Source organism: Rhinolophus ferrumequinum, chromosome 13 (genome assembly GCF_004115265.2).
Source record: "Rhinolophus ferrumequinum isolate MPI-CBG mRhiFer1 chromosome 13, mRhiFer1_v1.p, whole genome shotgun sequence".
NCBI lineage: Eukaryota > Metazoa > Chordata > Mammalia > Chiroptera > Rhinolophidae > Rhinolophus > Rhinolophus ferrumequinum.
The window spans coordinates 45,687,105-45,759,193 of record NC_046296.1 but is presented as its reverse complement, the minus strand read 5'-3'; the positions used below and the strand labels follow the sequence as shown (position 1 = coordinate 45,759,193).

At 41.3% G+C, this 72,089-nt stretch overlaps 1 long non-coding RNA gene across 2 annotated transcripts; it reads right to left on the bottom strand.

Annotated features, from left to right (window-relative positions):
* Window positions 1-38,361: 38,361 nt before the first annotated feature.
* On the bottom strand, window positions 38,362-48,717 carry LOC117033175 (uncharacterized). Of its 2 annotated transcripts, none has more exons than XR_004424847.1 (3): window positions 48,305-48,717; window positions 44,702-44,857; window positions 38,362-39,509 (listed from the first exon to the last, which is right to left on the bottom strand). It is a non-coding gene; the product is annotated as an uncharacterized LOC117033175 (long non-coding RNA). The 2 variants fall into 2 exon arrangements; XR_004424848.1 differs by lacking the exon at window positions 48,305-48,717 and adding an exon at window positions 47,718-47,982.
* Window positions 48,718-72,089: the final 23,372 nt, after the last annotated feature.

The window sequence follows — 72,089 nt, the reverse complement described above, 5'->3', positions numbered from 1 at the left end:
CATCCAGGAACACCCAGAATTATTTTCAAGGGATTTGAGGGCAGGCTAGAATTGCCCCAGAACAGGTGGTGGCAGGGCCAGAGCAGTTCTGTCCTGCTCTTCCGTCCAAGCTGGAGCAGCCTGGCAAGTCTCACCACCTCTCTGGCTCTCAGGCTGGAGTCTGTGGGTGTATTTCTATATGCTGCCCAGGAATTTGTTTTGGAGATTATTATTTTGATGATGATCATTTTTAAAAAATCAAATCTCTACTTAATCATCTGGATGACTACTGTCTTAGTCAGCTCAGGCTACCATAGCAAAATACCATAGACTGGGTGTCTTAAACAACAGGAATTTATTTCTCACAGTTCTGGAGGCTGAGTAGTCCAAGATCAAGGTGTTGGCTAATTCAGTTCCTGGTGAGAGCTCTCCTACTGGCTTGAAGATGGCTACTTCTCTCTGTGTCCTCATATGGGAGAGAGAGAGAAAGAGAGAGAGAGAGAGAGAGAGAGAGAGAGAGAGAGAGAGAGAGAGTGAGTTCTGGCCTCTCCCTCTCTTCTTATAAGGACGCTACCCCCATCATGGAAGCCCCTGCCTCACCAGGTCATCTAACCCTAATTACCCCCCATAGGCGCCACCTCCAAATATCATCGCATGCGGGTTAAAGCTTAAATGTATGAATTGTGTGAAGGACACATTTAGCCCATAACAACCACTTGACAATGAAATACTGCTACAGCTATATTCAGTGCTTGCATTGCAATGTTTTCTGTTCATATTTGCATCACACGGAGGACAATGACATGCCATACTATTTGAATGAAGATTTTGCAATGGCAAAAACAGGAGTGGGGTGGGGGTACGGAGCTAACGTACCCATGATGACATAGGCCGTCTGACCCCACCCCGAGCTGAGAGGTGCATTCACACAGATAGTAAGCAGAGGTATTACCCAGATGGCCTCTTTGTTCATACCAGCTTGCAGTCAGTGAGGAGGAAATGCGCAATGGAAAATGTTCTGTTTCTGATTCACGCCATAGCTGTAGTAGAGTCCCATGAAATGCAGGTTTCAAAAATGCCACAAATATAGCCTCATCTTTGAGACTATAAAGCAGCTTTGCACAGTTATCAAGTGGTAAATCATCAAAATTGGCATTTGAGGATTGCTTGCTGGCAAATTTACTATTATTATTATTATCATTAAATTTGAGCTTTGGAATTTTGCAGTTTTTTTTGTATTATACTTATTCTAATAAGTACTCTTTACATAAGCTTGCTGAGGTCACAATGTGGAACTGGAACTAAGCCTGTTCATTTCTACTCTTAAATCAATTTGGTCATTTAGTTTCACCAAAACAGCATCATCGGTTACAGTAAATTGCCATGATTAATAAATGTGTGCTTTTGTAATTTTGCTTGTACTAACTTTGAAATTTGTTTTGGTTTTACAGTTGACTAAGAGCTGTAAGGATAAGGACATTTTAACTAGTTTTATGTTTTTATACACTTAAGCAATATCATAATAAAAACAACACAGAATCCATAAGACTTTTCTTTCTTTATGAAGGTCTGTTTCTTATGTTTGAAAAATAATTGATTAGCAAAATGAAGCAGCATGTCTACTGTGTATTGAGTTAGTTTTTCTGCTATTGTTCAGAGAGAAAATTATTTCAACATAACCGACGTTTATTCCCAGACCTCTTTAAACTGTGACTAAATGTCCTTCGATATATTAATACAAACTCCTGAAGTCCAGGCCTCTTTCTCAGATGGGTTATCCTTTCTCTTACTGGATGCCTCTCCTTTTACAAGTTCTGGGGCTCCAAGAAGCATGTTGTCATGGCTATGCATTGCCCACAGCCCTCCCTGCACAGCCACACCTTTCCCCAGAGCACTGGGGGACAAATCTAGCTCCTATTATGAGCACTGGCTTGTTTTGCAAATGTCCACAGCACAGTTAAGACCAGGCTCTGGAGTTTAACCGAAAGCTCAGGGTAGTCCAAGAATAACAGAGAGCATCATTAATTAATACCACAAGAGTTTGCACTATGGCTCACAGGCTAATTCCTAATCTCTGAACTCCCACTTTCCCACCCCCAGCTCCCTGTCTTGTCACCAGAAGGTCAGACCCCACCAAGCATCTCCAGGCCTGTCCCCTGATCTCCTGCTCCCTTCTTAGCACTGAATGACAGTGGAAGCATCTATTTCCTTCAGGGGTTTCCCACCAATACCCAGAGGGTGAGCTCTACCCTCCAAATTCTGTTATCCAGTGTCTAACAACACTGTGTGGCCTGTTCCAACCACACAGGTCCTGTCCTTATTAAGGGGCCAAAAAATTTCTCTAATTCTGTAAGAATACAGTCATCCTAAAAATACATTCCATTTCTATTACAAAACAGAACTTAATAGGATGGGTTATAGCATCTATATCTGGGTTTATGATAACTTCACTTTTCTCCAAGGAAAATAAGAGCACGTGTTTTATATTTGTGTAACCAAAGATCCCCTTCTGGTTCTTTCCCTACAAATATAGAAAGTCTGCTCCAAAGGTGGATTGACATTATTATCTAAAATTGCTAAAATAATGAAAATAATAATAATAATAATAATAACAAATACAAAATCTCAACTCTACTGGGTATTACATTAAATAAGGAAAAGTGTTGTAAAAAGATGCAAAGACAGAACCAGATATTCAAAATCAATTTGTATTTTGTGAGAGGCAATATAATGTAGCAGTGGAACCTATGAGCTCTGGAGCTCTACTTGCTAGCTAGGCTAAAGACATGAGCTCAGTGTGTCCCTCTCATCTGTAAAAGAGGGATGACAGTATCTCTCTCATAGACTTGTTATGAGGATTTAATGTACAAGTGCTTAAAATATTGCACAGCATATAAAAAGTACTCAGTTAATGTGAACCAGTGGTGGTGATGATGATGGTGGTGATGGTGGTGGTGGTGATGGTGATGATGGTGGTGGTGGTGGTGATGGTGGTGGTGGTGATGGTGATGATGGTGATGGTGATGATGGTGGTGGTGATGGTGGTGGTGGTGGTGATGGTGGTGGTGATGATGATGGTTGGCATTTGGGTCCTCTTCAGGATGTAAAAATCCGAAGGGATCCCAGTCTGTGCTCTTCACCATCATCACTGATAATAGATACTGAAAAGTGGACACTGTCTCCTGTTCCTCCTCACTCCCCTTTATCCTAAATGTGGCCATGCCATGCAAAGCAAAACAAAGGACTCAGAAGAAGCCAGCCTTGTTGAGATGATTGATTCTTCCTGACCCTTACCCTTTTCGTGAGTTTTCAGGAGCCTGGGTGGGCATGATTTTTTGTGGTTCTTTGTTCAGGATTGGCAGGGCAAAGCAGTATCACATTTAAGGCGAGTAAGGAGTTTTGAGGAGGGCCTTCAGTCTGGGGTGCTCCAGAGGGGCAGTATGTGAAAGGACTGTGGGTACAGATTACAAAGGGGAAGAGACTTCAGATCATCAGGTGAGCAGTTAAAAAACTTCCCTCTAAACTTCTAGAAACAAGGATACCATGTCAGGTGGGATGGCAGCCCCAGCTCTGAGGGCCTGGCATTGACTGCTTCTCCAGAGGGCTGTAAAGCTGCTAAACTTCTCCATCCCTCCGGAACCTCCTGGTGAGAGGCAACAATGTTTCTGCATCTTGATCTCGGTCTTTTCTGCTTCCCGTTCCCACATTTACCAGCACCACTAAAGATCTTCTCTGCTATCAGGTCTCAGAAGCAAGAAGTGACCCCAATTCAGAGCCCCTTTTTGGATCCCTATCATGTCACAGGTTAGTGGACATAAAAGATATTCATCCACATGGCTATTCATTCAGCCAACAATATTTCATTAAGTTAGAAGTGATAAGCATCTTTAAATTAGCCTAAGGTATGTCACTATATTAATTTATAATTATGAAAACAAAATATTATAGTGAAAAAATGCTTTGGAGTCTTGAAGTCAAAGATGTTATCTGAGAAACACTTGCAAATGTACCCTTCATGTTAAAGAAATATGAATTAAATATAAGTGGTAATTTTATGACTATCGAGCAAATGGATGTATTTTGAGTCTGATGACCTAAGTTCATTATTCATGCTGATTTAAATTCTGCATACCAGCTGGTTTATTTTTTAAACAAATTATTGAGTATAAACATGTTAGGCATACATAGTTTATCATATTTGCTGTTTTCTTTATCAATACGTAGAATGTCTCGAGTTTGTTGATGTTATTCTCAAACCACTTTTCGGTAATTGTTGTCAAACAAGAGTTGACATGATTAACTTCTCAGCTCCCTTCTGTATGAAGCATCAAGAAATAAGTGCTATATATACAGCGCCCAACACTTAAAGAAAGGCCTTTAATCCAACTTTATAGTCTTTTAATCCAACTATTCAGTCTATATTTGAATAGCTTCATTAATTCATTTTTCAGTCTCTAAAAATTAATGGAGAACATTACAAACCTCTGATGAATACTTATCTCTTCTGGAGAAGACAAGGCAGCTCTTTCTGTTCCTGGCTGCTCTGAAATGAGAAAGTCTTGTATTGAGCCCACATATGTCACAATCCCCCTGGGGCCATAGAGAATACGTTTAATCCCTCGCCATATGCCACGCTTTCAGAACTGTGAAGTCAGCTAGCTCATCTCCTTGAGGCTTCTCAAAGCCAACATTACCAAATCTTTGTGCAGCACCACATATGACATGGTCTCCTTTCTATCCTTGTCACAGTCCCTCAATCCCCAAGAATGGGGGACAAAGAGAAAGGAATGGGCAACTAGCTCTGAAAAATGGACCTGAAGACAATACTCTGAAATTTCTATCAATTGCATGAAAGGTAATGGGTGCATGCAGAGTCTGAAGATATCTAACATGTATCAAATGCAGAATTTGGAGCAAATGAATTAGCCGGATATTAACTGCAAAGAAATGGAATAAAAACAGGAGCATTTAGACAGGCCTTCAGGAAAACTTCCCAACCATGAGCCTGGATTGTGCCAAACCCCAAACATTTGGAAAATAGCTTGATATATTCAGCAAATCCCAAACTCGAGCATGTGGGGTGGTTTGTGCTGTCTTAATTGTCCCTATTTTCACTAGAGTACCTTGACAAGACACTCGTTTGCTCAATTTCTTCCAGAGAAAGAGTGGTTTCTGATGCAACACAATAAGAGCCTCTGCCTTCCTTTGTTTTAGTCTCTTCTTACTCTTTCTCTTCATTGTCAGCCAAAGTTCTTCCCAGGAGACCATGATTTTTCCCTCACTGAAGACAGTTTTCATTATCGGGTATGATGGGCATATTGAGGAGGGTTGATTCATATGCAGTTTGAAGTTTCTCTTTAAGAGAAAAAAAATGACCATTCTCCTCTTAAGTAAAGTAGCTGGCACTCGTGCTGCAAATATATTAAATGTTTCCAGATTAGATTCCAGCAGCGTACAGTCTATCTTTGTGCCAGGTAATGTGCTACAGCTTCTAGACAGGCCTCTGCTTTCTGCCAGGGAATTCTCTTCTTGGTTCAGGTACAAGGGGCCCTATAATGCACAGAGAATAAAGGCTTCAGTATCCCAGACACCCGCTGGGGAGAGCTGGCTGGTATACCTGGGTCCTCTAGACTGCCCTGGAGACTATGATGGAGAGACTGTTCTATAGCTAAATCTGGTCATACTCACCTTCCAAGAATCATAAGACATTATGTAAAATGAAAGAGCCAACCTTCAATTTGGCTAAGCCATCCTCTCAGGACGTTTGGTGTAAGCATACTAGTGGCAGAACACCAAGCCTGATGGCAATGCTACCATGTGACGCAACCACTATGAAAAGAAAAGTTCTGGCACCGAGAGATGCCATTGGGAGATGGCTGGGAGGTCAATGACAGAAGATTGGTCTTTGCTTTTCACAGATGAAAGATTCTTTATAAGCAGAAATAGAACAGCCCCAGATTTGCCAGCACTCATGGATTTTGCTCATGAAGAATTGAGATCCAAGTAAATTTAAAATACGTTGTCCTTAATCCTACTCAGATTCACAGGCTAACTCTAGCAGAGGATGGTCTGTCAGACACTGCTCATTGTTTGCGTAATATCCATTTTTGCTGTCATCCTAATCACAGAACCTTGATTCTGTTAGGGGTTTAATTGACTCAATTGTAAAGCTACATTTCCCAGTATTCCTTGCAACAAGGGCTAGCCTTGGGACAGAATTTTGGCCAAGGAGATATAAGTGAAAGTCTGAGGAGATTTCTGGGAAAGTTTTCTTTTTTCAGATGAAGGTTGCTACTTCTTTTTTCCATGTTGCTTTCCTTTTCATCTTCCTATTTTAAACGTAGATACGGGGCTAGAATTATAGCAGCCATCTGGGGACTATGAGAATGAAAGCCAAGCACTAAGATGGCAAGTAGGAAGGTGGAAGGAGCCTGAGACTTGATGATGTCGTGAATCTATAGCACCAGTCCTGGACTGCATCCTTCTGTAAACCCCTGTCCCCCCTTCTCCACCACACACACACACATGCACACTTCCCAATCACAAGAAATGGAACCACCCTCCTCCCAAAAGGTTTAGGAGTCATCCTTGACTCTTCCTTTTCTCTGCCCTCCCCTCTATTCTTCCATATTCAATCTATTATCGTGTCTGTCAATTCTACCAGCACAATATATCTCAAATTTATCTACTTTCCATTGATGCTGCCACCTCTGTAGTGAACTTATTACCCCCTGGAATATTATAAGAGTCTCTTACTAGGTCTCTCCACAGGTGCTTTGCTTCCTGCAATCCATCTCCACACCGCAGCAGAAGTGCTTTTTAAAAACAGATCACATCATTTGTTACACTTAAAACTCTTCATGGCATTCCACTTTAGATCTGAACTCCTTACGATAGCCCCTGAGACCCTGTGTGTCCTGGGCACAGCCACCTCTCCCACCTCACCTCTCACCGTTCTTCTCTACTCCTCAGTTGCTCAAAAACACTCATTCCCCCAAAATGCTCTTGCATTCAGTTCAGCTCCATCTCTTCCTTCAGGTCTTATCTTACATGTCAGAAAGATTTTCCTGTCCACCATGTCTAGAAGAACTTCCCCTGATATATTTGTCTTTCCCAGTTTAGCACTTACACAATTTGTAATGATCAAATTGGTTTGCTTAACCTGTATTTATTTGTTTTGAGACTGTAAGTTCCACAGGATAGAACCTTGTCTTTCTTGTTATCTTTTATCCCCATTGTCTAGTTCTGCCTAGAACATAATTAAAGCTCAGACCATATTTCTGGAATAAATGAATGAACGAGTGAATGAATTTAATCTGTACGTGAGAAAGATGCGATGCATACAATTTTTTTATTTAATAGAAGTATAATATGAAAATTTCTATGACAATGTTTATTTTAAGCAACTGTTTAGTAATCATATATATACTTTTTTTTACTCTTATTTAATTTTACTTCCTCATTTTTCAACTGAAGCTTGATTACATAAGAAAACATGATTTTAGCCACAAAAGCATATTAAAATGTAAATTGAAATTTATTTTTATTTTATTTTATGTCATCAAAAAACTTTCATGACTCCATGTTTGGATTTTTTTTTTCATGTTATTCTTATAAAAACAAGTTCCCCTGAATAATTTTTATATTTTGTTTCTAAATGGAAAGACCAGAGAGACATTCTCATCCTTTGCAAATGACATGTGGTTATTGAGAATAGACTTACTCCTGGTTGAGCATAATCTGTGAAATTAGATAACCTGTGTTGAAATCCAACTGTCATTTACTAGCTACGTGATATTGAGCAAATGGTGTACCTGGCTTGCACTTAGTTTTCTCAGTTGTACAATCAGGAGATAGTAGTAGTAACATCCCCCAGAAAGTTGTAAGGTTTCAATGAGAAAATGTATTGTAAACATGTGTCAAAGTGCCTGGAATAGTAAACATTGCACAATTTTAGCAATTTGCAATAGTTTGCTAGGGCTGCCTAACAAAGTACTACACACTGGGTGGCTTAAACAACAGAAATTAATTTTTTCACAGTTCTGGAAGCTAGAAAGCTGAGATCAATGTTTTGGCAGGGTTCGTTTCTTCTGAGGCCTCCCTCCCTGGCTTACAGATGACCGTCTTTTCCCTGGGTCTTCACGTGGTCTCCCCTCTGTACTTATCTGTGTCCAAATATCCTCTTCTTACAAGGATACCAGTCATATTGGATTAAGCCCACCCTAACGACCTCATTTTACCTTAATTACCTCTTTAAAGGCCCTCTCTCCAAATATAATACATTCTGAAGTACTGAGGGTTAGGATTTCAACATAAGAATTTGGGGGACACAATTCAGCCCATAACACTGTTAATATTATTCCCCCCAATAAACCAGATTAGATATGGTATCTATTGTTTCTTGTTTTGACGTTGGTTTTTGAAGTACTGTAGACTTCTTAATGAGAATTTTGCAAAGGTGACTATAATGAACAAATCAGGTAAGTAGCATCATGAGGCAACGTTGCAGAATGAGTATTAGTTTCATGCCTTTCGTTTATCAGTCTTTAATATTAAAATGTAAATTGAAATTTATTTTTATTTTATTTTATTTTATGCTCCTCATGCTTCCTGTTTTTAGCAAACAATGTATTATGATATACTTACATGATGGGAGACTAAGAATAAATATAACTGTATACTGTGTATGATGATCAAAACTACCCTGGAAGTGGGTGGTGGGCTGACCTGTGCATTGACAGAAAGCCAAGTCATAAATACCCTTCCATCATGCCCACCAGCCGACCAAGCAGCCACTAACTAGGGTCTCTCAACATCTATATGGACACTCTGACCCATTTTAATTAAAGGAAAAATATTTTAAAAGTTGTCTTACTGATTTTTTATAAATAGAAACAGATCTTCAGATCTACTTTAAATGATGTAGACATGCTGAAACACTAACACCAACCTCTGAGGTTCGCTACCCACCCATTGAGAAATGCTGATCTAGGCTAAAACTTCTCTTAATAACAGAAGAATACTTTGTAACACATACTTGAAAGTTGAGCATGAACTATGCGTGTATCTTGAATCCCTGGTCCTCAATAGTATCCTGCCATTTGTTAGCTATTTAATGATAAGCACATCATTTACTCTAATTCTCAGTTTCTTGTGTTGTCAAATGAGGAAAACAAAATATATTTCTCTGCTACCCCACAGAACTCTTATGAGGATTAAGCGGTATAATAAAGCACTTAAAATCTATAACCAATCAACAGATCAATATAACAATCACTACAAATCAATACTGATAGTAAACACTTATATGGTTTTTACTCCGCTAGGTACCGTTCTAAGAATTTTATATACAGTGGTTCATTTAATCTTCACAGCAATCCTATGAGGTAGATACTGTTATTAGCATCCAGGTTACAGGTTAGAAGAAAGGAGAATTAGGTAACTTGCCCATGTCAATGAGCCAATAAGTTGCAGAGTTAAGATTTTAACTCAGGCGTTCCAGGACACCATATTGCCCCATACCAAGTCACGTGACTGGATAATTTATCATCTAAACTAGGACACTTTTGAGAATGAAAACAGAGATATTGATGGTTATGCTCGCACAGCAAACATAAACTAGGACTTGAACTAGGGAAATAGGATAAATAGTGGCCTTTACTCAAGAGATGCTGAGTATGAGCCTGGCTTGAAAGTTTTCTGCACATGTGAGGTTATTCCTGGGGAAGGCGGGGCGGGGGCATGGTAACCCACACAAAACTGAGCCACACACTTCTCCTCTGAACTCCCCTCCTTCTCCAAATCTAGCCTGGAGTCCAGCAGGCACTGAATTGAATAATTCCATTTCTTAAACTGAAATCTGTGTTTCTAGAACTCCTATCTACTGATCATTGGTTCTCTTTGTGGGCTCAATGGAGATATAGATGAGAGGCAGAGCCTGTGTCATTCTCCCTGGAGATCGGTCCTAGGAGCTCCCATATACCATGTACCCAAGGATAGGACACAGAGATTGGACCCAAGTTCTCAAGGTTGTTCTTGCCTGGATGAATCGCCAGCATTTTGTATCAAGGATTATTTTGTGCCCTCCTGTCCATTTATGAAGCAAAGGAGGATTCTCATGTGGAGTCTATGTGGAGAAATGGAGAATGGGACTTGGGAGCTAGATGAAGAATATATTTAAATACCCTCTCCTCTATGATGTGCTTCTCCTCCTTCCTCTCTCAGCATCCCCTACTGGTTCCCATAGTTCATTTTACATGATTTTTAGAACTTGTAATACAGAACACTGTATTTTAATAGAGGAAACATTAAAATACAGTGTTAAAGTACATGGAATCTAGAGCCATAAGGTACTTATCAATGACTTGACCTGGGGCAAATAACTTAATCTTCTTTATTATTCCATCTGTAAAGTGGGGGTGGACATTTACCTATAACATATGGCTGCTTTGAGAATTAATTGAGTTAATTCACACAAGGTCCATTGAATATCCTCTTCTCCTTTTCCTCTTTTTCCTTCTTCCAATGAGACAGAGACTGTGTTTTTTTTTTATATGTTTGCTTCACTGGTGCCAGCACAGGTGGGTTCACTACAGAATTTATTGAAAGAATGAAAGGAAGCACAAACAAATTGACAGAGATCAGCTCCTGACCTAAATTGATATTTAACCAATTTAAACAACACAAGTCTAAAAAGAGTCAATGACACAGCCCTCCAGCAATATTCAGGTAATTTGTTTTCTATCAATGGAAGAGGAACTTTAAATGAATTGAAAGTGTAACTGCAGAACCAGCTCAAAATGGTCCTATCCTGTTTAACAAAACACTGAGTTGCTTTTTAGAGATAACAGACCGAAATCGCAATCATGCAGTGGAAACACACACAGAGGAGAGAACTCTGACTCCCAGCTGCACCTGGAACCAAAGTCTTGATGCCTCCTTCTACCGTGAAACCAAAGAACCAGGACATAACTGGAAGTTGAGCACCAGAACCCTTTCTGAAGCCAAGGGTCTGCTGTCCAAGAAGATCCTGGGTGACACCCTTTACCATAAATGGCCAAGCTCTAAGGTCCTCCAATTCAAACCTGCTCTTCCAGCGCTTCCGCATGCCTGTTCCCCCTACACACTTAAAAACCAGCCCTGAACCCTGGTTTGGGACATGGGGTTTTTGAGCATTAGCTTCCAGTTATGCTGGGTGGGCCATTCATAATAAAATAGCCAATCTTTCTCTACTGCAATTCTCAGTGTTTAGTGCTTGGCTCTGCTAGCACTGAGTGGATGAACTCTTTCTGTCCTATAACACAAGGTCAACTGAATGTCTTCAGGGACTCTGGGCCAGCCTTGCAAAAAGAGTTGTGGACTCATGGTCAGCAATGGACCATTTCTATTCAGCACTAGTGGGATCCTTTGAAAGCCTGCACACTTCTCTTATGAAAGAAGCAGGTAGAATTGTTTCACTTATGTTAAAAACAAACTGCCTAGACATGGCATAAAGCAATACAAATGCTCCTAAAATGAAATCAGTGACATATAAACAGCCATCTGCAATCCATTTGAGAAACCAGAACTCAGGAAGAATCTAGTTTGGGGAAGGAAAGACACAAAAAGATACACAGGCAGCCCAAGGAAATAAATTTCAAAAATATTCCACAGTTCACAGAGGTCAGAAAACCCAGCAGGGACAGGACACCGCTACGGGGATTGTTCTCAGGAGTTTATCACATCTCCTGATAATTGCTTATTTTTATGACATGCAACTCTGTGAATTCCTTGAGGGTGGGGACTGTGCTCTAGTTTTCTCTATCTGTGCTTTTAAACTGAGCACATGGATCCTCTGAGGGCCTTAACTAATGCACTAGAATGACTGGCACATAGTAGGTATTCAAGAAGTATCTGTTGAGAAAATGGATGAGTGATTAGCTCGTCAGACCATCATAGAGCTCTTACCTTGCTTCTCCTGACCTTTAGAGATAAAGAACTTTTAGGAATTGTGAGTGGGCAAATGGATATACTATATAATCAGGACACCTAGATTGGGAGTCACTCCTCTAGGCCATTTGTATATCTTCTTTGAAGAAATATCCATCAGATCCTTTGCCCATTTTTAAGTTGGGTTATTTATCTTATAAGAGTTACATTATAAGTGTTATTTATATGTACTGGATACAAGTCCCCTGCCAGATATATGGGACAGTTAACATTTGCAAGTATTTTCTCTAGTTCTGTAAGTAATCTTTGTCATTTTCTTGATGGTGTCCTTGGGAGCACAAAGTTTTTATTTTAATGAAGTCCAATTTATTTGTATTTTTCTTTTGCCACTTGTGCTTTTGGTATCATATCTAACAAACCGTTCCCTAGTCTAAAGTCACAGTTTACTCTTATGTTTTCGTCTAAGAATTTTAGTTTTATCTCTTATATTTAGGTCAATGATTACTTTTGAGTTAAGCTTTGTATATGGTAGGAGAAAGGGGTCCAAGTTTATACTTTTACATGTGAATGTCACATTGTCCCAGCACCATTTGTTGAAAAGACTATTCTTTCCCTATTGAATTATTATGGTACCCTTCTGGTGATGGCTAAATTTTATGTGTCAACTTGGCTCAGCTATGGTGCACAGTCATTTTTCAAAGGCTAGATGTTGCTGTGAAAGTATTCTGTAGATGTGATTAACATATACACTCAGCTGATAAGGCCTTTGATAATGTGGGTGGGCCTCATCCAATCAGTTGAAGGCCCCAAGAGCAAAAATAGATTTCCTGGAGAAGAAAGAATTCTGCCTCAAGACTATAACACAAAAATCTTGCCTGTGTTTTCAGCCAGCTTATTTAGGACTGCTTTAATTTGTTTCAACAACATCTTGTGCTTTTCTGTGTACAAGTCTTATATTGTTTTTATTAAATGTATTCCTAAGTGTTTTATTCTTTTTATGTTATTTTATTATTTTTTAAGATATTTTATTACAATATAGCTAACATAAAATAGTATATTAGTTTCAGGGGTACACCATAGTTATTCAACATTTACATACCTAAAGAAGTAATCACCATGGTAAATCCAGCAACTATCTGACACTGTATAATGCTATCACAATATTATTGTCAATTTCCCTATGTTGTACATTACATCCCCATGACTTATTTGTTTTATACGAGGAAATTTGGACCACTTATCCCCCTTCTCCTTTTCCCCTCTTTTTACATTTTTCAATTACAGTTGACATCAAATATTATTTTATATTAATTTCAGATGTACAGCATAGTGGTTAGACATTTATGTAATTTAAGAAGTGATCCCCCTGACTAGTCTGGTTCCCATGTGGCTTTATACATAGTTATTACCATATTATTGAATAGATTCCCTGTGCTTTACTTTACATCCCCATGACTGTTTTGTAACTACTAATTTGTACTTCTTAGTCCCTTCATCTTTTTCATCCTGCCCCCCATCTATCACCACAAAAATCTAGTACCCATTTGACACCATACACAATTATTACAATATTATTATTAACTATTTTCTTAGGTTACACCCTACGTTTCCATGACTGTGTGTAACGATAAATTTATACTTCTTAATCCCTTCCCCTTTTTTCAACCACCCCCAAATCCCCACCCATCTGGCAACCGTCAAAATGTTTTCTGTATCTTTGAGTTTGTTTCTGTTTTGTTTGTTTATTTTTTCTTTAGATTCCACATATAAGTGAAATCACACTGCATCTCTCTTTGTCTGATATTCCACTCAGCACAATACCATCCAGGTCAATCCATGCTGCAAGAACCCACTCCGTTCCATGGCCGAGCAATATTCCATTATATATACAGAGGGTGCCAAAAAAAAGTATACACATTTTAATTGCTTCAGATTGAAAGACACGCAGATAGAAACTACAGGGATGGAAAAAGATGGCAACAACTTTGAGCACCTCTTGTAATTGCAGAAGTCAAATGTGACTTGTGTTTATCTTTTGTTATTTGTATATACTGAGGATTACAATTTTAATAGGCTGATTGGCTATGAGGTTTGGCCATGTCCGCAGCTTACAGGGGCTTACACCACTGAATGGGATTTTCTCCAGTGGTCTCTTGTGACTTTTGGCACTGCTCTTTGGGTATGCCGCTTGTGGGGCTAATTGGGTAGTGTTCTGCTGTGGTCTGAAGCCCACCTCCAGGTATGTTGGCTCTAAGAACTCTTGTGTGGGGCTCCAGTGCAGACCCAGGTCAGCCACTGCCTGTGACTTGCCAGGGACTACCTGGTAGGAGTTACAAAGCAATCCACAGTTGTTCTCTGCCTGTGCTAAACCTGGAGGCATGTGGGAGAGGCCATGCTGCAAATTGAGGATGTGAGCCACCAGCACGGGGCCTGGGGTAACTCTGGAAAAAGCCAGGACATCCCGAGACCTGCTGTCACCTGCCAGCTTTCTTAAGGTTCAGCCACTAGTAAAGTCTCAGGTGGTACACAAGTTTGGTGAGGCAGTGTCTCAGGAAATCACTAGAGTGGGACCAGTTGTGGTCACCAGGTTAATGTAGATTTTAGTTTGGTGCCATTGTTGAGCCTGGAGCTACTCAGCAAAAGTCTCAGAACACACAGAGGCCAGTTACCATCCACCTGAGGCCTGTGAACTCCACCTGGGGCCTGCAGACTCCGATAGTTTTTCAAGGAAGAGTGCAATGTGGGTGGGGCTGGCTATTCATGAGAAAGTGCCTCAGGTGTTATGGGAGTTAGGTGGGGTGGGGTCTCAGTGAGTTAGCAGGGTGGAGAGAGCGGAGCTCACCAGACCAATGAGATATCGATTTAGATGTGTGGGGGAGGGCTCAACACAGGAAAGATGGCGCCTACCTGCAGGCTGCACGGGAGCAGGGCTCCACACAGGGAAAATGGCTTCTGTCTTCCAGCCCTGCCCCAAAGCCACACACCATAGTCTGCCCCCATACGCCTCCAATGCCTCCTGAGTCACCGTCCCTCTGCAGGAGCCCAAGGTGAGTGCCTGGGGGTGAGAAAGTCTTTGTGCGGGCCATTTAAGAGGATGTCTGGGATTCCTATAGCCTTCCGTCCCACCCAGATGGTCAGAATCTTCAGTTTTTCACAGCCAGATGTTGTGGGGTTTCTTGTTTCTGGCACCAGTATGCTAAGCTGGGGAGGCCAGTGTGGAGCTGGGATCTCTCGCTCCTTCAGGGAGGAATCTCTGTGGCTGAGATATCACTCCAGGTTCTCAACCACCACACAGAGGTTTGGGGTTAGTTCATTTCGTGTCTCCATCCCTTCTACCAGTCTTGACATGTCTTCTTTATATCCTTAGTTATAAAACTTCTGTTCAGCTGGACTTAAGATGATTCTCCAGGTTGATTGTTCTATAATTTAGTTGTAATTTTAATGTGTTCATGGAAGGAAGCAGGCACAGTGTTTATCTACTCTGCCATCTTGGATCTCTCTTGTTTTAAATGTTATTTTACGTGGAATTGTTTTCTTACTTTCATTTATGGATTGTTCATTGCTAGTATATTGAAATATAATGTATTTTTGTACATTGATTTTGAAGCTTTCTGAACTCATTTATTACTTCTAATCTGTGTGTGTGTGTGTGTGTGTGTGTGTGTGTGTGTGTGTGTGTTCCTTAGGATTGTCCATATACAAGATCATATCTTCTGTGAATATAGTTTTACTTCTTTCTTCCCTATTTGGATGGCTTTTATTTCTTTTTATTGCTTAATTGCTTTGACTAGAACTTCCAGTACAAGGTTTAATAAAAGTGGCAAGAGTAGACATCCTTGTCTTTTTTCTGATCTTAGAGGGACAACTTTCAGTTTCTCATCATTACTATGATGTCAACTGTGGGTTTTCTTGTTTGTTTGTTTGTTTGTTTTTTGTAGGTTCCCTTTATCAGGCTGAGGAATTTCCATTCTATTCTTAATTTGTTAAGTGTTTCTATCGTGAAAAGGAATTGAATTTTTGTCAAGTGATTTTTCTGCATATATTGAGATAATCATGTAGTTTTTGTCCTTTATTCTATTGATATAGTGTATAACATAGATTGATATTTGTGTGTTGAATCACCCTCACATTCCTGGGATAAATCCCACTTGGTCATGATATATAATCCTTTTTATATACAGGCATACCTCATTTTATTGCATTTTGCTTTATTGCGCTTCACAGGTTTTGCGTTTTTTGCAAACTGAAGGCAAAACTCTCCACTAGCAAAAAGATTATGAGTCACTTTATTGCAATACTTGCTTTATTACAATGGTCTGGAACTGAACCTGCAATATCTCTGAGGTATGCCTGCATTGTACACACACACACACACACACACACACACACTCAATCTAAAACCCATTGTATTGAAAGTATTTAGTGATAAAATAAAAAAATAAAGTAAATAAAACAACCAACCAAACCAAAAAGAAAACAAAAATAAAATCCGTCCAGAAAACTTTGTAAGTTGAAGATGTTTTTGTAACTTTAAGGGATTATTATCTCTAAAATGTTCTTTTACAGTACGTTGGAGTTGACCAGAAGCCAAAAACGATTTGTTCATTTATATGAATCAAACCTCATTAGACAAGCAGAATTCTATATGGTTCGGTTCATAAAATATCTCTAGATTCCTGTCACATTTCCCAATTGTCACGTCTGTTTCTTTCCTATTATCTGCACTTTTTGTTGTTTCCAGAGTCCAAGGGCTATAGGTGATGGGCAGGGTTGGTGGGCAAGGCAGACACTCTGTATTACCCTCACAAATATAGCATTTTGGGGAAGGCAAGGCCTGCAAATAGACAGCAGTGACCCAGGCATTACGTGAGTCTGGTGAGCTCAGCTGCTCCTCAGGGTTGCAGCTGATGGGGGCAGCAATCTCGTTAATCACTCACTTCCTCAGCCTTAAGCTAAGCTACTGCAGCACAGAACTAAGTGATCATTTTCCCTTTGCATTCACAGATGCCAATGCGTATTCATAGTTGTCTTAGATGTGCATTTGTATTCTTGTAGATATGGTGTAAGGAGTTTCATTTATTTTGAGTGGAATAGCTAAATGTACAGAGAAACGGAAGGCTATTAGGAAATCTTGGTTAAAGGCAAAGGACTTCAAGGTGCATGTAAAATTTGTTTAATCTGTGCCCTTTAACTGGATACCAGAGGAGACAGCTTCCATGCACGCCTGCCTCTTCTCATTATCCCCTCAGCATTGTTATATTTCTCACCACCAAGAAAAGAGTCTTCCTTACCTCTGATCAGACTTTTCTTTCCCTCTTTCTTGTTCTATGACAGTGGAGATGGAGAACAGCTGTTCTATTTTATGGCCTCACAGTTAATTTAATTTATATCTGCTGTAAACATGATTTCTTAAAACTTAATAGAACATTTCAGTTTGGCATGTAGAAAGGGCCCTTCACCTTGCCCCAGTCATTCCCAGTAGATGTGTTTTATTGCTTTAATTTATGTTTTTGTCTCTGTTATTGTTGCTTTTTTTTTCAGTAGTGTAATTTTATTTTTATGACCATATTCCTCCTAAGAATTTTTTAGGACTGTGGTATTCCAAATTTTTACTAGTTCCATAACCCATTCCACCGACAGATGATCTCAATACGACAATGAAATGAAAGTTTAAAGCATGCTGAATGATCTTAAAGTCAGCAAGGACTCAGGTGTTATTGCAGCTCCTCATGAGTAGTGTGCATGGAGCTTGTGGACAAAGGGTCTACACTTTGTGTATCTAGCATCAGTACTGATATTTTACACAAGTGAGAAATATCTAAGAGAGAAAACTTGGAATGAAAGGAAGTCCTTCCTTCGCTTTAGAAGTCTATCTACCCTGTCCAAAGGATGGAGAAGTCTTTTGCAAGAACTGCCTGATACCTTTTACCCACTGGTGTCTGTCTGACCTGTGGCTCACAGGGCAAGCATGAAGAATTTAGAAATAGGCGTATGATTCCTCCAGAGGAAGTTGCATAACATTTAAGCCATGGGGCTAGAGTTTCTCCCATCCTGCGGATTTATGGCCTCACATATGGATGAGAGAATGCAACAACAGATGAATGAGCCACCTCTGTTTGGGCTGCAATTGCTCACCCTTTCAACTGATGCAAATAAGATTACTGCCTTGCATCTTAGTGTTTTCATTCCAGCCTATCACCTACTCCTTTCTGGGCTTAGAGTTATTTCTTAGTGATACATAGAAACCCAAAGCTGATTTGTGTTGTCTTCTGGGATTTTAGAAATAGGGGAAGAGAGGTCAGATGTTGAAGCAGGTGTTTTTGTTTCTCCGTTGTTAATTCAATTTCCTTTCTTCTTAGAAGTGGCATCAATTACTTATTCTCTAGCAGAACTAACTGTATGTTTAAAAGAAGAACAGATAAGAAGGGTCTAAAGATCTTCGTAAGGGATTTCTCTTTTCCATCATCAAATTTCTTGGAAAATATGAGTTGTTCTAACCATCTTATTTCACAAAGGAACTCTCCCTAAATTGGCTGATTTCAGCGGCAGATTTGTATTGTTGTCAATAACTACATGTCACTTCACCTGAGGAGCAGCCCCTTCCTGAAGTCTACCATGGCTTTCAGTTTCCAATCTGAATTCCTTTCCTTGTTCATGTTGTATACCTAGAATTTATATAATGTTATTAACTAATATTACTGCAATTCATTTAAATTTTTTTTTATATATATTGCCATTGCTCCTTCTCTTCATGCTTTAGTTTTCCTTTAAAACTCTGGCCAAGTGTCCCCTCTTCCAGAAAGTATTCTCTGATTTAAATGTAGGTGGTTCACTCCCCAGATGTTATACACAGATCCTCTGCCTTTGCCATACTGTTCTGTGCAGGTTTGACAAGTTTTTCTCACACTGTCTTATGAGGAAAGTACTATTATTACCTAGCTCACAGAGTTGGGATTCTACCCAGTCCGGTTTTAGAGACACTGCTCTTAACCCCTCAAAAGTTGCCACCTTCTTACCCCTCATGTGAGAACCATTGAAAGGCAGCTCAACCACCCCAAGAATATCTTTCAAAGTATTTTCTTGAACACACACAGTAGCTAGTATCTCTGAGTATAATTTTGGGACCAGTTTTAGGAAAAAGTTATTGTTCACATCCTTACAGTTAAATTGCAGGTAATCGTATTAACTTTGTTAGGTTATTGGAAGGATTAGCTGGGATAATACATGCACACACAAGCTTTAGCAGCATTACAGACATAAAGTAAATGTTCAATAAGCAGAGGCAATGATTAGTGTGATTATAGTGGTGGAGGTTATTAACTCACTACTTGTTTGAGGCCATGAGACTTTGGGATTTCTAATTCAGGAAACTTAGGGAGATGAAAGACTAGGAAAACTCCTGCCAGAAAGAAAATCACTGTCAAAGGAGAAGAGAGCATTGAGGCTATCCTGGGAGGCAAAAGTAAAATAAAGCAAAACAAGAAACCTCTGGAGATGTGGAGGTAGTGAAAAGCAGAGCAAAGGGAATGCGGAGGAAAGGTGGTAGAAGCAAAGTTATGTACTAAAAATTAGATACACTTTATGAGAATTCAGATCGAAGTCCTAAACCTGGTGGGTGAACACACATGACCTTTCCTGCACTGTGCAATGCAAATCTGTCAGATGTAATCGAATGGGCACAAAGTGAGTTTTGATTAAAGATCATGATGTATAGACATTAACTCTCCTCCTCTGCTCCCTCAAAAATCTCAAAAAGAGCAAAAAAAAAAAAAAAGGGGGGGGAGACAAATGTTTTAGTGATCAATAAAATAAGGATATGACTAAACACTTAAGCCACACACTATGTAGCAAACCTGCCAAATGCTGTGAAATCTGGACCAAAATAAGGAAGGACACTGAGAACTAACAACATGTCCTCAGACCTTAGGCAAGATGGACATGTCCTCTCACTACCATGTCAAAGTAGTGGGGCTACCCTGAAATGTCCACCCAAGGATTCTTTAAGTGATGAAGAGCCAGAAGAGGACTCTTCCCATAGAAACCCAATCTGACACCACAGAACATGGCAGGTACAAATGAAGGAGAAACTAGGGCCAGATGCCACTTTTATCTGCTGTCTAATCACCAGAGGTGAGGTGAGATGAAGAGAATGGAGGAAACAGTGTTTTCAAAATTACCAATCTCTTAAATGTAAAAAATTGAGTGATGATATATATTCACAGGTTAAGATAAATAATAGATTTGATGAGAGGCTATGGGAAGCAATAAACCCCGTTAGAGCTTGCTAACATCTTCCACTATTTCCCTTCCTCCTCGGACTGCCTTTCAGCAGAGTAATGATCAGAAAGACTCACCTCCACAGATCTGCCTTGAAATGAGAGAGAAAATAAAGAAGAAAGGAATGTAAGACAAAAATAAAGAACAAAAAGAGAAATTTTTCAAGGAAACAGATGAAGAGTTCAGACAAAGAGTCCTCTATACTCTTAACAAAATTATAGGAGAAAAATGTCAATGAAAAATATTGCAGAGAAAAAAGCCGTACAATGAGCAACCAGAATTAGAATAAACCTAACTTAAACAGGACTTCCATTCATTCATTCATCACTTAATTTCTGAATACCCCATGCATGCCAGGAATGTTGCTAGACGCTGGGGTTTTAACAATCTTTCAGATTTGCAGTATCTCTTCCCTCATAGAGCTTAGAATCTAGGATGGGGAATAGAGAAAATAATATACATAGAATAAATTGATGTAGTCTTATAAAAAATGTAAAGTAGGACTATATAATAGAGAATGAAAAGCTAGGACCTTTTTGTTTGTTTTCATTTTTATTTTTTATTAGTTTCAGGTGTATAAAACAATGTAATAGTTAGACATTTACACCCCTGGCCAAGTGATAAACGCCCCCCCCCCCAGTCTACTATCCCTCTGACATCGTATATAGCAGTTACAATTCCATTGACTGTACTCTCTATACTGTACTTCTTATCCTGTGACTATATATATCTATATCATCTATATCTATATCTATAGATAGACACATACATACATACCAGGGGTGCCAAAAAATGTATATACATTTTAAGAAATGAAAATAAAAACTATTAAAATTGTAATACTCAATATATACCAACAACAAAAGTTGAATACAAGTCATGTTTGACTTCTGCAATTACAAGAGGTGCTGAAAGTGGTACCATCAGCGTCCAGACACTTCTGATTATGGCGAACCACTGCTTGAGCAATGTAGACCAAAGTGTCCACTTGTATACATTTTTTTGAGATATATATGTATATATACACATACATATATATATATATGTGTGTATATATGTATGTGTATATATATAATTATAGTTGACATTCAAAATTATTCAGCTTCAGCTTCAACTGCAGTGGTCAGGCGTCTACCCAGTCCATGAAATGGTCTCCCTAATAAGACAAATGCCCATCTGATACCCTACAAAATCTTTACAACATTATTGATTATATTCCCCAAACTATCTTTCATATCCCATGGCAACATTGTGAACTACTAATTTGTACTTTCTAATCACTTTGTCTTCTCCCCCATCTCCACTCCCCTCCCATTTAGCAACCATCAGTTTTTGGGTTTTTTTTTCCTTATAACTCTGAATCTATTTCCATTTTGTTTGTTCATTTGTTATGTTATTTAGATTTCACACTAAGATCATATGGTATTTGTCTTTCTCCGTCTGACATATTTCACTTAGCATAATATTCTCTAGGTCCATCCATGTCGTTGCAAATGGTAAGATTTCATTCTTATTTATGACTGAGTAATACTCCATTGTATAAATGTGCCACAGTTTCTTTATCCAGTTGTCTACCGATGGGCATTTTGGTTTTTCCCATGTCTTGGCTATTGTGAATAGTGTTGCAATAAACATAGGGGTGCATATATTTTTTAAAATTAGTGGTTTAGATTTCTCTGGATAAATACTCAAGAGTGGAATTGCTAGGTCATAAGGCAGTTCCATTTTCAATTCTTTGAGATACCTCCATACTGTTTTCCGTAGTGGCTGCACCAATATGCAATCCCACCAACAGTGCACAAGGGTTCTCTTTTTCCCACATCGTCGCCAGCACTTGTTGTTCATTGGTTTATTGATGATAGCCATTCAGACCAGAGTGAGGTGTCATCTCATTGTGGTTTTTATTTGCATTTCTCTAACGTTTATTGATATTGAGCATTTTTTTCATATGTCTACGTGTCCTCTTTGGAGAAATGTCTTTTCATGTCCTCTGCCTATTTTTTAACTGGGTTGTTTGCTTTTTGTTGTTGAGTTGTATGAGATTTTTAATAAATTTTGCATATTAACCCCTTATCAGATATATCCTTGGCAAATATCTTCTCCCATTGAGTATGATGCCTTTTTGTTTTATTGATGGTTTCCTTTGCTGTGAAAAAGCTTTTTAGTTTGATGTAATCCCATATGTTTATTTTTCCTTTTGCTTCCTTTCTACAAGGGGATATATCAGTAAAGATATTACTAAGGGTAATGTCTGCAAATTTAATTCCTATATTTTCTTCTAGAAGTTTTATGGTTTCAGATCTTACATTTAATCCGTTTTGAATTTATTATCATATATGGCATAAGGAGGTAGTCCTGCTTCTTTTTTTTGCATGTGCCTGCCCAGTTTTCCCAACACCGTTTATTAAATAGACTATCTTTACCCCAGTGTAAATTCTTGCTTCCATTGTCATGGATTAAATGACCATATAGGTATGGATTTATTTCTGGGCTTTCTATTCTGTTCCATTGATCTATGTGTCTGTTTTTATAGCAATACCATGCTGTTTTGATTATTTTAGCCTTGTAGTATGATTTGATGTCAGGTAGTATGATACTTCCCACTTTGTCCTTATTTCTCAAGATTGCCATGGCTATTTGGGGTCTTTTATGGTTCCATGTAAGTTTTAGGATTATATGTTTTAGTTCTGTGGAAAAATGTCATTGATAATTTGATAGGGATTGCATTGAATCTATATATTGCCTTAGGTGATGTGGACATTTTAACTAAATTAATTCTTCCTATCCATGAGCATGCTATGTGTTTCCATTTATTTGTATCTTCTTTAATTTCTCTCTTCATTGTCTTAATTTTCTAAGTACAGGTCTTTTGTTTCTCTCTATATAGTATCATGTCATCTGCATATAATGATAATTTTACTTCCTCCTTCCCAATTTGGATGTCTTTTATTTTGTTTTCTTGTCTGATTACTGTGGCTAGAACTTCCAGAACTATGTTGAATAAAAGTGGTGAAAGTAGGCAACCTTGTCTTGTTCCTGATCTTAAGGGGAATGCTTTTAGCTTTTCCCTATGAGTATGATGTTAGCTGTGGGTTTATCATATATGGCCTTTATTATGTTGAGATATGATCCCTCTATTCCCAGTTTGCTAAGAGCTTTTATCATAAATGGTTGCTAGTTTTTGTCAAATGCTTTTTCTGGATCACTTTATATGACCATATGATTTTTATTTTTCATTTTGTTAATTGGTGTATCACATTAATTGATTTGCAGATATTGAACCAACCTTGCATACCAGGAATATATACCACTTGATTGTAGTATATGATCTTTTAAATGTATTGCTGAATTTGGTTTGCTAATATTTTGTTGAGGATTTTTGTATCTGTGTTCATTAAGGGTATCGGCCTATAGTTTTCTTTTTTGTAATGTCTTTGTCTGGTTTTGGGATCAAGGTGATAGTGACCTCATAAAAAGAGCTTTGTAGCCTTCCCTTCTTCTGGATTTTTCGAATAGTTTGAGGAGAATAAGTGACGGTAAGTCCTTTTTAGATTGGGTGACCAGGAAAGGGCTCTCTGACCATGTGACATTTTCATCTGAGAAACCTGGATAACATGAATAATTCAGGTTGGCAAATATCTGATAAGACATTTTAGGAATATATAATACATAATTGGTGTTCGAAAAAAATGAAAAAAATGAAACAAAATATTTTGGAAAAAAATGTAATAGGAAAAACAATCCCCAAATAAAATGATTAAATCTGCAGATTGAACAAATAATGCTGTAAGGAAAACTTGATCTTTGAATGATTGACTTTAGTACTTAAGAATAATATGGAAAGCCAGTCCTGAATCTGGGCCTGTCTTGTGGCTTGCTTTAGCCAATAGCATGTTGTGTCAGCTCTGAGCCTTCAAGAAGATTTGCATACTTCCTGTCTCTCTCTTACAACTCTTCTACTGGTATGTGAACAAGCATGGCCTATCCTGGGATGAGAGATCATAAGACCAGGTCACCACAAAAGATACCCAACTATCACACATGTGAGTGAGGTGATCGTAGGCCAGCCAGGCTCCAGCTAACCCCTGTCCTGACCACAGACTCTTAGGCAGTTCACCCAAGATCAATGAAGCCAGATCAGCAGAACTGCCCCCACAGACCTGCAGACCTGTGAGCTATAAAAAATGGTGTTTCTTTTCAGCCACAAAGCTTTGGAGTGGTTTACCAGGCAACAAAAGCTAACCTATAAATGTCTAAGTGTTTTTCATAATATTTTTCTTGCCTTTAGAGAGATAGTTTAGGACATGTCTTTTGCAAATAAATGTTTACCTGAAATTCAGCACATCTAATTATAGTTTAGTTTTTTTCCCCCTGTTAAATTCAAGTGGAACTGCACTGAATGCTTTTTATTAAAAATACCTTTAGTACTTTTTATTAGTATATTTATTGAAAAATGATTCCATTCCATCAAAATTCTACCTATCAACTTATCTGTCTATCCTTTTAACTGTATACATACAGAAAGAAATGTCAGGAACAATGTTTATGAAGTGTTAAGAGTTGTTCATTCATGGTAAAATTTTATATAATTTTTACATTGTGCTTTGTAGTTTTCTGTATTACTTGAATTTATTGTGATACATACATATCAATTTTATTAAAACGAGTTGAATCACTGTTTTAAAAAGAGCATGACCGGTAGTAAGAAAGTGCTTGACAAAGGACGGGGACGAGTTGAAGGGATATAAGAGAAATGGGGGATCCTGAATTGGCTCCTGGACCAGAAAATGGACATTAGTGGGAGAATTACTAAAATTTGAAGAGGTCTATAGATTAGTTGTTAGTATTGTATCAGTGTTAATATATCAGTTTGATTATTATACTGTGGTTATGTAAGACGCTACAACAGAGGAAGTTGAGTGAAGGGCAAAGGGAAGTTTGTGTACTATTTTTGCAACTGTTAGGTCGAAAATTATTTCAAAATATAGTTATAAAAGGGTATGATAATGTATTAAATCGTGTAAATAAAACGTTGGATTTTTATTTATCTTTTGAAATGCAAAACATTACCGGAGAACAGTTTTAAAAATGACCAAGAACTAATGCGTATAGTAAGTAATAATTGTCATTAGGTGTGTATTGATTCTAAGTCATAATTTTAGAGTTCCAGGATATCTTGGGAAAGAAATTTATTGATATAAATGTTTAATGCAACATATCATCACTATTGCTATTACTATAGTGATAATATTTGGTCTGTCAGGGACCATATCAATTCTACATTCTGTACAAGCAGAAGTTTATATACTTATCACACTTTTAAAGTAATTAATAATCTATTTCCAGCTTAATTTTTTAGATTTTATTTACTTTAATCAGCAGAATAATTAAGGAATTAGGGTACTAGGTTACATCTCTAAGTTAGCAAAGCGTGACAAATACATAATATGTATTGGAAAGAGATATAAGTCTGGTGTTTGTGATGCATCAAGGAAAAGGTTGTTTAGTCCAGATTGAAATAGCAGTTTTCTTAGAGGAGGAACACTCTTTTTTTTTAAATCAGTTATCCTATTTTTTACATTCATTTTGGTGCCATGACTAAATGATATCCATACGACATACCACATGCCAGAACACTCTTTAAATATATAAACAACTCCAATACATTGCAATTGTTTCATAAAGCAGCTATTTTTAAAAAGAGCAGAATAATTCCATACCAGGTTTATTGTAGGGAAATTCCCTGGTGGATTCTGAAGCATATAGAAAGAAAACAACAAAACACTTAGAAACTTGTAACTAACAAAATAAACTACATTTTCTTTAGTTTGGAAACAGTACTGTCTCCTTTCTTATAAAGAGCAACAATTCACACCAAGAATATTATATTTGTTTGCAAAAGTTGTGCGTTAGACTTGGAAAATACTACTGTTGAGTCAAATGTCAAGAATGTTAATTAGTCAAAGGAAGGGAAGGGGTTGATTCAAGGCAGTCCGTCAGCACCAGCTCACTCTGTAAACAGTGCTGTGTCTTAAATTCCACAGCAACTACATAGAGCCTTTCTTTGAACAGAGGAGATAATAAATGATAAAACGTCCAGCAAAGAAAATATAAAAAGTTGCTGTTCAAAAACGCTATGTCAAATACCGTGTTTCCCCGAAAATAAGACCTAGCTGGACCATCAGCTCTAATGCATCTTTTAGAGTAAAAATTAATATAAGACCCGGTCTTATATAATATCATTATCCTATCCTATCCTATCCTATCATATTAGACTCGGTATTATATTAGATTATGTTGTGTTATGTTATGTTAGATTATATTATATTATAGACTAGGTCTTATATTAAAATAAGACCAGGTCTTATATTAATTTTTGCTCCAAAAGATGCATTAGAGCTGATTGTCCGGCTAGGTCTTATTTTAAGGGAAACACAGTAAATATATTCTTATTATAAATTGCCAAAAGCTGAGTTTCTCTTTGTTTAGCTTACCAATGTGTGGGTACAGACTTTTTGAGTTTTATTTAAGCTCTTCTCATTGTGTTCATTCTTTATTTGTATTAGTTGATGCCCTCTGTTGGAAAGTCTCTCCAAAATAGATTACAGAATTCAGAGATTGCTTTAAAGTCCTTGATAATTTTCCAATTCTAAATATTCTGCTACTTAACCATCAGCCCATTAGCTCAGGCATGAAACAGGGAAGAAAGATATCCCCACATTAAAACCAACTGCTTTATTTTTGCAGTACTTCTATATCTTACCCTGTGTAAGTGTGGTACATGCGAAATGGATATGGATTGGTTTGACAATTCAGTTGTTTTTCTTTTAGCCCTAGAATTTAGTCCAAACCATTTCTTCTTCTGTGCAACATCACCCCAAATTCAACCAAATGGGACCTGGCAGGCAAGTTTTGGTAATAGACCTTGCATCTGACTCATGTCCATCAATGTCATGGTTAGCTTGGTAGTTAACAAAGCATTTTGCAGCATCACACATCACTTCTCAATTCATTTAAAATTAATCCCAGTTAAAACAAATGAACATTTTTTTGTATATTAATTTTGTATGTATATTGTCAAAATTTTAACACACCAAAACTATATCTTTAGGAGAACTATTTTAAAATGGCTACATGTGTTACTATGAATTTCTTTTAAAGATAAACAAACTCTCTATTAAAAAATAATTAAGAGGAGACAAAAATCCCCATCTTCCACCAATGCAATTATTTATATGTTCGTTAGTCAAATATTTATGTCTTGAGACCAGAGTCTAGGATACAACCATGAGTCAATTCTTTCTCTGCACCTCTCCCCTGATCTCCAAAATTTCTCCTACCACCTAAATACTCATGTGGAATCCAAATGGTTTCAACAGCTCGATGGGGCAAGCAAGTAATGTCCAGGCCAAATTCTCGGATATGTTTTTGACAGTTGCTGGTAAAGATGTTTGGGGTATTGTTTCTCTTTCTACCGAAGGATGTTCCACTCATCCTGACAAGGAAGGAAACTGAATGGAGGGGGCCCTCCTCAACCAGCAGAGTCCCCATCTACTCTGCAGATGTTGGTGGAGTGGAGGAATCCTGATGAGAAAGAGGACGTGAGACAGGGAAGAAGAGACCCAGAGGTCTCCTTTGCTTTGTATTCTAAAGCCAAGTGTCTTATCTTCAAGCCCACGGTTTTCAAAAATCTCATTTGCAGTCGGCAGCGGGAATCGAGGCGCAAAGCTCAGGACCTGCCCCGGGGGATGAGCAGCACTGTAGCCTCCGAGAACCACATGCTACCTGTGTGATCAGATGTTGTCTCTCCCCTCTGCAGAGCCAGGCCAACTGCCAGGCTGCCTGCAGACCCAGTTATTTGAACACGATATTTGCAATGGACATCAAATATGGTACATTTGGTGACCGGCAGGACGCCCGTATAATTCATCATCCAAACCAGACTCTTTGGCAAGGTGGTACTATTAATAATCACGCCAGGTCAACAGATATGAATGAAGCCTGCCAGGCAAACTGGGACACATGGCCATACCAGCCAGAAGAGACCTGTTCAGGTTACCTGCATTTGCTCTTTAGTGGGTTCGCAATTAAAACATTTAGAGCTTCCCTGAGGCTCCACTTCCAGGGTTATACTGACTGGAAATGATTTTGAGAATGTATTTTGGGGCAAAACAGATTTGTTGAAGAACATGTCCTCACAGATGTGAACCAATAACTGCAGAAGAAGTCATGTTCCCACTTCGCCTTCCCAGTGTGGTTAGAGGAGAGTCTAGAATTAGAAAAGAAACCAAAAAATGAAAGACCTGATCTAAGGGCTTAATGTTGCCCTTCAGGAAACAAACACACAGAGTGGCCAGTGGGTTGTTTAAAAATGTTCCCTCTCAACCTTCCACTTCAAGTTCATTTGGTTTGCAACTGACTGGCTCTATCTTATTTCACTTGTTAAAACAGTTATTTTACCTACAGCCTAGAAACTTTGATACAGTTTGTTAATATCAAAGAAGTCTCTTGCGTGGGAATTGTACATTATCCCTGCCACGGCACAGCTTGCTGTCCAATGGACATCATTTTATGCTTTTTGTCTTTCTTTATTTGAAATACCTTTGATGTACCATCTCAAACAAAAGCATAATCATCCAACAAGGGGAGAGAGAGAGAGAGAGAGAGAGAGAGAAAGAGAGAGACAGAGAGAGAGACAGAGAGAGACAGAGAGAGACAGAGAGACAGAGAGACAGAGAAAGCCTGAGCTGCTACAGGAAAAGAGACAGGGCCGGGGCCGGAGAGTGGTGGTGGGGGGAGTGTAAATAAAGTAAAGGCCTGGGCAGAACTACAAGAAATATTTAGCATTCCTGGCTTCCCACAAAGGGTAGGTCAAGGAGAGGGAACGAGCAGTTGGGTTGGAGTGTACACCACAACTATTCTTTTTCGGGCCAAATCCAGTCCACTGTATCACAGAAATGTCCCCAGTGGGAAGACCCTGAGTTTATTCCGCAGTGTGGCAAATGCTCAGGGTAATTACACTTGATGCCTGTCTATATGCAGGACAAGGTCAACGTCTGTGGCAAAGACAGCTGCTGATTTCAAGGCTGTGTGTTAAATCCACTTTGGCTAACAACCGTCAAAGCCGTATTCAGAGCAGCATGCATTTAAGGGATGGAGCACAAAAAGTCCACTTCCACCAACCCCAGTCAAAACAAAGTCCACTTCTGTATGGCATTCCCCAGGCAGTCTGCTTCAGGACCCTGATGTCAGCTTCTTGGATTGGGATTTGAGAAAAGGAGCCATGCTTACTTGGGTAGTGAATTGAAGATGTGCCTCTCTTGTCTCCGAAACTCGGGAGGAAAAGCCCACCTTGTCATCAATAACAAAATTATCACACATACACCAAGACAAAAACAGCCATTCTGTTTAAAAGAGATTTGATCATCAGTAGGCTTTTTTTCCTGTCATCCCTTCTGCTCCTTTCAGAATAATTCAGTTCCTGCTGCAGGATCTATAAAATGCTGTATTGAGACTCCTTCACTTGGATTCCAGAAGTGGAAATTTCCAGCTACTGGAAGTACCCAAGACCAGTGGAAGCTTATTGTTGTTTTTTTTTGTTGTTGTTTGTTTGTTTTTGTTTTTTTTAAATTTGAGTCTCAGGTTATAGACCAAATAGCAGAGCCTATTTAATGCTGGATACCTAATTCCTTCAAGTACTTCTGAGGCAAACATCACAGCACAAGATATGAATGGAAATATGTATGGAAAATGGGACACCATGACCTGGCATTTAGCAGGGGGACCAATAGCCTGTAAATCTCCTCACAGCCATTCGGATGAGCAGGTCTCAGGTGATAAATCTGAGAAGGTACTCCCCAGAGGAGCAGGATGACTTTCCTATCCCCTCATGTGCTCTCTGTCTCCATGGCCCAAAGTGAAGTGGTCATTTGGTAATCATGTTAAGAGTTTGACATGTGGCAAAGTTGCTTTGGTAATGTTTTGTGTTTGTTGCACTGGTATGAACAAGTAGTCTTGATAGAGTGGCCACATGCATTTCCTGAGAAAGTCCTAATTTCTAATATTTGGTTTGGTCAGCCCTATAAGCACACCAGAACTATGTTCCCTCAATTTTTTGTCCAGTAAACATGGCTGCACAATGCTGGAGCATCTGTGTATTTTATAGGAAGAGCAAAGGAGTAGGAGAGAAGAGAGGGGTAAGCATGGAACACCTACTCTGTAACAGGTAACAGGCCAGGAATTTGCACGGTTAGTTTCACAGTGGAAGGCAGTATTGTTCTAATGATATAAAGGAGGAAACCAACTCAAAGAAGTGCAGCAGTTTGCCCAAGGTGCCTGGCTGTGAAGTGATTAAACCAAGCTTGAAACCCAGGTCTGTCTGACTCCAAACCCTATGGCTTTTCTACCATTGTATGTTACTGATTCTACTCCCAGGAAGTTTAATCATTCTTAAGGAGGTAAGATTTATAAACATGAAAACTCTGGATAATAAAGATGGAAAATAATGTGTAACAGCATGAGAAATGACCCATCCTACTTAATCAGAGAATTTACACATCTGTTGCAAAACATGGTCCACCTAAGCTTTATTCCCAGTGGAATAAGTTTCCTTTCTTCATTATTTCTTGAGGAGAACCCCAAATGCAGTGGAGACAGGAGTGTCTTTCAACTCCCTTTGGGGCTGAGACTCAAAGTAGTCCAGACTCTCCAGTCAAGACCCTGTCTCTGCTCAGCAGTCCCAGCCATCTGTCAGTGTCCAGCTACATGCTTGATGATGGCACAGTGTTGTAGAGAAGGAGGGGATGCCAAGGGTTGCCCACTGACAGGTAGCAAGGGCCATGATGCTTTACAATTACTGTCAAGTATCTTCCATTCCATAAATTTTCACTGGGTACCTGCTACATACAAAGTATAGTGTTGAAACATGCTGGGGCTAAACGGAGACAGAAGACTCAGCCTTCATTCTTCAGGGGCTTATAATGGAAGGAGATAAGAAACATGACAACGTATGAAAAATGCCAGATGATAGATACAAACAGTATACTCTGGCAGTTCCAGAGAGGAGCGGTATCACCGTTATCTAATGGGGAGATCAGTGGCAGAGGAATTTGACATAGGCCTTGAAGTATGTGTAGGAGTCCAACAGACAGGGGTGGGAAGAGAAAAACAGGAGCAAATGCTCAAAGGAGGAGAACATTTTCTGTCTGAGTAGCAGTGAGTCATCTGGCTTGTCTGGATTGTAGAATATATGAGAGGGAGTAATAGGAGTAACGCTTATTTTCTGGGCTTGCACTTTACCTTGAACTTTAGTCGATGAAAGATTCATCACTGTGGTTTTCCCTCCTGAGCAGGACCAGACGCCCCCAGTCATCAGGCAGCACCGGCCCAGCAGTCAGGCAACCTAGCTGCTCTCCTGAGTGTGTGTGCATGTGAAGCCAGTGACGCAGGGGGTGCTGAGGTGGTTTCCTCACTCAGAAATGGTCTGGTTCAGGAGAACTAGCCTCGCTGGCCTGGCAACTTGCCGGGCCCTCATCTGGCTTCCTGCTTTCTTTGTCCTGAAGCTTTGATCTCCTGGATAGAAGGCTGGGTCAGCTCTGCTTGCAGCCAGTGGACATTGAGGAGACCACCTCTCACAGGGGCCTTTCTCCTCTCAGGTCCCCAAGGCTCCTAGAGTGGGCAGCCAGCGTCAGTTTCCATCTGCTTCCAGCCAGGGACTACCTATCAATTAAGCTGTGGGATGTTTGACCTTGGGATGTGGTTTCAGTGTCTCTCTGAGGTTTAAAACAAATCAAAACAAATTCTGCCTCACTGCATCTTAAATTGTTGATTTCTGGTGAAATGTCTTCCAAAAACACACCAGGCTCAATTACCCATGGGCCCAGTCCTGTGAACAGAAATGGACAGTTTGAATACCTGCTTTAGCTCTTTTCCTCATTTCCTTGCCTTGGGAAACTATCTGGTTCTAAACCCAGCCCCAACTTATCAGTTATAATGTCTGCTACACGTCACAACTGACTGGAGAGTTATTAGAAATGCAGATGCTGGGCTCACCCTGGTTTTGGTGAATCATAATCCCCAGGCTGAGAGATAGGCCTTTGAGTTTTATTTTTTATATGTCTTCTCCAAGTGATTATTATACATAGCCAGGGTGGAAAACCACTGGTTCAGGCAAATGCCTTATAACTTTTTGCATTCACGTTCCCTATCCTTTATATCCCAGAATTTTAAGAGTCAGGAGGGTCTTAGAGATCAGCTAGTGTAGCACTTTCTGAACTCATGGTAGCAGGAAGCTGGTCTAGGAGCTGGGGATCTAGCAGGCCATGTTTCGTCAGCATATATGACTGGGAACTGATTTCTCTTAGAGCATAAATTAGCATCTCACTGCCTGAGGAACACAGCGTGGGAAAGGCTGGTCTACTTCAACTTCCTTTTTATGCAGTTGTAAAAAGGAGAAGTGACCTGCCCAGTGACACGTGGCTCTGGATCTCTAGCCTCACTTCCCCTGCCTGTGCTGCTTTTGGTTGATCCCTACCATTCCCTGGCTTGGGGTGAGGATGGCATGTGCAAACAAATGAGAAACTCATGTGAAAACCATGTTCTAGAAGTGTGTGAGGTGATGGATGACATGGGCCAGGGTGACTTGGCCATTTTCTGAGCATGGTTTTGAGACCATGGCTACCACTGAAATCACAGAGCATCTTAGAATCACTGGAGAAAAGAGACCATTTTTTTACCCTTATAAAAAATTCCATTTTTTTGGACTTGGAAACCAAAAATCCTCTACTTTCACTCCAGCTTGAACACAGCTTCCCTGTTGGATTCTTGGTGGCCTAGAACCCAGGAGTCGACCTCACATCCCAGGAGCTGTCTTGGCTGAGCTCCTGCCAACGGTTAATCATGGGTGTGTGCTCATAGCAGAGGGGTAGATGGGCAGCTGAAGCACGGAAGACCAGAGTGGGAAGCAAGAGGAAGCTGGGAGAGGAGCGGACAAAATGAGTCTGTTTTGGCTACTCTCTGGCCCAGGGCTCTGGCTGCATGTGCTCACATGGCAGCTGACACTCCAAGTGCCATCAGTAAAATGGACCCTTCATCTAATGATGCAAGGACGACAGAGTTATCTGCTTTACACCCTCAGGAAATCTAGCCCGGTGCCTGGTTCATACAAATTGTTCAAGTATTATAGAAATAATGATGGCATAATAACGGACTAAAAGTGGAACCACCGGGGACCTCTCCATCTTCAGAAAAATATTGTTCAGATGCACGCTCTCCTAGAGAAATCTCCATCTCTTCTAGATGGCAAACCTCTCTGGCTAGTCGGGGCTGCCTGCTGACCCCCATTTCTCCTCAGCCCATCAGTCAGAGACAGAGCTGTTCCTGGACACTCCTCCCCGACTCCAACATACACACACTTAATCCTTCAGATCCTTGCTCAGAAGCCTCCAGGAGTCCAGACCAGGTCCTGGGGCCCCAGGTCCAAAATTTTTGTAGCAAGAAAAGCCATTCTAACCTGAAACTTTTAATAGCAAATAAATAAAGTGATCCAGGCTCCAAAGAGTCCAGGTCACATAAGACTGTGAATATCACAATGGGTGATTGTTTTAAAGTGTTTTAATGAGTCTCAAAACATCCTACATAATATCAGCCTCCACTTCAGACCTCCTGAAAGGCTCCGGTAAATAACATGAGTTGACAGGAATAAAACAGCTTGCTCAGGAGTAATTGAGTGGAATTAGAATGAACAGACAAGAAAGAAAAATTGGTGCTTGGGTCACAAGGAACTTTTTGTTAAGAACGCTCTGGGGGATTTGGTGGGATGTGGTCCCGCTGACTAATCACCAGTATAGAAAGTTTACAGTCTCTCCACCATGCCAACATCTTTAATAACTTGAAAAGCACAAGAGGTGGCTGTTAATTTCAAAGACAGTTATATGAAGCTTTTATTGAGTGTGGTGCAGAGTATATAGTTAGCAGTCGATGAGATAATGAGCCCTTTAAATAAGGCTTTCAAAAAACAGTTTTATTTTTGCTTGAGCCAAAAGAAGAGTGATTTTCTTCTGTTATTTTAAGGGAGAAAAATGTATATGAAGGAGGATCTCTCCACTGCACAGAAGATAAGCCATTTTCTCCATCAAGGGCATCTGTCATGCTGCAGAACCAGCAATGTTCAGATAGGCTGAGCCTTGGTAATGTCATAACGTACCTTTGCCAGGAAGAGAGCGGATTGGGGAGGAAGGGGTTAAATGTGTTGGGTACCAGCCTTGTTCCCTGGGAACAATGGCTCCTGGGCCTTCTCTCTCTACTCTCGACTGGCAATGTTGAGAAGAGGAGCCCCATCATGTCCCCAAATGTCATGATGTGGCCAAACTAGAGATCAAACTAGAGGATTCTTGGAGTTAAAGAGAAAGAAAAAAGCCATGAAAAGAGCAGGACTTCACATGCTTCCCAGGGCGCTCTGGGATAGAGAACACAGTTGAGGAGCCGTGCGGGCACGTGTTGCCTTTTCAGTCTAGAGCAATGTCCGATGGCCTGCTCGTACCTCTCGGTGCTGCATGTTAGGAATGGATGAAGTGGGCAGTTGATGGGCATGAAATCTCTGAGCCATAGTGACAGAGAGATGGGACCTCCCTTCGCCGCCTTGACAGCCATTGATGATTTTGACCCATGGAGTACCTTGTGCTTTTATCATTCCTTTTCCTCCCTCTTTCGCTTTCTCTCTCCCTCCTTCCATCACTTCCTCCCTCTGTCCTCCCTCTTCCTTCTCCTCCTTTTCTCTCTCTTTCTCCCACCCCCTTGCCCCACAGTGTATAAGTATGTAAAAGAGGTTGAGACAGAAAATTTGTCTAGCCTACTTTGGAAATCGTTTGTTGTGTCCTCATCCTGTCATTCTTGCATTCAGTACTCATTAAGCACTGTGCCAAGACCAGGGCATACAAGTGTGAGATGGGCAGACATGGCTCCCCCGTCACCCCCAGCACGGAGGTCAGCCGCTCCTGGCCTAGCGGGCAGCAGTCAGGAACAGTGTTGGTGGACAGGGCAGGTGCTGTCTCAGCTAGGAGAGCAGATCTGTTGCTGGCTTTTGCTGTCTTCATTCTTCATTCCACAGTGAGACTCATGGCGGCGGCTTCAGCCATGGCCTGTCTGGGCTGCGACTCGGTGCGACCAAACCTTACCGACCAAGAATTAAAAACAAAACAAAACAGGCCTTCTCTGAGCCAGGCCTGTGGAGCAAAGGAATAATGTAAACAAAGAGATCAGTTAAAGGAAAATGAATTATTTCCTGCCTCAGCACTGGCAACAAGCAGTCTTTCTTGTTACTTAATTCAGTCTTGTTGTTAGCAACAGGCGTTCTGGCTTCACTCTGATTTTTTTAAAGACACGTTTCTGCCCTTCCCATGATGTGGAGAGTGCAGCCATTTCCAGGGGCTTATTCTGCAATATGCATTAGGTTTACCTCTTCCTGAGCTGTAAGTGCCCAATTGCCTAGGGAACCCTCTTCTAGAAGCTTTTGGGATCTGGTGAGCTTTGAATGAAAGCTCACATCCTCCCTCATCTCCAACAGTTTAAGAACGTGCTGGGAGCTGTGTCCGTGGGAGCCTGGAATGCTCAATAAGGCAATTTGCAGCCCACATCGCATGGAGCACTCGTAGATTCTTGCTGGTCTAGCTAGGATGCACAAAGAACCCAAAGAGCAGCCTTGTTTTAGGGAAAGGGAACTGTTTCATCTGAAGCTGTCGGGAAGCAAAATGGTCTCTGGGGGTCAAATTTACTTTTCTATCAGGTCAATAAAGAAAGGGATATATTGATGCACTTTTTAACTTTCTACACTCTAATTGTTAGTAATTTTCAGTCCTAACTGAGTCTTAGAAGCACCTGGGAACGTGTCTGAATACAGGTTGCTGTTCCCCATTTCCCACCTCGAACACAGGAAGTGTCTTGAATGGGGTCCAGAAACCTGGATTTTTAACACACTCCCTAAAGTGACCTTTATGCAACTAGCCCAGTGCCACTATACATGAATGATGGTGAATGCTGTCACTCAGGGGCTGCCTGTGTAGTAGGGACAAGTAGGGACATTGGAAGGAGCTAAGATTGGGATGTTCATGAAAAGCTCTTTCTTAGGAAAGGTGATCTTGGGGGTTTGGTATGGCAGGAGAGAGGGAAGCCTGAGTCCTAGAAGCTCCCAAGTCATAGACAAATACCTACTTCTTGAGGATGCCAGCTTGCTAACTTGTCATCCTAGGTAGCTTGGTCAGTGTGCTCCCAGCAGCCTCCAGAGTTGCAATCAGTGGGAAGAGTGTAGGAAATGCGACCGTCTGACAAATACCATAGTTGGAGAAAGCTGGTGAGATTTCCTGGAGATGCCCTGTAGGTCAAGCTGAGTAGCTGGACTGTGGGCCATAGGTGGCTATTTCTGAAATCAGCCTGAGGCCCCACAAAGTCATCTGCCTTTGCTCTCACTTCAGACCCACCTCACCTGTCAAAATGGCTCCCGCCAGGTGTGCATGTGCTTGTTGTGCAGAGCTCCCGGAGCTGCCTAGTTCTCAACAAGCGTGGGTGTTAACAAGCCTGTCCTGAGCCGTCCCTTTGGATTGGAATGAACCTGACAGAGGCTGGGGCCTTGGTGATCATTCCGGAGTCACTGTAATATAATCTCCCCTGGAAGCATTTGATTACAGATCTTCTGGACAAGGAAGAGGCTCACTTAATGTACAGCCCACTTGTCCACAGGGAAATAGATAGCTTCTGAGCTACTGTCTAAGTTTTGGTCTTTTAATAGCAAAATATGGTTAAGTGACCATTCAGAGCTTCTCTCTGGCCAACATGGGCCATGGATGCCTGAAGGGAAAGGTCACCTTTGCCTCACCATGTGGGTGGGTTAAGGTCATGGCTGGGATCTATTTTGGCCTCTGGGAAGATGACTCTGCACCATCAGGCACCCAGGCAACGGGAGACAATGCTGTGTCAGTCCATCAACCACTATTTACTGAACTCCTGCCATTGGTAGACACTCTACTGAACTGTTTGTCTTGCGAATTAATTTTTGGAAAAGCTAGACGGGAGGACACATGGGCTGTATTGCAGCTTTATGATACCACCCAGATCCCCATTTCCATCCCCATTTCCATCCCTGTAACCAGACTCACTATCAGACTCTGCATAGTGAGACTGGTTATACGTTTCTGGAGGATGCAGAAGACGCCTGTCTTAAATAACACATCTCCCCTCCAGTCCCAGCTTCTGAGAAGTTCTGTCTTTAAGGTGGGGCACTACTGATCCTATCTTGTGACGTGAGTACAAGTGAATTTTAGTAGATGAGGTCTGGGTACATGGAAGCCCCTTTTCTTCTGAACCTGTGACAGTTGCAGGGATCACTTGGTCAGGAGGAACCTCCCGTCCACAGACAGAGTCAGGGAAGAAATCATCGCTTATGCTCTTTCTGTCCTCAGTACGCCCAGGCTCCTCATGGAGAAATGCTGAGGCTGCTTGAACTTCGCCAGGGTTTGGAGGAAATGCTTCTTCCTCCCTCATCGTCACAAGAGAGCCCTGCCAGCCCTATGGCAGCTGCACTGGAGAACATATCCAGAACAAAGAGTCTCCTCTTGCTCTCTTGCTTCTGGTCTCTTCTTCCAGAGTCCTCAGACTGGAGTAGGTGGTGGGTGGCTCAAACCATTCCTGTCACCCTCCCAGTCTGAGTCAAAAAGAAGCAGACTCTGCTGCCCTGGGGGAAGCAGACCTGGAATTTCATCATTCATCCACCAAAATTTTTTTTAATTTAAGTTTTATTGGGGTGACAATTGTTAGTAAAGTTACATCAATTTCATGGTACAATCTGTAATACATCATCTATATATCACATTGTGTGTTCACCACCAGAATCAGCTCTCTTTCCATCACCATATATTTGATCCCCTTTACCCTCATCTATCACCCACCTGCCCCTTTACCCTCTGGTGACCACTAAACTATTGTCTGTGTCTATGAGTTTTTCTTTCTTCATTTGTTTGTCTTGTTCCTTTGTTGTTTTCAGTTTTATATACTACCTATCAGTGAAATCATATGGTTCTCAACTTTTTCTGTCTGACTTATTTTGCTTGGCTTTATAATCCCAAGATCCATCCATGTTGTCGCAAATCACCTTTTCTTACAGCAGACTAGTATTCCATCGTGTGTATATACCACATCTTCTTTATCCATTCATCTATTAAAGGACACTTTGGTTGTTTGCATGTCTTGGCCACCGTAAATAAAGCTGCATCCACCAAATTTTTATTGAGCTACTAGATGCCAAGAAGTCCCTTTGGAACCCATCTGGTGGCCTGCTGGCTCAGATGCTGAATAGACACTGTGGGGAAGGTCCTATGAGCTGAGGCCCTGGACATGAGGGGGCATGGCAAAGGAGAAGGGAGGCAGGCTTCAGTGCAAGAGTTTGAGTGGCATCTGGGAAACCCACAGGGCGGCATGGGGCCTGGGGACAAAGTTCACACCGTGGAGCTCCCGGGGCCTGTGGTCAGGCCACCAGGAGAGCTGGTCTGCAGGCCTCCTCCATCAGGCTGCTGCCCCATGTGCCCGCCCCATCCAAGGGTCCAGTCCGCCTGGGTGTGAAGGGCCCATACAGGCTCAGAACATCCTTCCTGGCTGGGGCAACTTAGCAACAGATCCAATGCTTAGACCATTGTAGTTCGTTCTCTGGGGTTAACAGGGAGATCACCGGAGCCTTGATATTTAGGTCTTGCCCTGGAGGTTTCTGGGGTCCATGGATAGTGGGGTGTGAGCCCAGAGACAGGAGCCTGTGCCCCAGAACCTCCTCCTCTGAGAGATGGTGCCAAAGGACCCCGGATGTTCACACACACACACACACACACACACACACACGAGCTGCACCCTCACTCAGCTCCATTTCACTGAAGCTGGGCACAAGCACTTCCTTGTCACAACGTGTGTACCCCTGAATCAAAGGAAGAAGAGACTAAATGAAGCCTTTTGGGTTTTCTCAGTATCGCCTCCTCCCATTTCATAGATCCTTATGGAGGATTTTTTTTTTTTAATCACAGAGTCGTTTATAAAGCAGATAAAGCATGGGCTCAAACCATTAAATCATCTCATACTCAACAGTCTGGGACCGGACAGCTGCAGTAAAAAGACCGTGAGCTGATTATGACATTCAAGTGATACATCACTCTGATCAGAACAGGATGCAAGAAAAGCAGCTGAAAGTCTGTCCCCACAGCCACGTGGCTTTGATCTCTGGGAAATTGGCCATTAGTGCAGACAGCTGTTCACAGGTCTTGATTAATCCATTCAAACCAGTGATTGTGATTTCCCTGCAGATGCAAACACAGTAAAGTCAGTATGTGTTATGCTGAGCTTTAACCTGCTATATTTTCAGAGTAAATCCAGTTACTTAAGGGGACGATGGCTGTGCCAGCCTAAGGACAAATGTCTACAAACATTGTACTCTCAAGTCCAGGGGTGAATTTTGTTCAAGCCATCAACAGACAACAAATGACGCTAGTCTTAAATCAGATCCCTTTAACAGGCAGCAAATTATAACTACAAATAAGACAAATGTATCCTGCTCTGAGACAATTTCCTTATTCTGCCCCAAAATGCCACCAGCGTGGCTACATGCAGCTGTCTCCTAAACTGGGGTCTCTGTTTTCATGGTGGTTGTGTCAATTTGATGGAAGTTCCAACCTCTATAGCAACTCCTTCATTCAAATCCCTGGGTACTTGTCTTATACTTCTAGGCAGGTAGTTGACATTTAGCCATGGTTTTATTTGGCAACTTTTGTCCAGGAAATGTAAATGCAGCACCAAGAAAGCATTGAGTCCACAGAATGTGTGGCTAAGATAGTAGGGCCCCTTCCCAGTGTGACAGGGAACAAGAGTGATCACAGTTCCCAGGACAGTCCCAGTTTTCCTGAGACAGTCCTGGTTCATGCCTGCTGTTCTAGAGTCCCATCCAAGTTGCATTTGCTGCTCTCCAACTTCACCCAGTTTGAATGACTTGTGGATCCTCTCTAAGGGAGATCACTTCCCCTCCCAGGCATCATTTGAAGGACTTGATGTACACAGACCCTTTTGTTTTGGGTGAAGGAACAGTGTGATTAGATGGATGGGGTTGAGCTGAGAGAAGGTGCCCAGTCTGGGGTCTTCTGCCCCCACAGGAACCACAGACTGAGCCCTGGCATGGGTGACTCAGAGGCTGAAGGGGGTGCCATGGATGTGGGATCTTTTGAGCTTTGGGGGAGCAGGGTAGTCTTTGCATTTTTGTACTAAACACAGAGGCAGCATCTAACAGGACCTGGGAGGTACAGCAGCACAGGGGCGGGGAAGCAGGTTCTGTTACAGGGCTTGGCCAGAGGATGCACGCACCCGCTCCTGAGCACACTTAGGGTTCCCAATAGTTCCCGGGGGGTTCTGACAGCAATGCCAGGGTCCCACAATTATGCAGGAAAGGGCCAAGAGCCATCGATGTTTAGGTACTCATGTTAACATGTTTCATTTATAACAGAACTGGGGAAGCACGAGAACATTGGCTTACAAGTAATATAAATACTTTGGTAAGACCTGACTCAAATGTTGCGGTCTTCAGCCCAGGGGGTCTTCTAACCTCCCCCTGAACAGCTAGTAGTTTTTTAATAGACCCTCCCTTTCTAGAACCTTCTGTGGGAGTACTTCTCTCCCTTACCAGGGCAGGGAATTCATCTTTGCCTTCCTGAGAACTAGCCGCACTTTGTTTAGGGGGTGCTTAAGTAATATTGGTTGAATGAATTAATGGTAATGAAATACAGTGCACCTAATTCTCCAATTTGGCAGCAGCTAACAAAGCTTAAAGGTTAACTTAACTTATCAAAGAAATGGATAATTCATAAAACACCCCGGCCCTTTATGCATCCTCTCCCCACCCCCCATGTAGTCCAGGAAATACTGGTGATACTTCTATGCTCTTTATGTGCACTGTTAATTGGACTCTAAAAAAAGAAAATCCCCTTGTAACCATGATTTTTTTCTGAGGTAGAATCACTTTATCATATAATGATGGTATGAGAAGGTAAGGTGTTCAAGATGTTTAACTTACTGGAAAAGCTTTAGACTTGTGTTGAAGGATTGGTTTGGAGGCCCAAGTCAGCATCCCCCCTCTGGAGACCTCCTGGACCAGAGAGCAAGGGGTGCTGGTTCTCAACTGCTATGTTGGGTCTGCATGGCCTCCAGGGAGTCAGACACTCTTTAATGATGTGCATTTTCCCTATTTCACCACACTTTCCCTACACAGATGGTATTTGCGCTCAGGCGATGACTCACACTGCTTCTCAGCATACCTTTCTATATTAAACATCCCTATGAAGGTCAAGCTCACTGGGCTTCAGAGTGGGCTGGGTAGTATTAAAAGAACCTCTTTTCCTTTGCTAGGAGCTGTGAAGTTTTTTGAATATACCCCCAAGATCCACTTCTCTACAGACTGTGACTTTGGGGGAGTTCCCTATTTCAGATCTGGGTTTAAAGGCCAACTCTTCTACTTAACCAGTGACGTGGTCTTGAGATTCTTACTGTCTTAGGGCCTCGGTTGCATCACTTATAAAATGAGAACAATAATACCACTCTCACAGAGTTGCTGGGAAGATTAAATGAGGTTGTAGTACTGAGAAAATTTGAAGTAAATATTTTTTGAATGAACAAATGACTAAAGCAATAATAGAAATGTGAAAAACTATCAACCAACCCCTTGTATATGATGAGACTTATATTTACTGACAGTTGCCTAGGTGTCAGGAACAGTTTTCAGTTCTTGAACACAATCTGCCTTATAGTTAAGAGAAGGAACTGGGATGCAAATTACGTTTCGTGGGCACCAAAGATCATGCTCTTCACTTCTACCTACCTTGTCGCCTCTCTACCTGTAATAGATTCCTTTGTCACTAGAGATCCTCTGGGAAAGAATGACCAGAGTCTTTAATTGTGGCTCCCTTTACTCTAATGTAACTGAAATTATTATAACTTTATAACTTACTGAGTTTAATAGGAAAAATATTCCTATGACATGTATTGACATGAACAAAGATTTTGGTGTCTGCCCTAGCTAGTCAATGCCAAATATTGGAATTAGTACCCAGCATCTATTACCTGTTACTCTGAGCAGAGGATGCATTAGAATTATACCTGAGAAATAGCTTCATTGAGAGTGGAGACAGGAATAACTTGTTCCACTACCTACTTTCTGGTTGGTGAAAATTGAAACACATAATGATTTCACTCTCCACCTTGGGTAGATAGTGGTACTCCCTGTTCAGATCCTGGAAAGACTTTCACTTTTCTTGGGCACAGTGTTTCCCTGGGTTCTGATAGCCTCCAGTGACTTCAAATTCATCCTCCGTTACTATAAAAGAGTGTACAAGCATTTGTTCAGAACTGTGCAAGATTCTGTATGGTTGCTTCAAAAGATAGCAGTCCTAGACTTTGTCATAAGCATCAAGATAGGAACTATCGTTTACTATGAGGTAACTATTTCCTAGAGGCTATGCTAGGTATTTCATATATACTGTTAGTCAGGGCAGGGTAGTTTATGCTGTAGTAACAAATAACCCCAAAATCTTTGTGGCTAATGACAATTTACTTTTCAATCTCATTAAAAGCCCAAGGCAGTTTGGCTGGGGGGCTCCATTCCACATTTCTTTATATGTTAAACTGGGATAACAGAGCTTCCACCATCTATTGTTTTGCCAGTTGCCACAGAAAGAAGAAAGGAGTACACTGGTATCTTATACTGGCCATTAAATTCTTCTGCAAAGAGCAACAGAGACTACTTTCACTCTCATTCCATGGGCCAAAGCAAGTCACATCAAAGGACTATGGACATGTAATCTTACCAGGTGCCCAAAAGGAGCAGAGTTAAAATTGTTAGTGAGTTTAACAAATGGCATACCCTATCTATCTTAAACCTCCTGACAGCTCAGTGAAGCAGGTCTGTTATCTTCCCCATGTAATAGATGGGGAAAGGCAGAGAGGTTAAGTACTTTCCCAAGGTCATACAGCTAACCAGTAGAGGAACAGGATTTGAACAGAGAAACCTAGAGCATAGGCGGGACCTTCTACAGGGCTCCAGAACATATGGGGCAGGGTGCTCTTGGATTTATTCTTCTCTACCACTCCGAGCTCCCCTGCAATTGGGTTTGCCTTCTGTATTATCTTAGTCCTAAGCCATAGCTGAAATGTATAATTCCCAGGCATTTTTATATCACCTGAACTTGTATGACCCACTCAGGCTTCCTCATATCTTGCACGCAGGTCAACTATGGTGAGAAGCCTGAGAATGGAGTCCAAGATAAAAGAATTCCTGTGTTGGAAGGAACCTTAGAAGGTCATCTCCAGCACCTCGTTTTATAGATGCCCATTATCGAAAAACCCATGACCTGACTTGCAATTCAAAGTGCTTTGATTGGTGAGACCTTGACCAGATATTTCTATGCATGATGTCATATTTTAAAAAGAAGAAAAAGACATGGAGGATAGCCCTGGTGGACAGGCTATGATGTGCTTGAACTTGAGTGTAGCTGTAACGGGGGATTAGGCCAGAGTGGTGGGTTTGGTATCTCCAGAGTCTGAAATTTCACAGAATCCCACCTCCAAAATTCTTTCATACACTATCAGAAAGTCTCCCTGAACTTTCTTAACTTTGCCATCTTGAGCTCTTAAAGGAAACAATTGTATGTTTTGAAATCCAGAAAAGGAAAGGGGGTGAGAGACATGGAGACTGGCCACTCCAAGCCTGGCTAAACCTCCCCTGGCACAGGCTCCAGGGATGAGTTTGCCTTCCCAGCCGGGAAGCACCACTCTGGTTTATTTTCAGAGGTGGAAACTCAAGCAACAATTATCTCCTGTCACAGCAAATTAAAAGCCCAGGCTCACCCATCCCAGGAGTGGGGTGAGTGCAGCTGGCAGCCAGCAAAGAGCTATAATGACAGGCCCAGCCACGGCTGGTGCATTTCCTTTAAAGGCATGAGCCACTCATGAAACACACAAAATAAATAGAGACATAAAAGTCCATGGAAAAGGCCCACAAGTGAGAGCAAGATTCTGCATCATGATCAGAGAGTGTTTTGATTCTGTGGGAGATAGAAGATTGTGGCAAAAAGAAGTGGTCAGCAGAAGATGAGTTTTTGTTTTGTGTTTAAGATAATTTGGAAGCTATCGTGCAGGATTCTGCAGAAGATGAGGGCGAGTGGTGCTCTCTTTCTCTCTCTCTCTCTCTCTCTCTCTCTCTCTCTCTCTCTCTCACACACACACACACACACACACACACACACACACACACTCACTCATTGCTGTGGCTGTGGCCTCAAGAGTGTCACCCACTTCCACTCTCTCCTCTCAGAGCCTCCATCCCTGCCTGGACTCCTATTTACCTTCTCCTGGACAGGGCAGCCTGGCCCTGCTGGCCAGTGTTTCTGCTTGGAATGCCTCCTCTCTTATATTCTGTGCCTGTCTTATTGTCAGGAACTGAAGCAAAACTCACTTCTTTCAGGAAGTCCTCCAGGACTGGTGCTTCTTGAGCTCCAGCATCCTCTCCTTGCCACTTCTTTATTTGGTTGTCTCTGCTGCTTTGACAGTGAAGATCTGTGGTTGTGTCAGTTTGTTGGGAGTTAGATTGAGCATTTGTATAGTATAAGATCTGCAGGAGTAGAGATTTTTATATATGACACACATGTTTAACTTTCAAACAGTGTTTTCACATCTACCATCTACTTTTATCTTCCAAAATTACTTTAGCCGTTACTTGGTGAGGTAGGTGGGTTGGCAATTCATTTCCATTACCCATGGGAACTTATATAGCAAGGTGGCTAAATGTGTGGGCTTTGACTGGACTGGTCTCTGATCTCTCTAAGCCCCAATACTCTCATTTGAAAAACAGGGATAAAAATTGTTCCTGCCCACAGGTTATTTTAAGGATTAAATGATTAAATGTGATACACAGGTAACATGCTTACCCTACACAGAGAAAGTACCCAGTAAAACTCATTATTTCAATGATGTTGGTTCTTGGGCTATGAGAAATTAATCGACAAAGGGTGGCAAAGAGTGATGGGAAAAACGAAGGGGTTGGAGGCAGCCGATTCTGGTTCTACTTCATGTTTGCTATGTGCCTTTTAACACATCACTTTGCCTCCCTGAGCCTCAGCTTCTTCACCTCTTAAATAAGAATAATCACATCATACATCACATACGTCACAGTGGGTTTGGGAGGATTAATTCAAAAGTACTTTTCAAAACATATTGTAATTGTGACATGCCTCAGAAGTGTTAACTTAATGAACCTGCCTAAAACCATGCAGCAGTCAGTGCTGGAGCCAGGGTTCCTTATTCTCAGTGTCCTTCCCAGAAGACTGTCCCCACAAAGGCTGCTGTCTGCCTGCGGGCTAGAGGCTGCATGCTGCTGCGCCAAGAACCCAGGACTGAACAGTGGCGGTCCCCGGCCTGTGCCCTTCCCTTTCTTCCACCTGCTCTCATGGGCCATAGGACTGTGCAAAGAAAGCAGAGCTCAGAAACCAAACAGCCGTTTCTGCTCCCTGACTTCTCTGCCTTATCTGCTGCTGACAAACAGAACAAGAAGGGAGAGGGAGAGAAACTTAACTAAAACAGATCCTGGTACATTAAAGACAGTGTCAACAGGACAGACCCTAAGAAGGGGAGGGAGCAACCTTAGAATCTACACAGCAGCCTGCACCCCAGATTGCAACACATGCATCACAGGTGACTTGTGACCCACATTATTACTCTCACTTTACTCAAAAACAAGCAGATGAGCGTATGAATATTGAACTAGCATTTTTCCACTGACCATAGGCCCTTGGTCTGTTCTCCACTGCATGAAGTCACTTGGGCCTTCTCGCTTGTGCATAAGTAAATCCAGGATAGGAACTATCAGGTGACCTGGAAAGTACAACCTGGCTTTCCCTGCTCAGAGAAGGGAAGTCTGCTTGGATGTTTCACTTTGATTATGAAGTTTTTCAGTAATCGTCTCAACCCCTTCTGACCAAAGTTCCTCTGAAATGTTCAAGTTGACCCAGGCAGTCATAGCTGGAGTAATCAGTTCAGCCCACCCTGAAATAGCTTGTTTTCATCTTCCCTGTTTCTGTATCCCCTTTTCTAAGCATTATTTGCTCCAGAACAATTTCGAAGTCTCTAAGACGCCAATCTGATGATGATGAGGTGAGCATGCTCTTACCACATGACCAGAGGGATTGCTGGGGATCAAAGGCTGAGAGATTTGGGCCCAAGCTGTACTGCACACTCCCAGCATGATGTTGAGAATATATCCAAGACCCTCTATCAGGCATATATATCTGGTCTTTTATTGGCTATAAAGAGGAGGTGGGAAGCGATGAGACTGAACTTGAGCCCCCTAAATGGAAGATCAACCATATCTATTTATCCAAAGAATTATATGCTTCAGAGGAGGAGGTCTTTGCAAATCATCAGGTTCATGGTTCTATAGTCAAAAGGACCACCAGATCGGGAAGAAGCAAACACAATTTAAAGGAAACGGATGATGTCGTGAGTTCCTTTGGACCTGATTTCAGTATCTATGCAATCTTAACTGACATTGTTCTAATATCTTATCATAGTCATGTATCAGTTGTCTATTTCTGCACAACAATCTACCCCGAATATTAGTGGCCTAAAGCAAAGATCATGTATTTATTTGTTCATGTTCTTCAATTTGGGCAAGGCTCAACCGGGCAGTTCCTCTGCTGGTCTCACCTGGGGTCAAATGCTGCTGTTGGTTGGTAGGTAAGGCGGTGGGGAGTGGAGGAAATGCCAATTTCCTCCAGGTCCATGTGGTCTCAGCCCCGTGTCTGGCGCCTCTGTGCTGCTGGCCTGACTACTGGGACACAGGGATCCTCTCTCCGTGTGGTCCATCGTCCTCAAAGAGACCAGCCTGGCTTTTCTTACATGGGACTCACAGGGCATCAGGAAGGTGAGAGTAGACATTCAAGACCCATTGTCACTTCTGCCACATTCTATTGATCAAAGCAAGTCCCAGGGCCAGCCCAGATTCAAGAGGGAGGGGAAATAGAATCCATCTTTTCTGAGAAGGATGACAATTTCACATTGTAAAGAAGCATGCACCTAGGGATCAAAGAAGTTGCTGGGGTCATCATTATAATCGACCACAGTCACTGAAGCTGCATACTTATAAATTATTCCTCTCTCCCTTTAGAAATGGCATCTTCTCAGTGGCAAGTGCAGTTGGTGACTCCAAATCTGCCTTTCTGTTATTCAGTGAACTGAGGTAACTCATTTAAGCAGAAACATAGAATGAACTATTATGGATGCCAACTGTGTGCAAACACTATACACACATAATCCTATTTAATCTCAAAACAGCTTTGCCATGTGTCTCATTCCCATTTTATTCCTAAGAAAGCTGATGTTCAGAGAGAGTTAATGACTTACTCAGTGTCTCACTGAGTTATCAGCGATGGAGCTAGATGTTTCTTCATCTGTAAAATGGGAATCATAAAACTTACCACCAGCATAGTTGGGAGGATGGGATGAGATACTATGTGTGAAAGTGCCTGTTAAACCCCAAAGTGCTGCACAAATATTAGTTGTAGTTTTCATTGAGCCAGGCAGACTTCTTTGGGGTAAGGGGGGTTGTCTAGGAAGGCGCCAGAGCCATCTGAACCAGACGCCAACTGTTGTGTGTCTCTCAGCTGCTATTTGCTTTGGCTTCAGACCAAATCCTTCACCCGATGCCTTTGGCAGTGACAGACAAGAAAGAACCCTGTGGGCCAGGTGGCAAGCCAGGGCATGCTACAGGTGAGGACACAGGCTTTCCCCACAGGCATGTTTCCATCCGAAGAGGGAGAGACCGAAGCAAGAATCAGGCTGTCTTGGTACTGTCCTCAACTGCCTCGGCAGCACATCAGGGACTGGGGGACTTCATGTTGTTTTACTCAAGGTCACATCCACATCCTTGAATTGCTCTGAGCTTATTTTCCCCAACTCTGCCTTTCACAAACTCTCAGCCCACTTCTTTCTACTTTACCTTATTTAAACCTCATTCCCCCGTAATAGATTCTTCCACATCTTCAACCAATGTACTCATTGTTACCTCCAGCTCCGCGGTGTGTCTGATATCTGGATTCTTTGCAACCTACTTCTATGGTCAGGAGGCAGGGAAGCCGTCTCCAATCTTTTCATTGCATGGCTGCCATCTACCCACAGGCAAAATATCTTCTTTCTTTTAGCTTCATGCTATTCAGATGCACCATGTTCCCTCTGCCCGGCCTTGTCGCTGTCATCTGCCAACCTCCCATCAGTTACTTCCATCACACTTTGAGAATTCTGGCATCTTACTCACACTCTATCTGCCATCACCAAGGAAAACGTCAACACATATCCAACATCCTAGACTCAGAGTTATTTAACATTTACAACCCCACTGACCTTCATCTGTATCCCAATGATAGCTGAATACAGAGTTAAGCACCTTATATGGGGAAGAAAATCTATATCTATGCCCTGGAGCTGAAGGTGGCAGAACCAGAACCTGTGGGAGGATGCTAAAGGAGGCAGGTTTCAGCTATTAATGAGGAGGAGCCTCCTAGCAGAACCACCCCCTGATGAGATAGGTTGCTTTACAGATCAATTACAGAAAGCGTTCACTAAAAAGTCTGATGCAGGTCACAAAAGAAAAGTCAGACATGGAGTCAGAAAATCTGGTTTTGAGTCTCATCTCAGCTCCTTACCAACTAATGGAACTTGGAGAGGACTCAACCTCTCTAAGCCTAAGTATTCTAAAGCGTACAAATGAAGAATAATAGTTTCTACCTCACTAGCTCATAGTAAAAAATAAATGAGATCAAGAGTGAGAAAAATAATTGTAAATAATGGATACTCACCAAATATTACCATAATATCTGGGAGGACAAAGCATATGAGCACATAATTTATACAAATCCAAACTTTGCGTGTGAAGCCAAAAACTGATGCTAAATACAATTAAACAGTGGATTCTGGTTAAGATGGTAGGTTGAATACATACATCTATTTTTCACTCCCTCCCCAAATCGTGAATTTTTTAAAAAGGCATAAACCAACAAGCTTGGGAAGAACGGGAGAAAAAAAAAACAATGACAGCAACTTGTTTAAAGCATAGCAGCAAACCTGAGAAAACTGAATCCCAGGGGCGGTGGGAAAGTGAAGAGGAAGCCTGAATTTCAATATACAATATGCAAAACTTCTCAACATACAAAATTTCTGAGACTGTCACCTGTCAGAACACTGACAGCCAGGTCTTCAGACTCTGAGTAGATTTTAGACATGTTTTCTCTGCGAAACCTGCCAGATCAAGAGGAAATACCTCAAGAGACTGACATTGGGGTTCCATCCAGATCACCCTACAATGAAGCTAATATTCAACAAGGGCCACCCATGTTTTGAAGCTTTCAATCAGCTTTTTAGTGTTTCAAATAGTAAAGAAAACCAAGGACCATAGACATGAGAAAAGCCTCATCTGAAAGATAGAAAGCAAAACAAATAAAAGATATTAATAAATCAATTTAGAGGAAAAGGACACTGAGAGAGAGACTTTGAGAAAGAATGTTCCAACCCTATATCAATATCTTTAGGGAGATAAGACACTGCAACCATGAAACAAGATCAGGATGCTTTATTAAAAAGAAACATTCATAGAGAAAGAAGAGCTTTAAAAATTCAAAATGTGGTAGCAAAACTGAAAAACCCAACAGAGAAGTTGAAAGATAAAGTTGAAGAAATCTTCCAGAAAAATAAAGCAATAAGTCAGAGATAGAAAATGTCACAGAAAAGTTAAGAAAAATAGAAACTACTCTAAGAAGTCTAACATGCAAACAAGAGGAGTCCCAGAACAAGAAAAGCAGCAAAATGAGGGAGGAAATTAACAAGGAAATACTTCAATTTCCAGAATTGAAAGATATGAGTTTCCATATTGAAAGGACCCACCAAATGTTCCACCTGGTGAATACATAAAACCCATATCAGTGTAAACCATTGTGAAATTTCAGAGTGCTTGGGACAAAGATAAAATCCTACAGGATTTGAAAGAGAAAACACATTTACAAAGAACAGGAATCAAAATGGCATCAATCTTTGTAGTTGCATTGTTAGACGTTAGAACGTTAGAGTCATGCCTTCATAATTCTGAGAGAAAATAACTTGCAGCTTAAATTTCTACTGTTAAAGACAAAAAAACACAGGCCCAAAATGACGTCATTTTATCCCAAAGCCCAAGATACCAAACCTAGATTTAATACCTAACTTAATTGCTTCTTCAACATAAGAAACATAATCTTAATCAATTAGTCTGGAATTTTCTGGTCAAGCACCAGTAAGGTAATCTGTCACATGGACCTTCTCCATCTCCTGCTCCATAGAAAGAAGAAACAATCTGCGTGATAAAAACCCTTGCCATTCTCTTTCTCCCAAAACTATAGGTCCTGGTCTAAATATATATATATTATATATATATTGTTATTAATATATATAATATATATTATTACATATTATATTATTATATATTATAATATAATATATTAATTATAATTAATTATAATATAATATAATAATATATATTATATTATTATATATTATATATATTATATATATATATATAAATAATATATATATTAAAGATTTTATTGGGGAAGGGAAACAGGACTTTATTGGGGAACAGTGTGTACTTCCAGGTCTTTTTTCCAAATCAAGTTGTTGTCCTTTCAATCTTAGTTGTGGAGGGCGCAGCTCAGCTCCAGGTCCAGTTGCTGTTTTCTAGTTGCAGGGGACACAGCCCACCATCCCTTGTGGGAGTCGAACCGACAACATTGTGGTTGAGAGGACGCACTCCAAACAACTGAGCCATCTGGGAGCTCAGCGGCAGCTCAGCTCAAGGTGCCGTGTTCAATTTTAGTTGCAGGGGGCGGAGCCCACCATCCCTTGTGGGACTCGGGGAATCAAACTGGCAACCTTGTGGTTGAGAGCCCACTGGCCCATGGGGGAATCCAACCCACAGCCTTTGGAGTCAGGAGTATGGAGCTCTAACTGCCTGAGCCACCCGGCTGGCCCTGGTCTAAATATTGATATGTTCTTTTCTTTTGTTAATAGCTCCCTTGCCTCACCCTTCTGCCTATAAAAACCTTCCATTTTGTACAACCCCTCAGAATGCCTTTCTAGCTGCTGCTAGATCAGATGCTGCTCCATTCATGAATCACTTAATGAAACCAATTAGATCCTCAAATTTCCTCCATTGAATTTTGTTTTTTAACACTACACTCAGACAAACTATCAGTAAAGTATGACGATAGAAAAGGACATTTTCAGACCTCCAAGACCTCAAAAAACACACTTCCTCTTCACTCTCTCTCAGGAAATTTCGGTCGGATATGCTCTACCCAAATGGGTTATTAAGGTAAAGAAGAGAAAAACATAAGATACAGGTGTGGGGTAGGAAAAAGAAATTTCCTTCTAAAATTCTAGTTTCTTCTGGCTACTCTAACAATCAAATTGGTATGAAACAGATTAGCAGGAGAAAAACAAATTAAAGTTGAATAACATGTATACCTTTTGTATACATAGGAGAGACCCAGGAAAACAGTAACTTGCCCAAAGGGTGGAAGCCATAACCTTAAATATTACCTTCAGCTAAAGACAAAAGAAGATGGTGGGGATGGAGAGTCAGTTATGGGGAGTTACCAGGAAAAGAACAGTAAACAAGGGGAAGACTGTTATACAGATTTACGTCTATTGTCTTCTCCATTGATAGTGAAGGCAGACTGGTCCGATGAGGGGAACACCTTTACAGGTGGAGATCCCCCTCACGAATGCAAATGTCCTTTTACAAAGTGTAACTTCTACTTGGTGTTCAGAACTTCTCCCAACTCTGCTGTTTCTTAAAATTGACCAGCCTAAAAGAATCAATACACCTAAAGAGGCATATTTTGGAGGGGCAAACTCTGCTCCCCTTCACAGGAATAGGGGAGATCCAACCCAGGAGACAGGCCAACGATATCCCCAGGATGACATGGAAGCGTGACCCAGAACAACAGCTGTGATCCAGCTGTGAAGGGTGACCAGACCACAGAGGAATGGGCTAGAAGGTTCCAGAAGATTTCTCCAAAATAAAATTGACCAGGTGAGGTCCTTGAACAGGCTGGAAGGGGATTTGAACAACTGATGGTGAGTTTGAGGTTGCATTAATGTCAGTGCGTAGAAAATCAAGCAAACAAAAAGACAAAGAAAAAAGACAATTGTTACCTCCAGGAAAAACAAAAAAGTTGTTCAAGAAAGGAAACTAATAAGTTTCCTACATGACTTAGCTGTAAATACCATTTACATAGTCATAAAAATATAAATATTGAATACTGATCTAACCAAAATTACAATATAACTGCAATGGGAGGATGGGGTGGGGGGTGGCGAGGGGTAACGAGAAGGGACGGGAAGGGTGTGTCATGGTGAAGGGAAATGTAAAAAAACTGAATTCTCCATCTTCCATGGTAGGAAGTCAACAAATAATGCCTAAGAATAAAAAACCAATAAGTAGCAATACAAATGTATTATTTAGAGTTACATGTGGAGAGCCAATCATTAGAGTTGAAAATCATTGCCTCTGGGGAAGGGAAAGTGAAGGTGGGGGTAATACTTTCTGTAACAAATCTGGTAGAATAGTTTGATTCAATAAAATATGATATTTGTAACTGATAAAAACACAAATGAAAAATGGTTAGTATAGATGATTCTCTCTGCCATCCCACTTATAAAGTTGCTTATGCCCTGGAGAAAGAATGAGACCAGAGGCATGGGTTCGCCTCCCTCCATCCCACACTGCCTCAGTTCTCATGTGCCTCTCATATTTTCAAAGGTGACATTAACAACACTTGATTTCACCCTACATGCTCACTGTGGAACCTAATGCCTGCTTAAGATATTTCTACTTTTTATGAGAGGCCTTCCTACTTTCAGTTAGAGGTTGTTCTATATGACTTCTCCAGTTCCTTCCGACTCCCAGACAGAACATAAAAAATATGCAAAACCAACTAGAGTTACACAGGCACATATCCAAGGGCCTATGGGGTTGATGAATGATTAAAGTGACTAAAACCAAGGAGAGGTCAGGGAAGGCTCCCTGGAGGAGGCAGTCAACTGTGTCAGCAAATTTACATTCTGCTCCTTCAAACAGTGCGTCAGCCATCTTATTGCTGCATTAAATGAAAGCATGCCTGAATTGATGCTTTTAAATGATTTCTTTTGTTGTTTTTTTTTTGTTTTTCATGTAGTTGAGCACACAAAGTCATAGCTGAAGGAATTGATATTTTCAATGCATAGTATTGAGTTATTATATAATAAGAGAAGTGTGTGCCTACTGTCTAACTGGTATGCCTTATAATAAGGAGAGGGGTTCCAACAGAGTCAGCAAGAGTGCCATATTGCAAGCTGCAAGTGGATAAACAATAGGACTCAGGTTGTTTGATTTCCTTGGCTACATCTTTTACCCCACCTCCACCAGTCTCACTGTCAGCTACCAGTGGGGCCACCAGTGGTCACATGAGAGCTGTCTCCCTGGCAAGGCAGAAGCAAACAAGAGATGAAGGAACAGAAGACTTGAAACAGTAGTTGGTACTTTGGCAAAACAAATAGCTCGTGATAACCTCATTCCAAGCTTTAACATATCTTGTGCCAAAAATGCAAAATGCCAAGTGGAAGAAAAGCACTAGACTTCTCAAGCCCCATCAGAGAGCCCTCATAAACCCCATTCAAACATGATCGCTCTCATTATCACTTCCCAGCATGTCCAGGGACCCTCCCCAGCCCCAGAGGCACGCTCAGGTTTCCTTCAGGCTGTGATCCATGCTTGAAAAGACTTGCCAAACAGCTCACGTGTGGGGTACTGACTTAGAATGCCCCATTCTCTAGTGTGGAGTGCTGATGTATAATATCACCCCCACAAGATGGCATTTGTGCATGAACAACGTGACGATCCAAACCACAGTTTGGAAAAGGCTTTGTTGTCTCGATAAATGGTTTTCTTTGAGAGGCATTTCAATGAGGCTACAGTTGTGGTAGGGAGACACTATACATTCAAATTAATAAAATCTCTCCATCATGTTTTAAGGAAAAAGATAAATCTGATGAGGTATTGTGTAGGTGTGTCAGTTCAGATCCTCTGGGAAGCAGACTGAGATGGGAGGGAGGAATATTAGAGATTTATTGGGTGGTAAAGTCTGTGAAAGATAAAGGGGGGGGATAAAGATCAAGGGCAACATTGGGCAGTGAAAGTCTTCAGACTGTGATACAGATTTAATACCTAACATGAAAGGGGGAGAGAAGCAAAATTGAGCCAGGAAAGCCTCAGGCCAACCCAGTGGGAACCCCAGACTCAAGATTGTCCTTTAGAGAGGAGTCCCACTCTGGTGAGAACTGGCCGTACCCTAGCACTCCTCTCCCAAAGGCTCGGTCCTTGCCTAGGGGCTGCAGAGAGCATGAAATCAGCTTTCATTCTGTAGACAGACTCTGAAGGCAGTGCAGATGGCGAACTGCACTTTGCACAGCTGAACGTCGAATTCTTTCTTGACGGAAGTTGTTTGCAGCATGCCTGTCACAGGAGGGATGATCATAAAATGATCAACAGCCAAGACAGTCTGAATTCCTGCATTAAGCCAAGATTTAAAGGATGTGCAAAGAGTGTTGCAAAAACACTGTCCATCTAGAAGACATTGTATTGAGCTGGTTGAAATTTGAATGGGCTAGCTTTCTATTCAGTTTCAAATTATGAACTCATTAATTCATCATGTTTTAATTCATCAGTGGCAACTCTTTATTGATATTCAGCTATGTACCAGGTACTATGCCTGTCCTCTACCCGTGAAGAGTTCACAGTAAAAGAATCAAATAATTAAAACAACGAGTGATAATGGAAATGCATGTGAATTATGCAGAAACTCAGGAGAAAGAAGAGCAAAAATATGCAATGATTTGGGCATTTGTTTTAACTTTGGGTAGGGGCCCTGCCAATCGACTTCATACCACACTAACTCTTGCATGTATGTTACTCAGATGTGCTTCCAAACTTAGCTAGAATACGTTAGGTAAGTGATTATTAGTAACTATCTCTAGAGCAGAAAGTGCTGAAAAAGAGATCAAGGTCTCAGTTACTAAATTTAGACCATACTGAGATCCAATCCAGTCCATTTTTAGAAAATGGAGTGCCGACTCCATCCCAACCAAACTAGACCTCCACTCCAGGTTGAGAAATCCAGGCAGACTTCAGCCATGGAACTAGAAAACTCATGAGCTCAGAGACAATATTTGCCACCTGAAAAACTGAGAGGACCACTTTTACTCCCTGGGATTCCTTTCCTTCTGGTCACATAGACCTGATGCTCAGAGGTGTAAATGGTGATTAAAGAGGTTACATGTTCAACCAACCATTGACGTGCATCGTTCTAGGACAAGGATCTGTGACAGGCTTGGTGAGGAATGAAATGATATATAAAACATGGCCTCTGCTCTTAGTGATAGTACCAGGTCTTGAAAGATCCGCTAGTTCTCATGGAACTCTTCTTTGTTCTAGGACCCTCTCTGGGTTCCTGTGATAGTTCTGATCACATGCTCTCAGAATGCCTGAGTCTACTTCCAGACCGCCTGACCAGTCTACAGCTTTGTACTGCTGGTATCCCATTGACTTCACACTGAAGGGCCTTAACACTGCCTGAAGCCATTACACCCTCCTGACATACAGGCTGAACCTTCCATTATCCTGACAGGAATACACTGGGATCAAAACTAGTCCTTGTCAATTTGTATTAATGTGCAATTATCCACAGTGTCTCAGCAACCAGTGGCATTCTCTGAAGACCTGTCATGCATGTCTTGAGATGTTTTTATAACAACAGGGAAAAATAGATCCACCCTATGTGAATTGATACAAAACCAACTTAAAATGTAGAATGACTTGCATCCTGATGCAGAAAAAATATACGAAACGTGTCATATTTTCCTCCCAAATCTTACCCTTTATTTCCTTGTTCTGGAGCAGGGTAACAGGAATTCTGTTATGTTTTCTTTATGCCTTTTCTCTTTAACCCATGGCCTTTATATTTTTACCCATTGGTAAGAGGGGATCTATTCTGCATCACATGCTTCATCAAAAGTAAAGGTCTCATTCTTCTTCTAATTGTTGCCCTCAATAAGTTGAGGAAAATAGTTTTGTTTGCATAAGAAAGTCACAGACATAAATCTCCCAGGACTAAGATCCTTGCAGCAGTTCAGCATGCTCGTATCATCATGAGGACTCCAGGTTTACTTTCTATAAAGATAGATACAGAGAGAGAGACTGAGACAGATTCCTTCCAGAAAATTCAAATTCTGGAGGAGAGCAGCACATTTAGCAGCCCCCAGCTCAATGTCGACTAGTCCCATTGGGATCCTAAATCTCAGGTCCAAACCTAAGTTTGCATCCAAACAACAAAGCAATTCTCTTAGATTTTTTTTTTTCTTTTACTCCCCTTATGATCCCATCATGGCACTTCCTTCTCCTCCTGCTCGCCAGCTCCTCGGATTAATTTGTTTGCAGAGCCCTAGGCTTGGAGTTAGAAAAAAACAGGCTTAGATCCCCCTTTCTCTGCTTTCTAGCTATGTAACCTTCAAGGCCACCTCTCAGCAGGTTTCCACGGCTGTAATTGAGGAATAATAACTTCACAGGGTTGTTGGGGAAACCAAATGATATAACATATACAAAAGTGTCTGGCACAGAAGTCCTTAATAAAATCCAGGTCTCCACTCCCCTGACTAAATGCTTTTCTGAAACACAACTCACAATTAGCAGGTCCAGTCAAGGGGCTCACCTGTTCAAAAGTGGGGTAGCTGATTTGTGAACAGAAGTCAGCTGCAATGACCAGCTAAGAAGGTCCAAGCTTAGGATGCAAACCACTCAGATTGATTGCAATATCAGCCACCATTTACCCTCCAGAACGATCCAAGCTGAAAGTTTCTGCAGAAGTGAAAGAATTAATTTGCCTTCCTCTTTCTCCTTTTCCTGTATTTGGAGGGACGGACATTGTCTCAGGGAAATCAAACTAGATGAACCAGTTTACATGCATGAATAAATTTGTCAAAATATTCTCCTTTAGCCAGGGAAACATATTCTACTGAATTCCCATACCTTCTCATCTACCACTTCCCTATCCTCTCTCCCTCCACACCCATGCCTCCTTACTTGCTGCCAACATCATCGTTGCCAGAAATAATCACTCTAAACATGGCCTTAAAGATTGTTAAATGAAATGAACTAATTGCATCACTCAAACTATGACTGAAACACCCAAGAACTTCCTCACTTGTGATGAAACATGTGGAAAATCCTCAGCCTGTATTTCAAGGTCTTCCTCTTTTGGATCCCTTTGGTTTCTATCCTCAGCTTTTGCTCGGTCCCAATATGAACCTGAGTCCCAAGCAAGTAGATGTTCCCTACTCTCCATCTGTGTTCTTACTCCTTTGTCCCAACTTCAGTTTGAATTTCTCCTTTTCTCCTTTCTATGTCCAATTTTCACTTATCCTTCAAGGGACATCACAAGCCCTCTTTCACGCTGCCTTTGCATATGCAGGCGGCACATATGAGCTTTGGATTCACATCGTTTGGGGTTTGAATTCCCTCTCTGCTATTTATCGGTTGTAGAACTTTGACCAATTCACTCACACTTTCTGTGCCACAGAATTCTATCTGTAAAGCGGGATAACGCCACCTCACCATATTGCTAGAAGGATTAAATGAGATGAAATGTAGAGCACAGGGGCTGGTAAGTGGTGACCAATCGATAAAGGATGACCGTTGTTAACATCCTCCCATAACAGCTGCCACATTTCTACCTAATTGTCAGCTAATGGCAGTGTTGTGCAATTTGACCATGTGATGTTTAGTTCGTGTCCTACTGCAGAGATTAAGTTTATGAAAACCTTTGTGGTAGAAGAATTTCCAGTTGAGGAACATGTGACCTTATGAGGAAAATAGGATTAGGAAAGCTGAGGTCACGTGCAATCTATATAATTCATTATAAATAAGTTTACATTCATTAAAGTAAGCCAGTAAAGGCAGAACATTAAACAAAGAAGTGATAGCAATATTTCATGCCTATCACATTAGTGAAAATAAATTTCCATGTACCATCTCTTGCTCACCAGAAACTTTTCGGGGACACTGACTCTGCAGAATCAAAATGGTACTTATGTACTCAGTTTGCTCTGTAACAGCTGACGTCTACACCACCAGGCATCCTGTTCTGTGCCTGTTCCTCCACCCAAACGTTTAATGAATTTTTTGTTAGGTGACTTGGAGCTATTGACTCCTGCTTCCCAGTTTCTGCCTTCCAATCCTGCTCACCTCAGCCCATCTTACACCATCCTCAAAGAGATTGACCCATGCCAGCCTTCTTTCTGTTGCTTCCCTAGACCAAGTACCCTGAATCTGGATGAAGAGTTAAGTCTGTTTCACTGAAGGGCATCTGCCTTATTCTCAAAGCTGTGCTCACCCAAGGAGAGGCAGTCAGGTGCTGTGGGCCTGGCACAGCTCCCTCTTTTGCTTACACAGCCTGGAGGGTGAGACCTCACTGCCTAGGGCTTCTGGGGGTGTCTCTTGGGGACTTGCCCTCTCTTCTTAACCTTCCCTTCTTTTACTTCTTCAGTCCTCTGCTCTGTACCTCTTTGCCCTCTTAATACCTCTACTTCCCCATTTTCTCCAGGGAGCCCCTTCCCCCTTGCAGGAATAACTTGGCTCCCGGCCCTAGGACTGTTGTGGTGATGTGCAGCTTTGGCTGTGTCAGGCCTTCTTGGATTGCCTCTGGCTTCCTCCCCAGTGACTGCAGGCTCTTACAAAGGAAAGGAGAGGAGTGGTTCTGATCTCCTTGATATACTGAGATTTTTCCTCCCAATTTTTTGAAATGAAATGCACCTCACTGTGGGGATTCGTTTCTCTGCAGAGTCTCTCAACTGGGCTCCACTTATAGTTCTTCTAAGTAACATAATGTGACTCTTTCATGAGAACCTAGAGCCCTGACCTTCTCTGACATTATAAAGGTTTCTTATATTAAATGAATGTACAAGGTGCCATTTTAAAGTCACTTCTCCCTAAACATTAGGTTTTTCTCGCAACTACAAAGGCCATGACAGGTGGCAAGGGGAAAAAAGCCTTAGTTTACTATGCTTACAAATATTGCAAACCTAATTACTACACATCTATTGGCAGCTAAGCCTCAGAACTGCCAGAGAGGAACATGGAAGTAAATTCACACAAACCAGATTTTTCTCATTAGGGAAGAGGAAAAGATACTGTGGATGTAATATTCTGATTTTGTTTAACAAAGAATACTTTAGTATATTGGGCTGTTAAATGTACTGCTGTCTTGTCACTAATGGTTCTATTTTTCCTTTTTCTCTGAGGTGCCAATGTCCTTACGGGCAGAGACTGTCTTATTGGTTTTTTTTCCTTTGTTTTGTATCTCTGTGGGTCATTTCAAAAGCACATGTGGAGAGTGGATTATACACCAGTGAATCGGAGAGGGGTCTCTGAGTTCTAAGTGACTGCCAAGCCCACAGCCCCCTTGTGGACCACACCACAGCTGGAGGTTGTCGATCTGAGTGACACACAGCTCTGCTGCCTGGACGACAGCTGTATGGACCAGGCATCAGCTCCTGGCCCAAAGACAGACACCTGTAGATTGGCCAACATCATAGAAGTTGGTTTAGCGAGAAGATAATTCCACACTGGGGGGTGATGGAACAAAAGGTCAGCTTCTTTCTTTAGGGGAGTTTGAATGATAGATATAGAACCTAGGGGTAACTGGTGGCAGCAGGGGAATGAGAAAGTGAATCACCAAAATAGACTCTCTTTTCCAAAGGGATGACCACTAATGTTGGTGTTGAGTTACTGATCTTGCTGCCTGATGACCAAAACTAACACTGTTTCCTGGAAGATGTGCCAGTGGTCATGAGGCGTAGGGCAGCTCCTGGGACAGATTTGCCAATTTTGTTTTTTCTTAAGTGTCGTCATGATGAATATCCTCTGTTAGGGTTCATTGGAACGTATCTCGGTAAATTGCATCCTGAAAGAACCTCATTGACAGCATGACCAGTGCTGGGGAGACAAAGATGAACTTGTGGTCTCTAGTCAAGGAGGTGGATTTATCAGTAGAAACGTCCGTAAATGGAGTGTAGTTGCTGTGTAGCAAATTACCAGACTTGGTAGCTTAAACCTACCCAAATGTTCCCCTTCCCCCATCCTCTCTAATTTGCCCACCGTCTCAGGCTTCCAGGAAACATATGAGTATAAAGACCTTGTCAAATGTGTTACTTGAGGGGCTGCTGCACTGCTCCCCATCCCACCCTGGTAAAGGTCATCAGGCTTGTCCATTTCCCCAAGTGGGACTTGGAAATGGCCTCAGCATCTCACTTCCACCCCAAACGAGGGAGTACAATGTTGTGTGCTCAGAGTCATAAGTGGGAGTACAATTGCTCTGTTCAGAGATGACAGGTTGGGGTGGGCAGAGGCTCAAGGTGGAGTTTCGTTGGCAAACAACAAGGTGTGGGGTTCCTGATTGTGCTGAAGGACTATGTTGTGAGTTGGAGCTGAGAGTATCAGAGGAATACTCTATGACATTTATCACTTAGATTTAAGGGAGGGATTTTGACTAGAATAACTAGGTAGTTATTAGAAATTATTCCAGACACCAAAAAACATTGATGTGGGTGGTTCTGTAAGGAAGGGAGGCTTCATTTACTGGAGAATGGGGAGGCTAATGAAGAAGTAAGGGTGTTTCTAAGTAGGATGCTTAATGGAGGTAGGGACGTTGTCCTTGTTATTAAATGTTTTCCTGAAAGCAATACCCTCCTGGCACTTACTTAGGGAGAAAGTTGATTTTCATTATTAGGCATTCATTTAATGATTGCAAAAAAAAGCTTGTGTGTATGAGTATGCGTCTGTGTGTTCCCAACCGGAAGTCAGAAGTGGGGACTATATTATCTAGTACACAAGGATTCAAAGCCTAGATGGATTGATGGATGGATGGATGGATACAAGCTTGGATAACTCGTCATGACTAGAGCTCCTAGCTCTAAGATCTCTGACTCTGAATCCAGACAGAGTAGATTCACTAGGGTTGGGGGAGTATCATTAAAAATTTTGCAAGTAGTATTTGCAGCCACTGCTGGTTTATCTCTGATGGTTGCATTTCGTTTTCTTCCAAACCCTATTGAGACAAAGCTCCCTGTGACTTCTGCTTGGGGCGATGCAAGGTGGCTTTCCCTTCCTTTCACACAATGACTGAGCATGAGGTTGCCCTTCTGCTTTCTTCTCTTCCTTTTTGCATCCATCGTAAGCTTATCTGAAGACTCACTGTGAATGCTTCCATGGGCGATTCCATTGCATTGCTCCACAAAGAATGTTCCTGGATTCTACATTCTAGAATAATTTAGCTGACTTCAATATGAATAAAAAATGAATGATGTTTGGCAAGCTTTTGATAGCAATTAAGGGAGCACAGTGTTATAGGCTAACCATGCGTCAGGCACCACGGCCTTGGCTACCGTGAGTGTGAGATGCAAGTCCAGAGACGGCTGGGTGTGGAGGACCTCACTGGAGACTAACCCTCCGTGGTGGGGGAGCCTTTGGCCTCACAGAAGGGTTAAGTTTCTCATTATTACTTCAGGAACTTTCTACCTAATGACTGTTTTATACTTAACTATCGTAGCTTAAGAATAGCAGCTTTTTTACTAACTTTAATAAAACTCTGTAACTATAAAGAGTTATTGATCTTATTGGTTTTGTGCTTAAAATGCTGCACAATAATCAGCAAATGAGACCTCCCTTTCCTTGAAGGAAGATAAACAATTGGGGAAAAGGTAAGATTACAGTGGTTCCTTAAGAAGCTGTTAGACCAATACCAACTAGAATTAAGGATGAGAGTCTCTCCCTGTTTCAGGGCCCCATCTAAATTCTTAAGCCAGGTCTACATGAATAATGCCAAGCAGCGTTCCAAGAGTCATACATGGTGAATTTATGACTTCTCAAAAGCTTATTTCAGCCTTTCCTACACTTTCCCAAATTCACCGGATAATTGCCCAACACTGTATGGAATTGATTAATTGGATCTTACATAAGGGAAATCATATTATTGAGTGATGGCAAGCTCAAAAAAACTGGACATTAAGGAAATTAAGAAGGATTTTTTTTTGCAAACCCGAGGCCACCAAGGCTTATTCCAAACTTTAAATCTTTAAAGATCAAAAGTTCTGCTAGAGGATAAAGCATACCAAAACCATAGAGAAACGTTAGTTTTGGCAAGATGAGCAAAGAGAAGTGGGAAGAAAGGAAGCAAACAAAATACAGAGAGGAAATTCTACCTTAACTCTCTTCATAGAACTTTCATTAAAAAACAACAAACAATCAGCCAACAGTCTTTTTATATCATTGAAAAAATAATTAAAAGAAAAATATTTAAAATGAGCGACCTCTGCAGGCTCTGCTCTTTTCAACGTAAGAAATTCTTGGGTTAAAAGTTTTGTGGAATTTAATCTCTTCAGAAATTAATCAGAAGGTCCAAATGCTCATAGCCTCTGGGGTTGAGATTGCTGATTCTCTCCTTCTAGGTAAGAAGTATACTCACTCTGTATAAATGTGGATATGCCATTAGTAAAAAACCCCGTCCTCAAAACATAATGATACAATACAGTGGGCTCAATAAGGGTACCAAGTCCACGACTCCAACAACAGAGTTAAGAAGTCATTCAGTTGTATTGGCCCAACAGAAACAGCACAGGTACAATTTAAACACCTCCCAAAAGTTGTTAATTTCCATTGACTTTGAAACATAAAACTATATTGGGTTATATAACAATAACCATTTGCAGAGTTGAATAAAGTATAAGAACATTTCTTCTTTCCCTAATACATATATGACCATCAGTGTTAAACACACAGGGGTAGAGTAAAAAACTGCTCCCTTTTCATACTTTTTCCTACCTCAAATTTACCTGGCCTCAAGGAATTGGTACTCCAGGTAAGTAGAGTTGTATACAGTCTATAGTAGTAATTCCTTTTGCTAGTACAATGCATGTGAGTAGGAAATTGCGTTTCATAATCAAAGCTCCCCAAATCTGCCCTGTACAGCCAGTTTAAGCCCAACTGCAGCATTTGGCCTGCTGTCAAAGAAAGAACTAAAGCCAACTGCAGCCTCTACTTGGGTATACCTGAATTTATGGCTCATTTCTCTGCTTGCTCCGTGTTCCATGGGACAAATCTGAGTATGTTTCATTTTCATTGAGAGCAACCCAACTCCAGGCCACAAAAATCAATAGGAGCCCTGTAGTCAGTTTGGCTGCAAAGCTAGAGAACAAGGTGAGAAATGGTCCCTAAGTTAATAAAAGGAAATAGAGTACACGTAGACACACTCACCCACTTATAGGTGATTGAATTCACTTCCAACTGGGCTGCCAGAGGAAGCTTATTATAAACCAAGCTGGCACAGAGCACAGAAAGTGATTAGTTGTCATAAACATAATAAATATGACACCCTCCTGACCACATGCACAAAATAATAGTGAAGAAACACAACACAATCAATGTGAATGGGATCTGAGGGGCATCCCCTCTAGGGCAGCAATTCCCATCCCTGACTGAGACTTGGGTGACTTGGTAGTTCATACATGAATGTAGATGTAGCTTATAGCACTCCGGGGAGAGAGTGAGGAGAGAGCATTAAAAATTGAATCTGTAGTAGGTGAAGGGAGCATTCCTGTCCTCAAGTCTCAGATCTGAGTCCCTTCTCTGGAGAATATCTCAAATGTTGTATAGCAGGTTTAGGTGGTGTGTGTGTGTGAGAGAGAGAGAGAGAGAGAGAGAGAGAGAGAGAGAGAGAGAGAGAGAGAGAGAGAGAGACAGACAGACAGACAGACACAGAGAGACAGAGAGACAGAGAGACAGAGAGATGGTGGATGTTTAATATTAATATACCAGGGACTTATGGCCACAATTGAGGAATACTTCACTCTCAGAAGCAAGTACAAAGAGATCCTGACTATATATAATTTGCCTTGTGGATTCTCAATGTCAGTAGAATAATCTCTATTCACATGAGCAAAGAAAGACCTTGCTCTGGGGGCCATCTGAATATTCTTATAAAGAAAATTTCCAGTTCAGACTAATACTTCCTATCTGTTCATAGATTCAAGCAAACAAGCTTTATCTATGTGCAAATACCTCATTGCAGCAGTCTTGACTTCTGGGTGTTCTCCTTCTCCAGGAAAACTCTAGGGATCCACAGAAGGGACTCATATCAAGTGCTGTGTGCCCCTGAAAGGTGCTGGGAGTGACTCTTCTGTATGAAGTGTTAAGTCAGGAGAACGTGCACATCAGAGGAAGAGTAAGACCTGTTACCACATGGCAGGCGTAGTGTCACAGTCTTCACGTAGATCATCGCATTTAATCCTCACAATAAGCCTGAAGGAAGAACCAGTTATTTTCCATATTTTACAGATGAGAAAGCTGAGACACAAGGCTGATGGTGACCTGTCCAAGGCTATGTAGGCCAGGCCTCTAATCCCAGCCCCTGTTCTTAAGCATGTAATTGTTCTCTGCATTGGGGAGGGTTCCATGGCCAGCCTAGTTCTTTGCAGCTCTAGACTGAAGTGTCTAGGAAAAACAGATTTCATGTAGCAAAAACCCTAGCAAGAAGTATGATCTAACTTGCTTGGCAAGGCCCTTCCTTCCATGACATATATGTTTCCTTCTATATGTTCTGCCCAACTTATGTGTTCTCAACACACGTTCCCGACAATGTACATAGTAGACACATATTTCCTTTTACTTCTGACCCTAGCCGAACTATCTCTCCTGCCTAGCTGACCACTTGCTACCCAAGGATCATTTATAGAGACATTTTGTTCTACCTCTGCTACATGACGATAAGAACACAGAATTCTAAGTCAGTTATGGGTGTAAATCCTGGGTCACGGGCATAATTACCTTGAGTTCCAGATGTAATGGGACCAGAGGGCCAGCCCAGCACTGAGACACAATGAGGAGAAGGTCTCGTTCTGGGTCTGTGGAGCTGCAGACAAGGCAATGGGTTCTTATGCAGAGCTAGCTTACCCTGAGGTGTGACCATGTGATAAACTCAAAGCCACGAGCTGATCATTGTGGCTCAGGTGATCGAGGGTGCAAGTCCTCTAGGCTGAGTGTGTGGAAGGTCATCTTACCGTAAAAACTACTGTGAAAGCCTTCTGTATCACCAGTACTTGTGGGAGCTGATGGAGAAGCGACATCTGCCACCATGTTCTGGAGCAGTGGTCCCAAAGTGGAGGCTTGCTTCATGTGGCTTTATCTTCCACTGCATTCCCACCTCCCTGGGGCACCCTAATACTATGTGTGCTGAGTAGGGAAATCAGAAGAGCTTCAATGAGAAGGGACCTGGCCAGCCAGACTGAGAGCCACCTTCACTGAATGTAGTGTTAAAAGGGAGCCAGGTTGGTCCAAAGATGGCGTCCTCATGTCTAGATTTCTGGGGAACTCTGTTCCACTTCAGTGCATTAGACCCAGCCTGCCATGAGCACTAACTACTCAGCCATCAGCACCCCTCTGTTGTGATAAGTGCTCTGAGATCAGACCGGACTGAACAATTCAAGCATTTGGATCCCTAGACTCTTAATGCAGAGAGACTGATCTCTTAAAAAGGATCAGCCTGGACTTCTGGACTTCGGGCTATTACGAGAAAGTGGATTTTCTGACATTCCACTCTAGGGATTGATGGAAATAAGCTACTTCAGTTATAAAACCTGCCTCGTAATGTGCTCTAAAACCAGAAATGATCCAGCTATTTGTCAGTAAGTTACTGGATAAACAAATTGTGGTAAATCCCTACAAATGGAATAATAAAGCAATAAAAAAGAATGAACTATGTTATTATATATAAGAGCATGGATGAATCTTAAAATAATTATGCTGAGTAAGGAAGTCAAAAAAGAAGAGGCCGTATTGTATGATGATTCCAATTATATAAAATTCTAGAAAATACAAACTAATCTAAAGGGACAGAAAACAGATGAGTGATTGGTTATCTGAGTCTGGGGCTGCAGGGCAGAAAGGGGCAGGAGACATCCCTTTCTCCTACAGAAAGGGGCTGTAGGAGACAAAGGGGCATCAGGAAACTTTTGGGGTGGTGGATATGTTCATTTTTTTTAACAAAGAGAATAACTATGAGACTTTAATGTTACAGTATGGACTTGGGAGAAATACTCTTATCAGTTAGCTTTACCACTATTACATATGTAGCAAGGCTATATTTTCATATAATTTTTATTTATTTAAATATTATCCATTTGTTTAGTTGCCTCTTTTAATAGACTTCAAGAGTTTTGATTTATTCTTTTTTAATCATTTTTACACTGTCCCTCACTCTTATCTGTTTTAATGACAATAGGAGTTAAGGACATGGTGGTCCTGATTCTGTGATGTGTCTCACAGGACGCTACCCAAAGGCTAAGGAAACCTTGCCTGTGCAACAGAACTAGAGCCAGTACAGAAAGAGATTCAGAAGTTCATTTGAGAACCTCTTTCAACCAAGTGACACTTCTTGAAAGACATGTTAAAATCTCAGTTGATGGATAAAAACAAAAAAGCATAGCCATACTTCTTGAAATATATTTCTGTTAACACCTGTAATTCTGACAGCACATTTTGACCTGTTTTCTTGCCTTATCTAGAGCAAGGAGTTGTTCTAGATCAGTCATTTCTGGTCTTCTCACCAGAACCAGCCCCTTGATATTTAAGTGCCGTGGCACAGCTAGAGATGGGCCACCTCTAGCTGGGTTCCTGGAAACCCTGGGTGCCAGGGCTGCTATAGTACTGGGATTAAACTTCCCTTGCAGTTTAAGTTCACCTTTGTTGAGTTTAACAGGTATTTCTTCAGAAGGATATCCATTCTCACCCTTAATCATTTAAAATTTCAGCATCTCCCCTGGCCATTCTGCCCTTGCATATTTGTGGAATAGATTTTTGTTTCTGTGGTGAGGCTGAGAGACTCCAGTGTGACATTCTTGACACAACAAAATTCCTCACTGCACCCCTACACCTTGGGGCATTATTATTCATTTTTGATTAAATATTAATTTTTAAAAATACAAACCTGTCTCAGAGGGCATTGTAGTGAATAGTTTTTCATTTATATTTTTCTAGAGAGCTAAGAAGGAGCAGAATGGTAATACTAGATCAGAGAGTGAAATACATACAAGGACAAAGTTTTCTCAAAGAGAAATCTCACTAACTTAACCATTTAGGGATCATTTTCTTCCACACCCCTCAAAGGCTATCAGTAGCCTTTTCTTTCATGTCAGCAAAACACAGGAAGCGGGTTTCAACTTCCTCTGAGGATCAGGCATTGAACACTTTAAAAATTTATGGTGAATATTCTGAATAAAAAGGGAAATTTGAAAGCCAATTTTACGCTTCACTGTTTGACACTTTCTGATTTTCTTGACCCCTGTATTCAGTCTCCTGTTTATTAGGGAAACAAAAATATTTTTTTCCCCTAAATATATATCTGCCCTCTAATCACCCAAGAACTGTACTGTTGATTTAGTTTCATACAGAAGAACCAGAAAACCGATCAGAGAGGGGCTAGTTGTAAAGACAGGAACCCAAAGGTACCAGGAGGCCTGAGGGGGGGCTCATCGGGTCAGGCCAGCCCCTGACCCAGGAGTCTCCTGGCTCCTTGGCTCCTGATGACAGTGTTGATTGTTCCGCTGGGCTAGCCACTTGCCTCAGCTACTTCACCTACACCTGGACGTCACACGTGGAATCAGTGCCCATTCAGATTCCAAGTCTTAAATGATGAGGATTAACCTGTCTGTAGGAAAGGCTACATCACGCACATCTCCGTCCGGGACTTCTGGTGCATTCAGGAAGCCGCTGGCAGGGCTGGAATGCCCCAGAGGTGTGGAGATGTGCACCCACCTCAGAAATCGCAGAGGAAAAGGCTAGAACTCAGGGAGGGAAGTATGTCCAGGAGAGGTACCCCTACAGCTCAAGTTAATCATCTGATCGATGGCTGAGCCTGAGCAAAAGGATGAAGTTTGCAAAATGCAGTTTTTAGTCTATTAGGTCGGTGCGAAAGTCATTGCGGTTTTTGCAGTTATTTTTAACTGTTCAAACCGCAATTACTTTTGCACCAACCTCATACAACATTCATTTAGCAACTAACATATACCAAGCACTGTAATAGGCTGTGGGGAAACACTGGTGAACAGGAAGCAAGAACTCACAGTTCTGTGCGGATAGAGACTTAACAAACTCAAATATAAGACTCTGAACAAGTGGCCTCTTCACCTCGGAGTCCCCGTCTCCCTCCTGCACCACCCAGCCCGTGGTTTCGTGTTAAGACAAGATAGCTAGCCGAATTTCTGTCCTTGGAAGACAGCCTCCATATTCCCCCAAATCCCTTTCTCTCACACTCCCAATTTCTTCAGGACTTTCAAATACCTATTTGCTAGGGAAATGACATCCGTTGACTGATCACTCACAGATTCTCTGTTAGCTTTTTTTCAAAGGCATTAGCTTTTTAAATGAGAGCGCCAGAGAACAGAGCCTTTTCCCAAACAGTCATTCCTTTGATGGTAGTATTTCTGTCAGAGGGACAAAATGGTAAAAAAAAAAAAAAAAAAAAAAAAAAAAGATATATATATATTTTTTGAATTCTCATGGTGAATCCTTTTTATTTATTTATTTATTTATTTATTTATTAAATTTATTGGGGTGACAATTGTTAGTAAAATTACATAGATTTCAGGTGTGCAATTCTGTATCACATCATCTATAAATTACATTGTGTGTTCACCACCCAGAGTCAGTTCTCCTTCCATCACCATATATTTGATCCCCCTTACCCTCATCTCCCACCCCCCAACCCCCTTACCCTCTGGTAACCACTAAATTACGTTCCCCAGATTAATTTTCAAACCCCGTGGCCATCCTGTGGTCACCGACTAAAGATATTTTTAATAGTGACATTATTTTAATATTCCCTTCTATGTCCAGTGACATTTAAATATTCACTTCATTTCATAACCATCATATAAAGTAGATAACAATATGTATATAAGGATATAAAATTCAGAAACTTCCAGGGTTTTACACAAGGTCATGTAACCCGGACGTAAAACAATTACCACATGGAAGCAGAGGTCTCCCCATTGTACCACAAGTGCTTCCCCTGGCAATTCCTTTGTGCAGGTCTTCAGGCCATCAGCTGGCTTGCATTAGGAGTGCAGACAGACTCCAGAGGGATAGCCATATTTATGGGACTTTTTGTAACTTAAACAGGTACCTCAGGAATTACTTTTAGTTTTCCTAGGTGATCTGCCAAAAGTATTTCCCCTTCTATTTTCCTCTAACTTAAGCTCCTTTCTAAAATTTTGAGGCATTGAGGGGGCAGGAGTTATGGCTTATGGAATCATAGCAATATTCCCAGGGTCCTTGGGCATCACTTGCTTAAGGATTGGCCTTCTCCCACCTCCCATGAACACAGGGATCAGCCTTGGTAGTTAAGGACTTCTGATAGTGGTCTGGCAGCATGGGAAAAACATGGTCTGTCAGGTGGCCTTGGCCCAGCCCTAGCCATAAAACGGGATTTCATGTCACTAGTCACTTCGCTTTCACAGTTCATTAGCATGAAATATCTTGGCAGCTGAAATGACAATGGGGACGCCCTCCTCACCATTGATTTCACCCAGAGAGACAAAAAACACCCCATCCTAAGAGCAGCCATGGCAGAGCTGCATTTGCTGCTTTCATTTGTGGCTCTGACTCAATAGCAAGTTGAGATGCTGGAAAATGCTTTTAGCAGTGGTCAGCCGGCAACCAGATGGCAAGTTGGAATGAACTTTACACGCAAATTGAGTGGATAAACTAGTTATGTCTGGATGCTCAGCTTTGTCCACATTACTAGAAGGTTCTGCTACTAAGATTGAGCTGAGGTAAGCTGAGATGCCCCAGATAGTCACCATGAAGTGTATGTGGGGTGCATATGTGTATGTATACACATATATAAAAATGTATATACACATGTACATATAGAGATATATGTATATATACATATGCATATGTATAAAATATAGATATATTTATTTTTGCTCCATATTTGTTCTCTGTCTTCTAAAGAAGATAGGAAATGTAGTATATTAGCCCCTGAGTAAGTTACATTTGAGGTCAAGATATGAAGTTCAAGTATGTTTTTCTAGGAGAACTGAGCATTGTTTCACAAGTTAGGGCAAGGGTTGAAAATAATAGTTCCCAAGGTCATTTGAAATGTGCACTTCTTAAAAAGAACCTGTTGACTACTCGAGTCTCTCTATTGATACCTAAGGTGACATCCATGGTTCATGCTGTATGTGTGAAAATTCAGGAACTAACTTACACTAAACTGGAAGATATGTTTGCCTTCTACTTTGGGCCTATTGATTTAATTATCATCAATAGGCAAAATTCACTCCAGCCCCACATCCGCCTACTTGTACGAAGTAGAAATTGAAGAATAGAAGTAAAAGTGGTTTGATGTAGGATTTTAACTCTGCTGTTTGCCTAGTATAGGGGTGTCCAAACTTTTTACAACGTTTTTCACCAAGGGCCATATGCAGTAAAATACACAAACAGCCGGGCCACTCACTCGAGGAGAAGTACGTATTGCCTCACCTGGTTTATTTAAGTAAACTAAATATATTTTTGGAATTTGCTGCGGGCCAATTAAAAATGGATTGCAGGCCGCAGTTGGCCCGCAGGCCGCAGTTTGGACATCCCTGGCCTAGTACTTCTGCATCTTGGTATTTATACCTTTGGGGATTCCCTCCCTTGATTGCGTGGTGAACTTACTAACTTGCTTGTGACAAATACAGAAAAGTGATGGGATGTCACTTTGGAGATTAGATCACAAAAAGATTGTGGCTTCCAGCTTGAGTTCATTCTCTCTCTCTCTCTCTCTCTCTCTCTCTCTCTCTCTCTCTCTCTCTCTCTCTCTCTCTCTCTCTCTCCCCTCCCTGCTCACTCTTCCTGTGGGAGTCATCTGCCATCTTGTGAGGCAGACCGATGGAGAAAGACAGAGACTGCCAACAACGACATAAGTGAGCGTGGAAGCAGACTCCATCCCCCTTTCCTCCCCTCTCTGGCATTCAGATGAGAGCACAGCCTGGCCGACAGCTTGTCTGCAACCTCAGAGAGACCTTGACCCGGAGGCACCCAGTTAAGTTGTGCCTACATTCCTGATCAACAGAAATTATGAGATAATAAATGTTTACTGTTTGAAAACACTAAGTTTTGGGGTACATTTGTTAAACAGCAGTAGATAACCAACACAGGCAGCAATGAGAGACAAGGTGTTTCCCCTGTTAACCATTGAGTGGATGAGCCAGGTGGTTACAGGACTCAGTGGCAAGTTTACTCAAGTTCTAAATGAATCCTGATTTTGAGGGGGAGTTTCTCTAACCTGAAATAGTGGAATCACCACCTGTGACTCACTGTGCATATAGGGATCTCGTGAGACACATTTTGACCGCTGGCTAGAATGGTTTAAAGATGGTCCTGTCCGGAGTGCTTTTGAAAACACAGAGGCCAGGGCTCCACCACAGGCTTATTAAAATAGAATCTCTAGGGTGGGACCTGGATCTGTATTTTTAGAAAATCATCCTGGTAATTTTGCTGTTTAGCTCAATTTGGAAATTGCTGGAATAAAAAACCTTTTCAGGTCATGCTGTCTATTTGATCCCCATGTTTCTCTGTGTTAAGGGAGTTTCACATCTAGTGCAGGTGTGTTCAGCATATTTGAGTGTCTAAA